The 60,414-nt window shown below is 57.5% G+C and overlaps 1 protein-coding gene across 2 annotated transcripts; it reads right to left on the bottom strand.

Moving 5' to 3' along the window:
* Window positions 1-24,052: 24,052 nt before the first annotated feature.
* Window positions 24,053-39,728, bottom strand: LOC115347664. 2 transcript variants are annotated; one of them, XM_030029227.1, is made up of 3 exons: window positions 39,382-39,728; window positions 32,735-32,837; window positions 24,053-25,730 (listed from the first exon to the last, which is right to left on the bottom strand). In XM_030029227.1, exons 1-3 carry the CDS (start codon window positions 39,604-39,606, stop codon window positions 25,435-25,437), a joined length of 624 nt encoding a protein of 207 aa, XP_029885087.1. In that variant the 5' UTR covers window positions 39,607-39,728; the 3' UTR covers window positions 24,053-25,434. The 2 variants fall into 2 exon arrangements, 1 of the variants encoding a protein (XP_029885087.1); XR_003925569.1 differs by lacking the exons at window positions 24,053-25,730; window positions 39,382-39,728 and adding an exon at window positions 26,607-31,104 and having other exon boundaries at window positions 32,735-32,872.
* Between the last annotated feature and the right edge of the window lie 20,686 nt (window positions 39,729-60,414).

Here is a 60,414-nt window from a genome sequence, read left to right as displayed (position 1 = left end):
ATGCAGCCGCGGCCCCAGCCTCGCGCCGGCGCAATGGAGCGGCCGCGGGCCCACGCTTCCAGCCACCTTCCCCGCGGCTCCTGGCAGGAGAGGGAATTTGGGAAGTTGTTGGGGCTGGCTGCGGTCAGCCTCTCTGCTGTGTGGATGGATGCAGAGCGTGTCCCTGTTGCCTCCTCCTTCTGCTGCACAAACCCACCAGGGTCACGGATGGGCACTTTCCTTCCTTGTCCCAGAAGGATTTGGCTTCCCAAGCCCTGGCCAGAGAGATCGGCATGGGACTGGGCTCTGCCTGGGCTGCCAAAAATTTGGAGGTGACCAATTCCTGTTGCAGGAATGCTGGCATCCTCTGGGAGCTGTGGGGAGCCTCACCAGGACGCTGTGCCCCGAGGGCTGTCGCAGCGCCCCAGCACCACCGGGCACGGTTCCCGAAGGGAAAAGCCATGCTCGAGAGAGCCAGTGTGCTAGTTTAAGATGGGACATGACATATGATTGTGATAAATCTCTGCAAGGGACAGGAGATGCAGCAGGTGGGGTGTTGCGCTCTCCAGGTAAAAGCAAGCGGTGGGGGAGCAAAGCAGCAGGAAGGGGGTTGCCCTGGTGGAAAATACCAAAGTTTGAGCAAAGAAGCAGAAGTTGTTGGTTTGCAAATGCTGTCACTCAAGGGGATGAGCAACGGAGAAGCAAGCGATGAAGCCGGCACCGTTAACATGTGCGCTGGGGTACGATGCTGTGCCAGTGGGGAATGAGTGGTGGGGGCTGATGGAGACACCGAGAAACTTAACCATGGGCCAGACTCAGGGTGGGAAGATTTGCTGCCTCCCAGTGAAGTCACTCCCGGGAAATCCTCCCTGCCGGAGACACTGTACCAGCCCCTGCCGGCTTCGCGAGATGCAGAAACCTCATTTATTCTGCGATTCCAGAGGTCTGAGTTACCCAAGCACAAAATTTCTGAACGAAGCACATGGGGAAATTGCTTATTCACACTTGAATAACTCAAAAATGGCTGAACCAATTTTACTTAAAGTTTCCCCAAGAATTCCCCTTGGAGCCAAGCCATGCCTGGCAAATTTCAGCCCAAAAGGAATTTATTTCAGAAAAGGATGAGAAACTGGAGCAGGGAGTGGGGAGGGCTCAGGCAGGGGGAGGATGCTCCATATAATTGCCTCTCTCCCCATGCGCTGTAATTAATGAGCCCCCACTTGCTCCCACCGGGCTGATGCTGCCAGCCGGCCTCTCCCCGGGGCCTCACGCTCCCCTGGTGCAGGTGGGTGCAGCACCACGGTCCCGGCTGGGGGCTGAGGATTTTGGGGCCCGGCCAGCAGCAATGCAGGTAGCTGGCCGGGGAGCCCCATCTAGCTGCCTGGGTGTCGCAGCTGGCGGGCGGCCTGGGGAGCAGGGCTGGCAGGGCTCCGGCGCCTGCACAATAGGAAATAACTGTGGTAACTGCGTGGTATTTGCTGGCAGGGGCTGGCTGTGTAACGCCAACCCGCCTGCTTGTGCATCGACTCGGTGCTGAGGACGGTGCTGCTGCGGCCCGCGGGGGACGGGGTGATGTCGTGGTCGGGGGACGCACAAGCCCGTAGAAACATGGGCATCTCCTGGCCCCACAATGTCCCTACGCGCATGCACCCAGTCCCGGTCCCCTCCACCGACACTTCCCCGGCACCTCGGGGTGATGGCTGGAGCTGGCCAGGGCTCCAACAGGGACCGTGTCGGCACGACGTGGGCAGGGATGGGCTGAGAGGTGAAACACGGGGCTCTGGGGTACACAGGAGAGCCTGTCTGCAGCACTGACCTTCGTTAGTGATGCTCTGCCTTAGAACAGCCCTCCAGCCTGCACGGCAAACCTGCGGTGCCCACGGTGTCCCCGGGAGGCATTCCCGCGCAGACGGGGAGCGGCAGGATGGCAGGACCTGCTGAAAAGAGATGAAAGGAAAGCCTTGAAAAGTAGCAACGGCCATGGACGTTCCGAGGACAAATCTCCCATCCCGGCCCTCTCTCCGTGAGAAATTTCCCACCCAGAGACCCCATCCCACTGGAGCAAGCCTGACTTTCACTCCCCATTCCAAAACGCAGCCCTGACGTGCTCCGGTGATGGGTCCACATCACACGGGCACATGCATGGTGTGTGTCAGACCACGGCCATGCGCGCGGGTGCACCCAGCCACCGCCCCTCACCTCGTTTGCATGCAGCAACCTCAGCTGCAACTTAATAAGGAGAAGGTGATTAGGGAACAATTATTCCTATTTTCTCAGAAGATCTAAGGGACATCAAATGAAATTACCCAGCAAGAGTTTTAAAACAAACAGAAGGGAGTGCATTCCTCGCCAGGCAGCCAGCCCCGGGAGCGCATCGCCATGAGGTAGATACAGGGACGTGTGTTTGAGGGGTGACGCTGAGTGGATGGGAGAAAAAAAAACCCCGCAGGAGGCCTCCGTTGCCTGCTCACCAGGAGTGCAGCTGTGCTGGGGATGCGGGAAGCCGGGCTGGGGGGGATCCCCCCTGTTTCTGGGCCGGGTACGGCTGCAGCGGGGCCCTCGCGGCATCAGGTGGCATCTCCACGTCCCCCGTCCGAAGGGTAGCGCCCGGAGGGGCAACACCTGAGCGGGCACCTGGGGCAGCCGCGTAGCTGCTGGGGGGTCCCCCGTGCCATCCCCGTCACAAGGGGGGACCCGGGGGTGGCCCCTGTCGCCCCGTTCCCAGGGCAGGGAGAGCCGTCGCGTGCCAGCTCGCCCAGCCGGCGCGTTTCCCGCCGGGTCAGCGCCGGCTCCAGCCTGTCTCCTTCCCAGGCTCCCTGGGCGCTCGCCCCTCCGGGCGCTCCTCCCTGTGCTGCCGGGCGCTCGGCGCTGCCAGCGGGATCGAAGCGGCCGGCAGCGCCCGTGCCAGCCCGGCTGGGCCCCAGCGAGGAGGCCACCTCCTGCCACTCCTGGTCCCCGCTTCAAAACCCTCTCCTGTCCCACCCACATCCACCACCCCTCACCTCTGGCAGCTTCAGGATGCAGTTAAACACTTCAGCACTTAAAATTTCAGGTGCTAATTGCTTAGTAATGAAAACTTTAATCACAGGGCAATTAAAACCTTAAGTAGCTGTGGGAGATCCATTCCATGTCAACAAAAAAGAGTGCCGTCACTGCTCCGGCACCACCCTGGCACGGTGGGGCATGGCAGGGCTGGGAGACCCCATTCTGCAGCCCCCGCTCCCCCCCCGCTCTGGGGATCTGGGGAGCCGCCCCATTCCCATGCCGAGCGGGAGGTGGCCGAGGAATGATCAGCTACTGCCGTAAAACTTAAAACCCAGCTAATTTCGGATTAAGTGCCATATGAAAGGGTTTTGTTATTTTAAATCTCCTACTTTCCAAATTCCCAGGATTAAAATTCTCTGCATTTATTTTAACCACATAACATTTGCAGACAAATCACTTCTCCCAGTGCAAAGTTTGAAGCAGGCTTAGGATATAAAGCCCAGCCACAAGCTTCAGGGTAGAATCGCTGCAAGTGCCTGCCAGTGGCCGCCAGCCCCGTTTGCTGGCGTGCGCTCGCAGGAGAGCTCAGCCACCATTTCTGCAGGGGGAAAGGGCCCAGCCTGTCGGGTGCTGGAGCCCTGGGAGGCATCGTGAGGAGGAAGGTGTCTGGAAACCTGGCTCCTGGGCTGATTCCTGCACTGGGGATGAGCCCTTGGGAAAAATCTGATGAGGTTTGTGTGTTTGCAGAGCTGGCCCTGTCCATCTGCCGTGGGGTGCATGTCGCAACCGTGCTGACGCTGTCCAGGTGACACTGTCCACCTCTGTGTTAGCCCTTTCTCATCACATGCTGACAAATGCTACACCAAAAAAAGAAAAAAAAAAAATAAAATCAGTGTTTGTGCCCTTTTCCCCCCTGCTTTGCAGCCCACCGGGTCTGAAAGGGAAAGGAGGCGTCCGGCCTTGCGCGGCTCCGGCTCTGCCAGGACAGCGCCGGGGGGGCGGGAGGCAAAGGCTCCAGAGCCGGGGGACGAAGCTTGGCCCCAGCTGCCGGGAGGTGTGGGAAACGTGGGTGCCTGCGGGCAGCAAACTGCCCCCCACTCTTTATCAAAAGCAGCATCGGTGTCTGGCAAATGTCACTCTCCGGCATGCTTCCCGGCTGGGAGGTCCGTTTCCTCCCACCGCCTCCCATCTCCCCCATTCCCCTCGCTGCCTCCCAGCCCTGCCGCAGGACGGGGCACGGTGGGACACGCTGGTGGGCGGGTGGCCATGGGGCTGGGGGGGTGCCAAGGCAGGGATGTCAGTCGGTGATGCCCCGTGGTGGGGTCCTCACCCAGCGCACTGCCAGCTCGGGCACCTTTGCTGACCAGGCAATTAGCAGCCTGGCCCCATTAGTGACATTTTAGGGGGCTGCAGCTGAAATGCTGGCGCAGACACCCTTTGCATGCCAAGCCCTGAGCTGGGGGCAGCCCAGTGCCCGCCTGAGTCACAAGGAGCAGACGCTCTCCAAACACGGAGGATTTAGGGGCTGAATCCTGCCCTGTGCCCCAGCCTGACCCCACAGAGCCATTACCAAGTAGGGGGTAGTGGCCCCCAAGCGGGTTGACAAGATATTTGGGGTTCATGCTTGTACCTGAAGCGTGCAGAGATGCTCAGCAGACCCTCCTGATTGCAAAAAGCCAAGAGGCCTCGCTTGACACTGCATGACCTGCAGAGCCGGTTGCTCCCCTGAACTGAGCATGCAGGCACCGGCACCACATCCCGCCGGGGCTGCCTGGGAGCAGCCGGAGGTGACGGTGGCAGTGGGCACAGCGGGGCTGCGGCAGGGCCAAGCGCAGAGCCTGGACCCTGCCAGCCCCCGGCTGCCCACCCCTTCCAGGCACTGCAGGCCAGGGGCAGCCCTTGGAGCAGAGGGGGCTTTCCTGGACCCCGAGCCGAGGCTTTGACATCCCGCGGCAGCCTCGGGGGTACCCTGGTCCTGCCTCCCACCCCACCTGGAGCATCCCTCGCCCAAAGCCAGCTCCGGATGCTGCGCCTCCCGTCGCCATGGCAACCCCCATCCTTGCCGGGTTGCCATGGCTCCCCGGCCCCCAGCCGCAGCCGCATCCTCAGCGTCAAGAGGACCCGGCATTTCGGGTCCTCAGGGGCTGCCACCATGGGGGACGCTGCGTGGGGCATGGGAACGGAGGGGCGAGCTGGGGCCGGGAGGAGGGCTGGAGGCGTGCTGGCATCTCCACCTCACCCTGGTACCACGGGGGGACGGGCTCTGGGACCACCTGGCACCTTGGGGAGCTGGTGGAGATGGGGTCCCCCAGGAGCATCACTGGTGGCAAGGGGGTAGCATCACTTCGTAGGCCACCTTCACACTTTCCCGACTTGTCCCCTTCCAGAGTTTTTCTGCTTGGCGCAGCTGCCCTGGCCCCGCGGGGCTGTGTTGGTGGGAAGGCATGCAGGTGCCAAAGCCCTTTGGTGCGGCTGCATGCCGGCAACATCAACAGCAGCAAGCACGTATGACCACCCTCCTGTACCCTGTTGTCCCCTGCCCACTGTCCCCTTGAAACACCGTCCCACTCTTGGCAAACACCCCGCCAGGCACTTGGGGAAACCTCAGCGCAGGGCTCCCACCGCTGCACTTGCCGCGCCGGGGTTACGGCTCTGCTCGGCAGCAGTGCGCGAGCCCAGCGGGCTCCCGGCTAGCCGTGCTAAATAAACAGAGCCACCGTGAGAAAAAGGCAGCCAGGAATAAATAGTCAAACAAAGTAATAAGCCGAAGGAATAAACAAAGCGGGGACGTGCCCAGGCACGACACAAGCCTCCGACGTAGCACTTCCAAGCCGGGCTCTGACCCAGCCCCGGTGCCCCGCGGGCGGTGGAGCCCGGCCCGCTGGCAGCGCCCTGGCCGGCTGCACCCCCCAAATTCCCCCTGGCTGCAGGGAACCCCTCTCCCCACCACACCGCATTCCTGGGGTGCCCAAGGATGAGGGTGCAAACGCCCTGGGAGAGGTGCCAGGCAGCGCCTGGCCTGCCCGGGATTTGCATCCGCTGCCCCGGCGCTCGGCTTGGGAGCGGATAAGCCCAGGCTTAGTTATTGCTTCGCCCGGGGCCGGCTCCCAGTTCTTAACCAGTTTTGCCGTAGCCCTTTCCCACACTAACTGGGGTCAAGGGAGCTGCGTGGCCTCCGTCCCCCCTCTCCCCTCCAGTCCTCGGGAGCTTTCATGGTTTAAAAAGTTTGCTGCAAAGCAGAAGGCGTGAGGGTGGGAAAGGGGCAGCCCAGCGGGCAGAGGTCTGCAGTCGGGGGGACTGGCAGGAGTTCCCAGGGGACGAGGTACTGCGGGGGGACCCGCCGGCAGGTGGCAAAGTTGGGGTGCAGACCCGCAGCTGTCCCCTTGGAGCCTGGATGAGGTTTGGGTGGTGGCGTGGGGGCGAACTGAGAACCTGCAAACTCAGTGCTTCCCTGGGAAAACCCACGGCACAGGGCCCTGCCGGCAGCGAGGGAGAGGGCAGTTCGAAGGACTCGGGGTGTAACATGCTGTCCCCATCACTGCAAACCTCCTTTAAAACTCTCCACAGGGCCCTGACACTTCACCTCCCTCCTTCTCCAGCTGGCATCCAGCGGTGCTCAGCTGGGGAACAAAAGAACACGGTTTAAAGTAGCCAGTTATTTTAAGAGCCTGCACTGGCAGTAACAGGCAAAAAATAGAAAGAAAAGCAGAGTAAGCGACAAAAGAGCATTCCCCGATACATACTTTCTCAGCAGTGCTTCCATGCATTCGGTGTAAAATCTGTTGCAGGCAAAAAAATTGAAATAAAAGGAAAACCGCTGCAAAGCACATCTGCAAAGTGGCACCTGGGTGTCCCGGCGGGGCAGGACACTGGCGACATGGTGCTGCCAGCAGCCAGGCACTCAGCCGACGGGGTTTTGCACGTAAACTTCTCATCTGCAGGTTTCTCTTGGCTTTTCCAGCCCAAAAGCGTGAGTACAAAACAAATCGCTGGCATGCCGTGCTCCGCTCCAGCAGCCAGGCAGACGGAGTTGTGGGGGCCCTAGCACAGCCTGGCTTGCCCCAGGAGCCAGCGACGGTGGAACTGTAGCTTTGACTTGGCCCTGACATCCTTTGTGTCCTCTGGCACAACTTTGCTGAGATTTCTAAGCAAGCCTTGTTTGATCTTTGCCTCCACATGTCTGGAGGAGCAGCCTGGCTTCTCCCTGGCCGTGGCGGGATGCTTTCCCATGCCGCTCGGCGGTGAGGCTCCGGGGACTCAGCTTGTTGCAAAGAGATCGGCAACGTAAGATTTATCACCTTGTGAGCGCTACATTCCTAAAAAGAGCCTGTCACGGCGCAGACCTCTCCACCGTGTGCTGGCTGGGATGTTGTACTGGCCGCCTTGGCTCCCCTGATGCGGGAAATGGCCCCCAAAGCTGGCAGCAGCATGGGCTTTTGCTAAAAGCATTTGTATACACCTTCATATTGGGGAAAACCCTGTGAGGAAGGGTAGAGGAATGCGGGATGCATTGCTTCAGTAGCCTCTGGGTGCCGGGGCTGGTTCGGCAGGCCCGTGGCTGGGTGACCCTGCCATGCCCCTGCCTGCCACCTCCGCGGGAGCCTGGTGGGACGGGGAGGAGCAGGGTGGTGAGGGAGGACCTGCCAGCCCCACACCAGCGTGGAGGAGAGGGCAGAGAGATGCACCTGGGACTGTGCTAAGCGCCTGGGCAATCTGAGTCCCAAAATGCCCCCGGGCTGAGAGCTGGTGGCTCTGGCGTAGGAGGGGACCTGCTGTCCTTTGGCAGGCGGCTGGATCCTGTCCCCTTGGCCACGGTGCAGAGTGGGGGAGGTTGCCACAGCTCAGCTGGCCCAGATCTGGGGGCCATGTGTAGTCCCCAAATCAGCTGCACTCCCTCAGAAAGCAGCAGCTCCTGACCCAGCCGGGTACTGCTTTGTCCCCTTCAACGGCTGCCCAGGATGCTGTGGCATATCCCTGAAGCCTGCAGGCCAGCTTGGTTTTTTTCCTCCTAACTGCTTACCAGCCCCCAAAACACCACAGAAAACACCCCCACCAAGCTGCTGGGATGCTATCAGGCTGGGCTGGCAGGAACATCCCTGCTCACCCCTTGCTGGGGTCCCAAATTGCCCCCACGTTGTGCCTGGCGCTGTCCTCAACTGCAGTGGGGATGGCAGCGTGTGGGATGGAGCCATGGGCAACGGGGACAGGAACTGGGGAGGGGACACTGACCCCAACCCTCTCCCCTGGCACCCACAGAGACTCCCGAATGATGCCCTGAAGGCAAAGGTGAGGCTGGAGGGGTGCTGGGCGCAGGCCCCAGGGCAAGCAGCACCCACTCACAGTGTTTGGGGCAGGGACCCCCGGGGTGCCAGGGTCCCTCAGCCAGGGGCTCGGCAGGTGCAGCTGCGGGTGCCCCACATCCCCCCTCGGTTCCTGGCCTCCAGCAGAGCATTCGGGGGGAGGTCAAGCATTTTCTTCTTTCTCTCCTCCCTCCCTTTCCAAGATGAAGAATTTAATTTTAGTTTTTACAGCTCCTCCTAGGTGGATAAATCCCTTCCTGGCGAGTCCAAGCCCTGGAAAATCTTGTGAATCTAACGCTGGCCCTTCTGGCAGTCACTGCAGCAATTCCTGTTTCTCTCCAGCCGCACTCTGTAAAGTTTTATAGTTTCCTGGTTGTAGCTGCAAGGCCCCAGCCGTGCCGAGGAGGGTGGTGGGGGGAGAGCCCAGCACTCGGGAAACTCGAGGCCAGGGAGGCGAAGCGGGGAGCCGCGGCCAGGTGGGACATGCCGGGGAGCTGGGGAGCCGCCAGGTCCCTCCACGGGCTCCTCCGGGCAGGGATGTCCTGCGCACAGGGTGCCGTGGTCCTGCACGTGGGGACTCGGTCCATCACGGCCATCGTTCCATCCCCGGGGGGGGCGGATCTGGGCCAGCTCTGCCTGCGTGCTGTGGGGCTGTGGTGGGGAGATGCCATCCGTCACCCGGCGTGGGGCACGTGGCTGGGGAGCGGGCAGAGCCGCCGGCGTCGCAGCCCTGCTGGGTGCGAGTGGGGCCCCACGGTGAGACTCGGCGCTCCTCCGAGACTGCTCCCTAATGAAAATCAGCTTTATATCTGCTTTATATCAGCTCAGCGCTGCTCCGGCCCCAGGGGAGATAAAGAATGTGGACAGCAAGCAGTGCCATGGCACCACCCATCACCTTGCTCATCCCCATCGGCCACGTGCGTGTCCCCAGCGAGGTAACGTGGCACCTTTGTAGGTGGGAAAGCAAGGCATGGAGGTGCTCTGGTTGAGACCAGCTTCATCCTAGAGTGGGACATGGTAATTCGCTGGCCAAGCGATGGGGGACCCCTCTCTGCTCACCCCCTGTGCCTCTGGCTTTGCAGTGGCGGCAGTGCTCCCCACAATGATCCGTTCCCCCGGGAGCCGTGGGCACCCGTGCACGGGGCGCATGAAGCACCACATCACCAAATCTCTTGATTTTCTTTCTGAGCCTTACCTATATTTGGCAACTTCTGATAGAAAATTTGGCCCTTGGTGAGGTCAGGAGTGAGAGGATGGGTCTGGTGGCTGTGGGAGGCAGCGAGAAGCCCCTGCTAAATGCCCTGTTGTGGCTAAAAATCCTGGCTGATCTTAGACTGTATTAGGGAAGCCGTGAGAGAGACAAGTGCCAATATTGTAATGCCATCAGCTCCGTTAATGCTTATGCTCTGCCTTTGAACGCCAAAGTCACTGTGCTCGGCTCTGGCTGCTCCATCGCCGAAAGAATACTGTAAAAATAGCCCGGAGAGGCAGGGAGCGTGATGGGCAGGAAGGTGATTTCTGAAGTAAAAGAGAGAGGATTAGAGCAGAGAGGAATGAAAGGGATGTGACAGCGGTACGCAGCCCCCCGTACCGGCCCAGCGCCCTGCCACTGGGTCTCATGGGGCTGCGAGGATTCACAGGAGTCAGGAGATTGCAACTGAGAGGAGGACAGCCGGGTGGGAAACAGCGTTTCTGCTGTTGACGCCACACTGGGGCTTTCCCGTGTCTTCCCTGTCACCCAGCAGCTGGGGACCAGGGGGTGTCTGTGGATGCCGGGCCACCCATGGGTGCTGGAGTGGGCTGCAGCGCAAGGGGGACCCGGGGATGGGGATGCTCTTGGGTGAGCACCACGTGGGGAAATCTCTCCTCGTCTTCCTGCAGCAGCCAGGCTGGGCTTGTCCCCTCCGCCAGTGCCGTGTCACTGAGGGACCTCACGGGTCACCGAGCAGCAGAGAGACCCGTCTCACCCTTTGCGTCCTTCCCAGAAACAAGGGGCCAGGGGGGAGGCAGAGAGGGGGGCCGTAAACTCTGCATTACTACTAATTAAGCACTTGGCTGTCACCGAGGCTTCCCAACACGCCTCTTTCTCTGACACTTTTACTGTTTGGGGAAATGGCGTCTCGGGCCTTTGATGAACTCGCTATGAAGTTGAAAGGAACTCGTGGCGCAGTGCCAGGGCCCATCGCAATTGTCTCGCAGGCTGGGGATGGGAAATGACCCATTTATAAAAAGTGAGGTGATAAATTAGACCTGGGAAACGGGAACCACAGACTCTGCGGAAAAAAGGCAGGATGGGCCGGACCGGCCGCCCCTGCCTGCCCCCAGCCCCGGCGGGCGCAGGTACAGCTGGGCTGGGGTGAACCCAGGAGGGGCAAACCTCGTCCTGCCAGCGATGCCAGCCCGGCACCTGGTCCCTGCTGCGGTGCGGGCGTGAGCTGGTGGGGAAGGTGGCAGGCACTGGGCAGAGCACCGTGCAGAGGACGACTCCAGTGGGGTTATTTGTAAGAGGGTGTTTTTGGGGTGAAGCAGATTCAAAAGCTGGGAATCCAGGGCAGGGGCAAGGAGGAGGAAAATGTCCCGCTTTCAGGAGGAGCAGCCACAATCTGTGTCCCGCCATGAAGCCAGCTCGTAGCTGGGGCTGCGGCACAGCCCCACATTCTTTGCCTGGGGAACACGCGGCCAAAGGGGCTATCGGAGCTCCCCTGTGCATTGCTCAAAGTGCCACCAGGTCACAGGGGCTAGCTGGGGTGCGGGTGACAGTGAGCGCGGCCATGCATCCCTGCTGTCCCTGCGTGGGGACCCCACGCACCCCTCCAGCACAGACCCTCCTGTTACAGGGGGCCAAGTCCATCCCTTGGGTCGGGGTGGGCCATGGGGCCCAGCTCCTGCTGGGGTGCAGAGAACCTACAAATTCATTTCATGCAACGCGAGCCAGGGCTGTGGGGGATTCCCAGGATCCCCACGTCCTGAGCAAGTGAAGGTGTGACCACACTGATGCCCGAGCTCAGGAGCCCGCAGCTACACCACCAGCTGCCTTCGAGGTGCGTCCTGTCCCCGGCGTCCACCCCTTGTCCTACCTCCGTCTTGGCCGTGGGCCACAGCTCAGCTCCGGGGTGGAAAAGCAGCCGAGGGGCTACACTGCAGGATCGCTCCAGGTTAGCTCAGGGCAGCTCCCAGGAAGGTGGCCAGTTCCCCACGGCTCCCGTGCCCGACCCCAGGCAGTTGGGGCTGCAGGATGGCAACAGCAGCAGCCATGCCTGTCCCTGTCCCCATCCCTGTCACTGTCCCCCAGGCTGGGGTGATGCCGGGGGATTCTCCCCTCCTCAGGGCTGGCTCCAGCACCCAGCGTGGGGCAGGGGGACACCAGCTCTCTTCTTGCAGCAGCTGGTTGCAGTGGGATCTCTAGGACTGGCAAGACTGCAGGGCAACAGCACTGCAGGAAGGCTAATGACTGCCAATTAGCGCTCGTCAGCCCTGGCTGGTGGCTGGCAGGCCTGATGCAGCAGGTGATGGGCTTTGCCGCGCAGCTGGAGGGAGAGGCTCTGGATTTCACACATCCGCACACAATGCAGCTGCCTGTTAGCTGGCCTTCGTATGTGTAAGAGGCTCAACCTTGCACAGAAGCAGCAGCGGCCGCACGGGGCTTGGGCTGCTGCCGAGAGGCTGAGCAGGGTGGTTTTGTCAGGGCTGCAAAACCCCGGGGCCCAGAGATGCTGTTTCTCATCCTTCCTTGGGCTTTGCCTCCCACCACAGCACAGGCACCTGCCGGGATCTCGCCCCTTCCCCGGGGTGACACAGGAACAGCCCTCGGCATTGCCCTGTCCTTGGCGGAGCGCATCCCTGCACATCTCCGGGAAAGGAGCTGGGGGAGATGCCTCTGCCTGCGGCCAGCTCCCGAGCCAGGCGGGAGGGCTGGGGGTCCCTGCTGCCGGACCCCAAGGGCTCTGCAGGGCAGCCTGCTTGGGCCTTTCCCTCCATAGGAGACAGCACCTGTATCCCATCCTCTATATCCCTCAAAACCCCTCCATCTGCCTTTTAGGCCTGTCCCCCATGCCCCTGCTCTTTGCCCCACATTTTCACAGCCACTCTACTGCAACATCCCCAATACATTGAGCCTTAATTCTTTCTAACACTATATATGTGTGTGTGTGTGTGTGTGTGTGTGAGAGAGAGAGAGAGTATACGTATACATATATATTCATCTTATCCTCCCTGCATTGTGTTTCTCATTAATTATTCACATCTCATGAAATAGGAATGAAAGAGATTGCATGATGCTGGCCGGAGTCTTGCAGGAGGGAAATCGGCCCAAAGATTTCCCGCAGCCACTGCTGGGCTCGGGCACAAAACCCTTTGCCCTGGGGCACAGGGTGCCTGGTGTCAGGGTCCCCTGCTGAGGATAACAGCACCCGGGGAAAGGGACCATGACCGGAGGGAGGCTGTGGGGAGCCCCTCGGCCGCGTGGGCTGGGGGACGGAAAGCTCTCCCAGACCCTGGTGAGTTCCTGCCGCAGTGTGAGACCCGCTCCAGCCGCCGGCCGCTGCGTTTCGTTACGTGTTTTTGACTGAAAGAAATCCCTTCCCCACGGAGGTACGTGCTGACTGCGATGGAGTCACATCCTAACCTTGCCTGCGATAGACTAAATAGACAGGGGCCTGCCTCAGCCTCCCACTCAAAGGCAGTTTCCTATATTCCTGAGCCTTCTCCAATTTTTCCACGTCCTTTCTCGAGCCAGCGTGCAGTGTCTGCTCCTGGTCTCACCCACCGTATACAAAGCCGGACACATCCTTCTCTTCCCCACCTTTTCTCCTTGGGCATGTACGCCCCGGCCAGCGCATGGGAGCTGTGCCCTGGGGTCACTGCCCCGCACAGATGGGAACCGCTGCTCCCGCTCCACCCAAATAACACTTGCTTTTTAAAATAGCTCTTTTTTTTTCCTCTCCTCTCCCTTATTATTTAAAAATCTGCTGCATATACTTGATCTCTTCCATTTTTAAGAGGTTATCAGGAAGAGAGTGCTGAAGCAGGTCTCTCTTTGTGCCCTTTTAGCCTCTCGCCACACCTCCCCGTGCCCATCACGTTCACCCTCCGCTCCTCCACGTGCTGGCAGAGCTGTGTTGATTTAAGCAGTGATACTGCAATATTTCCACTGCTTTGCTCCATATTCTCTGCCCATTGTAATCTTTTCTTTGCTCTTTTGACCATCAGCATATATTGAATAAGAGCTCTTAATTGAGCTGTCTGCATTGACATGTTGGGCTTGTACTTAGTGGCTATAATTAATTTAGGACAATATATGTGAATTATCTTGATTAGTCTATCCAAGATGCATCATCTTGCACAGGCCCATGGTGAATGTCATATATCTTCGCGCAATCCTTTCCCACAGCAGTGGAGTCCTTCAGCCTTAACTAACCTAAATACGTCACGTTTTTGCTAACATGCTGCCTTCTCCACATCATTAATGAGCATAATAAACCACACCGATGCTAACGCTCAGCAGCCCGCCCGGCCCTTCGCTAACCTCCTGCCACAGGGAGTAGTGACTCTGTTCCCACAGACTGGAGGTAGAAACCAGGACCTGGCGAGGTGGAAGTGTCCGGATGCCCAGACAGATGCTGGGATGGGGGTGGCTTTGTGTGGTGGATGCTGCCAAGGGCTTTCCGACCCCTCCGTTGGGTTGGCCAACCAAGAAACCAGCCCGAGAAAGGTCCAGCCAGGTCTCCTCCGTGGACTGTGCTATGGGCAGCACATGGACCTTGAGGTGCATGGCCATGTTTGCATTTCTTTAGTGTCTTTTTCTGGGGGGGGGGGGGGGGTGTCTCTGTTGGCTTTCCATGAGCGAGGAAATGCGATGGTGCATCTGCTCAGCCCTGCGCCTGTCGACTCCCCCGCTCCCTTTGCCTCTCCACAGCCACATTTTGGCCATGTCCTTCCGCACCTACTGCTTGCCCCCTGCAGAAAGCCCTTCCCGGGGCTCTCCTGGAAGTGCTCAGTGATGTCGGAGCCTGTTTTCAGGCATGGCAGGCACTCCCCCACTCCCGCGGGAATGCTGGCGTGCCTCCGGAGCCGCCACTGGTAGGACGGGTTATGCTTATGGGGACGTGTAGTGGCTCGACCTGGAGAAGGGCTGGTGCTGGCTCCGGGGCAGGCCCTTTTTTAGAAGCGGTGCGCATCACCGCCGAGACCTCCTTTGATAGTTGTACTACAAACAAACACGCAAACAAACCAACCAACCTTTCAGATATCACCCGGGCAGAAAAATACAATTACAGGGCTCAGGTTTCCAGCATCAACCTCACCCTGGTGCTTTGGAGAGCCCTGAAACCAGCAACTGCTTAACTCTGCATCCATTTGCAGGTCTCCGAATTTGCCAAGTGCCGCGGAGGTATTTACCCAGTGCAACAGCGCACCGAGATGGAGGAAACTCACCGGCCCCGGCTGTGCCTGATCTCAAGGCAGCGGGGAGATGCAGCACACAAACCTCGGCATGCCGGCAGCCTGACCTTGCCCAAACAACCGCATGCTGCAGGATCCTGTTTGGGACAGACGGAGCAAGACGGGAGAGATGTTTAGGCTAAGTCCTCGGTATTTAACCATCGGAATTTAACCCCGCTGGTTCTGATTATGGCTCAAGAAGTTCAGTTTCCATCCCAGACCACCGGTTTTGCCCACTTAAGAGCAGTCGGTATCACCTCTGACCCCCCGGCAAGCTTTATTGCTGCAGCCCGTGAGGAAGCAGCCGCATCGACTGCCTCGTAAACCCCAGGGCCGTGGAGGGCTGGTCCCGGCAAATAAAACCCTCGCAGATGCCCTCAGCTCCCGCGTGCTCCCTGGGGTCCCCCAGGGCCACCCAGCATCACCGGCCCCATCGCAGGATCCCCTGCGGGTGCATGGGAGAGGGGAAGGGCCAGGGGCAGCCAGAGTGATGCCACTCTGTGGTGTGATGCCTGGTCCCCGCAGGGACAGGGTGTCCCCACTCCCACGGGGACCCCCCTCACTGGCACAGGGCTGGGGTGGCATTTCCTCGCAGCAGCTTCAGTTCAGCCACGAGTTGGTGCGGTGTCATTCCCCGCCCCACGAGCGCTTTGATTGCAGCCGTGAGCAAGCTTTCCTACGTTTCTTATGCGATTGCTGCATGGGGGACGTCGCGGTCCTCTTCCTCCTCTCCCTGGCCCTTGGTTGAATTACTGACACCCAACAGAGATGGGAGGGGAGCTAACCTGAATTAGCACACCCCTTCCCCACTTTGTGGGTTGCCCACCTCCTGGCCTTGCTTGCAGCCTTGCCAGGGGCATGCGGGTGATAGAGGGGAGCAGCCCCATTCCATCGTGTCTCTGTCCCCACTGCCTGCTGGGCTGGCGACCAGGAAGGTGGCCCCAAGTGGTCCCCATCCCTACCAGGCTCTCACCTCCTCATCTTGAGCCCACTCACTTGCTCGCCACCATCCCAGCTCCTTCTCTCCTTGGAGCCTCTCCCAGGCATGAGTGGTCCCAGGGGCTGCCCCCACTCACCCAGGCTCTCGGCTCCACAGCCTGTCCCGGGGTGCCTGGTGTGGGGATTTCTCCTGTTGGCCTGGGACTTCCCCGAGGACACCATGCCCGGTGCCCACCCCGCTCCCAGCACAAGAACCGGCATGAGCCTCCCTAGCATCCCCTCTGCTGGCACCTCCTCCTCTGCACCCAGATGTTCCCAGCTGCGTCTGCTCCTCCTGCCATGGTCTGGGGTTCAGGGACCAGCACTGGTGACACCTTGGCTCCCGTGTCCCTTGCCCTGGCTGCAATGCTGCTAGGGATCCTCCTCCAGACAAGCTGAAGGAAAACCTCTGGGAGCTTTCCCATTTCTGTATGGTGAGCCAAGGCTCGGGATTTGTTTTGGAAACTCTCCCAGGGGAGGCTTTTTGGCTTGAATTTTTTTTTTTTTCCCTTAGAAGTATGAGGTGTGCCCAGTTTGGGGTCCCTGGCCCTGCCTGGGGTGGCTTTGGGTTTCTCCCAGGATGGTAAGCGAAGCACATGGGGACAAAACCGCATGTCCAGGCTGGCTTGCAGGTCCCCTCCAAGGTGACACGGTGCCATACGTGGCCAGCATCCTCCAGGAGAGCCAAAACCCACATTGCTAACAGGCACGGCAAGCAAATGCATGGGCATTTAAACTAAGAAAAGTTAGCCTTCCAGGTTTCCCCATGCCTCATAAAGCACCACAAAAAGGGCACCCACCCACGGTTCCCCCTTTCCAGGCTGTCCCTGGAGATGGTGCCCAGTGCCAAACCACCGTGTGCTCACCAGGACCCAATGCTGCCCTAAATAGGGTGTGAGAGCCCCGACCTGCTACAGCGGCCATCCCCACCTCGCTGAGGCAAGGAAGCTGCATCTCTCCCCGCATGAGAGCCAGAGGATGGAGGCACCCTGGGGTGCTCGGGGAAGGAGGCAGACCCGGTGGCTGGTACCCAAAGGGGCTCAAGGCCTCAAAGCCCCCTCAGGATGCTGTTGGTGCCAGGGCTGCATCCTCCATCCTCATCTCGCGGCTTGCTAGGAGGAAGGCTGTTTTGGCAGGAGGGACAGGAAGGGTGTCTTTTCAGGGGAGAAAAGGGACAATTTAGGCTGATCTGGAGGCCCCCACCTCCAAAGCATTGCATGCATGCAACAGGGATGCATGGGGGCACAGCTGGCCCCAGGGATGCTCTCCCCAGGGATACAACACTGATGCTGACACTCAAGACACTTCAAACGGTACCGGCCAAAGCCCCCGAGAGCAGACTGCCGGCAGAGCTGCTGGCGCCGTCCCCAGACGGGCTCCTCGGGTCCGAGGAGGGCTGCGAGCGCTTGCCTCTCTATTTACATTACCAGGAATGCAAAAAACAGGGGGGCGCAGGCTGGGGGGGGGGGGTATTGGCTGATTGTTCCCAGGATCCCCTTGTCAGAAACCCTCCCTGCTCCGTTAGTGTCTCTTGATATATGGCTTGCATTAGGGGATGAAAGTGAGGCATAGCTTGGGGTTTTGGCACGACAAACCCCATTAAACTCTCTCTGGGAAAATGAGTCCAAAAAGCATTTCGGGGGGTTGAGTCACTAACAGAGTTGTGAGCGGCATTTACCCACACCTCCGCCAGCCCGGCCCGAAAACCCAGCCAGGGCAGGCAAGAGGAGGGTGCTGTGGGGTGCTGGGTGCTAGCAAGCAGTTACAGCACCCTGCTTCACCTGCCAGCCCCTAGCACCCATCATCCTGCTGGGGACCTGGGAGCGCTGCCAGAGGGAGGGCAGCTGTCCCCAGCCCTCCCCGGGGGTGTTGGTCCTGAATCCAGGCACCCCTCTGCCGCCTGGAAATTTGGGACTGGGTGGAGGGGTCACAGGTTTGGGAGTCTTCGCTGCTCTCCCAAAGCTGTTTTTGGGGAGGGGATGGGGACAGGACCCTTCCCTCCCACGGCAGCCCGACCTGGGGGTCACCCCACGCCCTCCTCCCTGGGGCGCTCGATGGGCAGCGGGATGCACCCTCCCAGCACCGCACATCCCTGGCTGCTTTTCATTTCCCCGGGGACAGCAGGGCAAACCGGGGGGGAACCAGCTCAGCCCCACTCCCTCACAGGGGCCCCGCTTCGCAGTGCCGGGGGCCTCGGTCCTCTGCTGCTCGGAGGTCAGGTGGAGCAGGAGCGAGCCATGCTGGAGCTCTTATGGCCTGAGCTGCTGGGTGAATCCTCTTCTCCCTCCCTGGCAGCCAGGGAATCAAAGCCAGGCAGGGAGGAGGGAGGGTCAGCACAGCCCTGAACCCCCCAGCCCCTTTGCCTGTCGTTCCCAGCCCGGGGAAGTCCAGGCAGCACAGCCACCTGCCTGCACCTCCCGGCCCCGCAAAGGCCACTCTGCAGGTGATCCCCTCCAGGGCGAGGGGAGGGGGCTGCCGAAAACTTTCCATCAGCCGGTGAGGGAGCAGGAAAATCCCCGCAGAGGCTAAGGCAGGAGTCAAAGCAGCAGCGGGGACGGCTGAGTACAGGGGAAAGGAAAATTTCTCCCCACCTGGAGAAGGCAATCCCCTCCAAAGCCAGCCCCGCTGCCTCCTGGGGCAAACACAGCTCCCCTCGCCCTCCCCAGCCATGCTGGGGTTGCTTCTCTCCATGATGAGAAGCCACATGAATCCTTAAGCGCCAGTTGTGCAACAGCTAGAACATGCCTGACCACAGATGCCAAGAGCAACGCAATAGGAGGGGTGGGAAGAGGGGTAGTGAGGACCTCGTTTGCCCCCCGCCCCCGCCATCCCCTCGCTGTGCTGCGCTCGCCCCTGGTTTCCCTATGAAGGGACCAGGAATTTGCTGAGGACTGGGGGTGGTGGGCAAAGGCAGAGCAGGGCAGGAGGCAGAGCACCAGCCGTTGTGGTGAGCATCACGAAAACCTCTGGCTGCTGCCTGCGTTGGGCTCCCAAGGTCCCTTCCCAAGCGAAAGGGTGGGGATCCCAGCCCCCCAGCACCTCCCACACTCCACAGGTCCGGGGACAGCATTCAGGACAGACAGTGCAAAGGCACCTGGGGGCTACAAGTGACACTGGGGTCACCATCCTGCGGGACACGAAACCCCGGCTTCCCTGGCCTGCCATCCCTGCCCGGTGCCGGTGCCCGAGGCACCCTCCGCATCCCCCGGCAGGGTGACGCCGCACGGGTGCCCATGGCACGCTCTGCCCGGGCCCTGGAGGGGAGGGGGCAGCCGTCAGAAATGAGAAGTGAGGCCCTGGAAGATGTCCAGCTCTCTTTTAATTAACCTGAACAAGCCAGAGCTTAAGTTTCCGAGCCAAGCTGAAGTCTCCCTGTTAGGAAAAGCCTGCAGTACCTGGCAGTAATTTAATAACTCTCATTTTGAGCTCTCTAATAGCAGCGCTGTGGAACGGCTCCAAACCCGCTGGTCTCCCTGCCTTTCCGCAATCAAGTTACCTTTATTGCTTTATAGCAATATTAACAGAGATACTAGTGTTAATGCCTCACCTCAAACTCAGTTGGCAGGGGCCTGGCACGGCCAAGAGGAAACCCGGCGGCGCGTGGTGGGGCCAGGCCGGCTGGCTCCCGGCACGCACCCCAGCACCCAGCCCTCAGCCCGGTGAACACGCCGCTGTGCTCCAGCCCCCAGTGTGGAGCACGTGGCGGGGCGACCTGTCACCCCCGGGACGGGGACCGGCTCAGCGGTACCCCGGGATGCCCATCCTCGGGAACGTCCAGCCAAGTGGTACGTGCCATCACTCTGGGATCCAGCCCTTTTTGGGGACATGCTTGCGTTGCTGCAGAGGTACAAGATCCAGCCCTTTCCCGGCCACCGCAGGAGCTGCCGGGATCCATGGGGAATGTGGCACCAGCCCCCCAGCTCCAGCAGGCTCATCCCCTGCAGCGTGGCAGGAGCTCAGGTATCCTGCGTGGCAGGGGCTGCCTGCCCGCCCCTCAGCCCTCGCAGGGCTGCAATTAGCTTCATTGCACTAACCTAGAGGAGGGCTCCATGGCTTGAGGTGCTTTGGAAATCCTCCTCCTCCAGGGAGGGCAGCATGCCTTTCACCTTTCAAACCCTCAAGCAGGAGAGGGACAGGAGGACTAGGTAGGAGACAAGTCTCTGCTTCCAGCCCAAACCTTGCTGCTCTGCAGGGAAACTCCCCATCAGACAGCTGGGGGCATGTGAGCTGTTTATAGGACCCCCCCACCCCTCCATCACTCACAGGTGTCCCTCCGTGGGGGCTTTCCCTGGCTTCTGTCTCCCCCAGCTGAAGCCTGTCACCCAGTGAATGATGCTTTAGAGGGTTCCCCCCGGCACCCCCAGCTCTGTTGCAGGTTTGCGATTCGACCTGCGTGCTCTGAGAGCGCGTTTGGAGGGCGTGCTTCCTCCTCGCTGGCTGGGCATCGCAAGGAAAGCTTGTCCTAAAACACAGCCCTGCCCGGGGGTACCGCATAGGCACAAGGCGGGGGGGTCATCCTGCCCTCCCAGGTCTCCCCTGGCATGGGGGGGAGATGCTCGCTAGCCTGGGTGGCAAGGGGCAGGTTTTTCACCGCTGCCATGAGCACCAGGCTGCAGCGAGGAGGAGGAAGGGCCGAGGAAGCAGCTGGTGCACGGCATCTCGGCTCTCCAAACCCCCGTGGTGCCGCGAGCGGAGCGGGGTGCTGGTGCTGGGAGGGCACGCGTGCCCCGGCCCCGCTGCGGCGGTGGCAGCACCTCGTCCTCAGGGAGAGTGGGCTCGTGTAAAAGCTCCCGGCTGTGGCTGGCCGCCGGCATGGGAGCTGACAAAGCAGCGCTGTTCCAGTTTATGGGATTGGAAACAGCTGCCTGTGGGACACAGACAACCTGACATGGCGGGGACAGGGCGGGCTGCCTGGGGGGACGGGCTGATGCAGAGCATGCCGTGCCGGGGGTCACCCAAACCCTCCTGGTACCCACTGGTTTTGGCTGGGAGCCGGGCCGGGGAAGAAGAAGCTCCCAGGACCGGCTGTGGTCTCCTTGCGCATCTCCCATCTTGGGTGGGAGGTTTCTCCCCAAGCAGGGGGAGCGGAGCCGAGTGTCAGTCTGCGCGCGAAGCCGCTGCTAATACCTTCTTTGCTATTTTTAGCTCAGAAGCCTCGTGCTGTTGGTTTCAGCGTATTTTTTTTTCCTCCCAGTAAATTCCAAATCTTTTCCCTCTTTCACCTTCTATTCCGGGATGCTGCCTGCACCATTCGGCTTTGATCTGCACTGATGCCAAGTGTGTTTTGAAACTCTAAGTATAGCACATCCCTTGAATTTCTCTTATCTAGCAAAGCAGTAATATCCTCAAAGAGCTACAGCAGGCTGGTTAAAAACCTGACATTGCACGGCTCAGTCCACACCGGCTACTCCTCAGCCTGGTTCCTGGGCATCCTCCCCTCCAGAGCGCTCTGTGGGCTGTGACCTGGGCTGCGCTTTGCTGCCGGTGTCTCGAAGTTGCTGTCAATCTTATTTTACAGCTCAGAGACTGAAAAGGGCAGCTAGGAGCAAAGAGGGCAAATATTTCCTCCCCCCCACCCCCCACCCCCCAGATGCCTGAATGCAGCCTCTAATTTTGCATCTGTAAAATGATTGCAGATAAAAATAATAGTATTTAGGACTTGAAAATAACTGATTTTCCAATGTAGGCAGGTAACCAGACGGCCAAACGCAGTCGTTTGTGACTCACGGCGGATTGCAAGGGCAAAGATCTGAAGGCTGCTCTTAAATCCGTCCCCAAAATGTCTAGTGCTTCGTACACAAATACTGTAACAAATTAATGTCAGATGCTACCCTTGGTATAATTAGACACGATTTAGAGTGGTAGAGCCAGCAAATTGCTACAATTTATGTGAAGCCCCCTACCCAGAAGTCTGCACCCACTGCTGCTTCATCACCACTGAAAATTCATTCTTTGGCTGGAGGCTGCCCAGGGCAAGCAGCCCCCAAATCAGCTCAGTCCTTTAGGTCACTCTGCCGGGGGAAAACTGGGTGCTTTCCACCGCTCGGTGCCAAATCTGGTCCCTGGATGGGGTATCGATGTCAGGTCCTTAGGATGCCCTTTGGGGTGCGGTGTATCAGTGGGAACCAGCAGTGCTGATAAACTCTACATAACCCATGAAAGACATGTGCAGCATCCAGAGCCGGAGTGCTAGGAAGCACCAGTCTTGTTAGTAAATCTTTTTCCTCCTTTCCTCAACACACAGCATGAATTAAAAAAAAGGCAAAAAAAAAAAAAAAAAAAAAAAAAAGCAAAGCCCTCATTCCCTAGTTCTCATTAAGAGATAAAACCGATCTGGCCTAACTAAGCCAAGCTCTGGCAGCAGCGGGCGCGTGAGCGGTGCGGGTCTGCTCCAAAGTGGAACCAGCTCCCAGCCCCACGCTTCAGGAAACATCTCATCCAGCGAACCTCGTATTTTTCCCACAAACTCCCCTCGAGCTGTAAAGCACATCTGGATAATTTTAGGCAGAAAGGGATTTTCCCAGAAAGTTGGAGGGGGAGGGTGGGGGAGGCGAGGGGCTGGTTATATTTGGAAACGTCTTTTAAGCATGGAGACCCCGTCGTGGCTGCAGCATCGTGGGGTGATGCTAAGCGGTGTGGCGTGGCAGTGAGGACGGCTGTTGCACCGGCATGGAGAAATGTCTCTGGCAGCAATTTGTGACCATGGGTGGGTTTTGCTCCCTGCAGCTGAATTTTGGGGTGTGCTGCTGCCTGTCCTCCCTCAGCTGCCCCGGGATGAAGTGGGGACCTGGTGAAATCCTCCGGAGATTTGGTTCAGCGGCTCTGGGGCAGCTCCGGACATGGCATTGCTCAAAAGCAATGGAAAGGCAAAAAAAAAGCCCTTTTGAAAAGACAAAGCGCCCTGAAGGCCTCGGGGCCCAGCCAAGCGTTGCTCAGAGGGGCCGGCGTTGAGGGTAAGAGGAGGCAGCTCATCAAGGCCTTATTAGCACAGGAACTGCCGAGTGCAAATTAACGCGCCAGACTCCGGCTTGTCCCAGCCGTACAGCGAGCGCCGCGTGCGCAGCCACGCTGAGCAGTTTAATCAACTCAGAAAGCAATTTGTTCTCTCTCTGTTTATAACCTTGACGAGCTAGCGGGTTATTTTTAAGCACACCGGCAAAGGCAAAGGCAACTCCCAGCTCGGCGGCACCCGGCAGGCAAACCACGGTACCAGGCAGGTGAACAGCCCCCCGCCAGCCCTGCCACCCCAGCCCAGCCTCGGGGCGGCTGCCTGGCACGGAGTGGGCAAAACCCTCTCCCAATCTCCAGCCCCTTCGCCACCGCATACCCAGGTCAGGGGCACGCTGCCCTGGGCACGGTCCATCGTCCCGGGGCAACGCGATGCCCTGATGCCATTGCCCTGGGCACATGCGCTTGCCCCGTTCGCTCTGCGTTGCGCCCCGGAGAAGGTCGGAGGAGCTGAGCCAGGCGCAGGGCTCTGTAACCGAGTGAGAACAACCCAGGCACGATGTTTCCCCTGAGGGCGGGCGAGTAATTGAGGGGAACCGTGTTGTAGTGACATTGCTCGCCCTGTTTAATCCCTTCCCTCCAGAGAAAGGGAAGGGAGGATGGAGGGTGCAGTGGGATGGCAGAGCCCCTCTCCGCAGCACTGGCTCTTCCCCTGTGGCATGCACCCCACCACCCAGGACGCTCCTTTACCTCTCGCATCTGATCTCCCAGTGAAGGAGGGCAAATGTTTTGCTGGGCACGGTGCCTGCTGTGCAGCATGCCCAAGGTCACCTAGGTACCGGTGTTGGAGCACTAGCCCAGCTTTTGGCCAGGGCGGCTCCCTCCCTCGCTGCCCCAGCATCCCTCCTCTCCGCTGCAGTGCGGGCCAGGTTTGCCCTGCAGAGCCTCCTTCTTTCCAGACGCCAACTGGACCGCTGCGGTGGGAGAAAGGGGACCTGGAAACCCAAGAGCAGGCGCAGCTGCCTCTGACGTGCTCCTTGTCCTCGGGGCGCTGGGTGGTATTTGCTTTGGCCTGCCGCTGCCCCAGCAGCTGCTCAGATGTGCTGGTGATAACACAATTAGCAGCAAATTGGTTAATGCTTTCCCAGTGAGCAGGATGCGTGGGGCACTGAGGCCACCTCCCTGCCACGACTAACCCGGTCCCCTTGGCCCCAGAGGTGCTGGGTGCTCTTGTGGGTGATGCTCCCATGCAGGTTGCCCTTGGCTGGGAGCTGGAGAGGACCTGGGGAGAGGGACTTCTGCCCCAGTGACGGTATGGTTCAGTGCCTGCACTTCCAGCTGATTTAAAGCAATGCCCAAGTTTATAGAGAATTAGCCAGACTAAGGAACATTATTTTTCTTTATTAGGTTAAAGGGTAAGCAAATACAATCAATCTTGTCATGTATCACAAGATGTCAGCAACTTCCCACCTCAGCCAGAAAACTACCGGCTCCTAAGTGGGTTGTGGAATTACATTCATAACCACAGAAAACAAATATATACATGTATGTTTTAATGAAAACACTAAAGGTCGCAACATCACATCATCATCAGAAATAGGTTACTTCTCAGCTAATTTAATCAATGACCAAACCCAGCCTGCGGAGGAACCCCCACTCGGAGAAAGATGCAGCCCACATAGGGAGAAGAAGATATCGGTGATGTGATCTGCAAGGGACAGAGCCAGCAAACGCAATACCAAACCCCAGCCTGGGCTGGTGCCCACGAGGAGCTGCTGCCCCAGCCCTCAGCCCTGACCCAGCCGGGTGCAGCCGCAGCACGGTGCTCTGCCTCATGTTTTAGTGCTGTGGCCATCTCGCATTGTCCCCACTCTGGCTCAGTTTGGCTTCTTCGTTTAACAGCTTCCTAATTCAATTGTGCTCATCCCCATCCTTCCCTGGCCATTGCTGGTGCAGATAACGTCACTGAGCTCCTCTTGGAGATTTACCAGCGGGAGGGAGCCCATTAACTGATCTAAGCTTCAGAGTCGCTAATCAAAGCTAATGAATTAACCAAGCGGGTGTTGATTTCCAATCTGAACCTTTAGGAGGAGGGACAGGATCGGATCTCCTCTCCCCTCTGCCCCATCTCCTGCATCCCGCTGCGGTCCCGTGCCCTGGCAGTGCAGGATGCTCCCTGCTCCCCTCGCTCTGTGCTCAGTCCCACCTGGCTCGGGGCCAGCCAGGAGCAAGGCAAGAGGAGAGCCCTTTCAAGCTGGGAAAACAAAAATAATCATTGTAGTAACGGCTGGTAAGACCCCGAGCTGCCTGCCAAGATCACGAGCTGCTCAGAGAGCCTGAAGAGCGGTGAGGCTGGAAGTCAGCTGGCAAGCACAGGGCTGCCCGCAGCGGTGGCGGGGCAGAGGGCAGGGGACGCAGAGAGGCGAGGAGGAGCACGGGGCCGAAGGCTTTCCTGCCTGGCAGGATGAGGGATGTGGCCCGGCAGGGCCAGTCTCACAGGTTCGGGCACCGTGCCATGAAGGAAGCTGTGTGTGCCGACCGGCGTGCTGCTGGAGGGCTGCTTCTGCCCCGTGTCTGACCCAGCTTTAACCCTGCTCTCCCCATGGCCCGTGCTGCAAGGGTGGCCGAGCGATGGTTTATCCGGTACCAGGCTGCTTGTGTTGCTAAACATAACCTGGTGCTCTCACTCAGTAAGGGACAGGACCGAATCACTCCCTTGGTAGCACCAGGCTGGGTCTCTTTTGCAGCTCCAGGGCCCCAGCTCTGCCGTGTCCACATGTCAGAGACAAATCCAAAAGCAGAAACGTTAGGTGACACTCAGCAAGGTCCCCCAGACTGCAGGCAGCAGGAGGCGGGGGGTGAGCCAGGCAAGCTCTGCTGTCCTCTTGCAGGGAGGGGACGTGGCAGGGTTTTCCCACTCCAGAGCAGTGCATCCTCCAAGAGCCAGCGGGCAGAGCGGGTGATGATGGCGATGCTGCCCCGTGCTGCTGCGACATTGTGGCTGAGCCGGCCGGTGCCGTGGTGGAGAAGGATCGATCGAGCCTTGCCGTGGAGATGCTCGTGGGCAGGTGCTCTTGGACGTGCGTCCTACCTGGAGATGATCTGCACACAAAGTTGGCGATGGCCGTCGTCCCCAGTCAGGTCACTGTCCGTCCCCATCCTACCCAGCTGCCTGCAGAGCCGCGCTGCGAGGTTTCTGTCGCGCCTGTCACCCAGCAGGCAGGGACCACGTTTCCCAGCCCTCAGACAGCAGTTTGCCCAGCACTTACTCTCCAAACCTGCCAAGGAGGCCCAGCCGCCCACCCCGGGGGTCATGCAGGCAGCCCGAGCCCTGGCTGGCAGAGCCACCGCGGCTCTTCAAGTCCCAACCGGTGCCCAGACCGCGGTGACAGATACCATAAAACACATCCGCAGGAGCAGATGCGTGGCAGTGCTGGGGACTGCCTTGCTGGCTGGCTGCCTCCTCTGGAGAGCATTTTCCCTGATTGAGAAAGCGATCGCCGTCGCCCTGCCTGCCCAAGGGCCCTCCAGCAGAGAGAGCCGGGAGCTCTGGCACATCCCCGGAGAATTGCAGGGAAGCCATGGCAGCTCGGAGCCGCGTAAATGGCACCGTGTTACTGAGGTCACACGACTTGCCACTTGCTCAACTAGCCATACACGTGCTGATGCTCACCAGGACCTGCAGCGGGATGCTGCCTGTGTTCCCTGCCCGGCGCTTGCCTGCACCACCCGCTGCCCGTCAGACACCGACAGCTCAAGCGTGCTAAACGCAGGGGCAGGTGTGCAAGCCGGCGGCATGCAGCACAGCGGTCACACCGAACAGCGTGCCAGGGGAAGCCAAAACATGCGCAGGCACAGACACGCACGGTGTGCAGTCGCCTGCACCCGGCGGCACATGCAGATACCCCCAGCCTCAAGCTGGACTCTTCCACCTGAACCCAGGGCTTTCCGTTGAACCCAAATACCCTTAAAAAAAAAAAAAAAAAAGAATTATCAGTGTGGCTTTTTCAGCAGGGCACAGGGAGGCACACGTGCATGAGGACTGCGGTGAGCTGGCTGCACCCGGCGCTGCAGGCACCCTGCATTCGCAGCTGCGGCGTGCTGCCTCTGCGCAGGGGCGGGCAGCCCGAGCCCGCCCTGATTTATCTCCCCTCCAAATTGTGAATGAACGAACTTTCTCCCAGAATAAATAACAATCGCTCAAAAGTTATTTTAGGGCTGGTCTCGGTCGCTGGAGTTTCCGCGCCTGCCGAGGCCCATCACATTGTTTTCTGCTGCTTTCCTTGGCACGTCCCCAATTCAGGGTTCAGAAGTTATTACTATAAAAGTCAAATTGCTTTGAGGGGGGGAGGCTGGGGGAGGCAGGGTTGGGGGGGAGAGAGAGAGGGGGGATGAGATTCCTGGAAAGTCTCCAGCCAGGGATAATTGGAGCTGCACGGGGTTGGACCGGTCCCCGCCGCGCTCAGGGGAGCCTTTTGCCTGGCCCGTGGCCAGTGGGAGCCGGGGCGAGGAGGAGGGCTGGGGTGTTGCAGGCGCATCCCCCCGGCGAGGTGGGTGCTGCTGGGGCTTGGTGTGCTGGAGGGGTCTTGGGGGGCTCCAGGCTTGGTCCCTGCTGTCTCCTGGAGAGCCCCATCCCATCCTCCTCCTTGCAGTCCCTTCAACCTGCCCTCACCCTGCTTCCATTTAATGCTGGTTATTTCCCCATCTACAGCACTAATTACTTTCCTGCCTTGGCACAGAGGATTGCCTTAAGCCTTGAGGCATTAACATTTTATTTCCCTTCTAAAACTTCCTCTTCCAGTGTTTGCCGCTACAACTCTCGGTAAATTTTGGCCATCCCTAAAAGCAAACGTCCTGTCCCTTTGCACCAGACACCACACTTGCCTGCAGTGAAGCTGGTGACAAGATGCCAGTCACCGTCCCGCACTGAGCAGCTTCTACCTCTGTCCTTCAGGCCTGTTTCCCACCCCCTCCGCAGGCACGGCTTGCCCTGGACCTTCCCCAGTGCAGCGGGGCAGGAGCAGCTCATGGGTGTGGGACCTTGGTGGGGACAGGGGCACAGACCGCCTCCGTGGCCTCACGGGACTGTGCCCTGGCTGCCGCGTCCCACGTCCTTCAACCTAAACTTGATGCTTTTTTTCCTTTTTAAAATGATTTCCATGAAATGATCATGCTGATGTGTCTGTGCAACCTCATTAGGATTCACTTTGCTCTCTCCTTCTTCCAGACTGCCTTATTTTTATTATTCCCATTATTTAAAGTTAACCTTACAGCAATGACCAGCATCCTCCTGGCAGACGGGGCCCCTGCTGTGCCAGCCCCTCTGACCTGCACCCCAGAGACCTGCCCCGGGGCTCTGCCCCCCAAAACTGGCACCTCAAATCCAGCGCGACACACGGTGCCGAGGAACTGCTGCAAACACCCTGCAGCCGGGACTCCCAGGCTGGGAGCCTGCAGGAACACAGCCAGGAGATAAGATGTGGCTCAGCTTTGATACGTGCAACTCGTACGCCTGGAGCAAAATCATCAAACGTGGGGATCTGCTCGGTGAGATGACCGCCGGGCAGCATCGGGCAGCGAGGCTTCGGGGCGACAGGGAGCAGCACCAGGAGGTTACCTGGCAGTGGGACGTGGCAGCAGACGTGACCTGCAGAGGCACTTCAGAGGGAACACCTTCCTGGCATCGCAGCCGGGAAGAGCCCGGCACCGCTCCTGGTGCTTCAGTCCCGCTGGCGCTCCAGCCCGGCTCCACCACCCTGGCACGGCACAGGGCACGTGCCCGACCCCTTCCCTGCCCCATCACCTGCCGGGGCGATGGCATGCTGCGCTACCTGGGATGCTTAGCGTGAGCAAATAGAAAAGCGTTAACTGAGTATAAAGAAGAAATATGTGTGGAAAGGAGAGCAAGCGGGGTGAATCTCGGCTGCCATGGCAGCTGGGAGACAGGCAGGGCACCCTGCCACACGCACCAGGGACCTCACTGCCTCAGGGCGTGCAGGAAACCCCTGGCCCAGGGCTGCAAGGCTGCTGTTCCACACCTGCAGCGACCCAGTGCAAACCCCCCAGGCACGGCTGCCGGGGAAAGGCTCCGCTTCTTGCAGCTTAGAGCCGGCAGAAAGCATCCCCTGGGCCACATCCAGCCGGGCTGGCGGGTGAGGTGGGCTCCCAGCTCCTCCGGACACTTTTTCCACGTAACCCTTCCTTTTAATCCCCCGCTGCGAGCCCCTACCACCCCAGCAGCCCCTCCGCCACCCCTCTCCCGCGATAGCTGTCCACCAGGCACGGCTGGTTCCTTCCCTAATGGATCTGGCAGCTGCTCCCTGCACTGAGCCGGGTTTTGGTTTCCCCACGCTGAGGTTTTCCTGCACAGTCTGCTGCAAAGCGAGGACCGGGGCTGGCTCGGCCACGCTGCAGCGATGCTCCCCTCGCCCTGGCGCGGCCGCCTTGCCGGTGGGTCATCCTGCCGGTCACCGGCACGCTGGGGAGGGGACGGAAGAAACAGAGTTGCAGGCGTCAGATTATGAACTGAGTAATATCACATGCGGAAAAGCCTGTGGGGAAGGGGCTTCCAGGGCTATTTTCGCCCAACGAAAGTTGCAATTAATTTGCAAAGGAAGTTGCTCGGCATTAAGAAACCCTCCGGGCAAAGCCTGGACCCAGGGACGCACATCACATTATTTTCTCGTTTAAAAACCATCGTGGCGGTGAAGAGGGCTGCTCCCCCTGGGCTGGCGCTAACGGGGAGCCGGAGGCGGGGGGGGGCTGGGGAAGGGGGGAGCCAGCTCTGGAGGGGCAGGCGTGTTTGGAGAGAGAGAGGGAGAAGAAATTAACCTTGGAAAGCATTCAAATTAGGCTGTGTAATAAGAGACCCACTTCTCTGGGTAAATTTGTTAGGATTAGGGCTCACTGAGCTGTTGAGGAGAATTTGGCGTGGCTCGGAGCCAGGGCGAAATGAAGCTCCTGGCTTGGTTGGCTGCGGGAAAGTCCAGGCTAATGGGCTTTGGTTCAAACTTTGATAGGAAAAAAATCCAGGAACAAAGGCACTAATTCTTCCAAAAGCCCCAAAATCTCAGTTTATACATTTCTGTTTATGTTCATTCATAATAGATATACACAGCTGTTCTTATCATTCATATTCAAATTCCATATGCATCTTTAGCAGTTATTGCTCCTGCCTCAAAATGAAAAAAAAAAAAAAACCAAAACCCAACATGTAGAAGATTAAAAAAAACCAAAACCCAACCTGCCTTGGGGTGTGAATTCTCCAAGCATCTGTGTCTGAGCTCAGGTCTTTGCACTGGGGTGCAGCCCCGGGGCAGGAGAGGAGCCCGCTGCCAGCCTGGGCTGGATGTTTTAGGGACTTATTTGAAGCTCTTTGTCATCTGCCACGGACCCGTTTGCTGAGGTCCCTCTGCCCTGGGTAGTGAGGTGGCTGGTTGGGGTTCACCCCGTGCTGCTGCTCCTGGCACCCACCAGCAAGGGCACGGCTTCCCCAGGCAATGCTCTGCAAACCGGAGAGGAGTGGACAAACTTGACCTGCTCCCCAGGGCTGGGGCAGCTGTGCTCACACTGTTCTGGGTGAGCAGAAGGGAACTTTATTAATTCAGTGGTTTTAAGCTAAAAAATAAAAATAATTGTATTTTCATTTTATTTGGTCTTTTGTTTTAAAAAAGTTTTTCTGGCTCACATTCTGGAGGATCTTTCCTCACTTCCTTTAAAACTTATCCCTGGACTCCAGGCTAAGGAACAACAAAAAAAGACATTTAAATCTGGATATCTCACAGAATATTTGCATCTTTAAACCTTACTTCTTGATCCCCGGAGGTTGCTCTTACAGACAAATCTAGTGCTGTTGAGTAAAGCTCATTAGTAAGAGCTAGCTGCTAGAATGAGCAGCAGGGACACAGATAGCTCAGATACTTAAAATGTTGTCACTAGGTTTCAGAGTTAATCCTGCTGAGAAGTTCCCCTCTTAACTCTGAGCTGTTGTTCTGCACATCCAGGGGGGCTAGAGACGCTGCTATTGATTCTTAGGATTATGAGGGGATGTCTGAGACTCCATCCCTCTGCCACTGGACGTGCGACCTATGATACCTCACTGTGGAGAGCAGGAGCAGCAGCGGTGGGACTGGGCTGCTGCAACAGCCCCTGACCCTCCTCCTCCTCACCTCTGCAGAGTGCCCAGGCGAGATGCAGACTTTGCCGTCCCATGGCACGGATGAGGTCTGAGCTGTCACAGGCGGCTCTTGCCCTGGTCCCAGGGCCAGGAGGGGGGTGACGCACCCCACGGAGCAGCGTGCTGCTGCCGTATTTACATTCCAGCGTAAATTGGCTTCTCCTCTCGTCTCTCACGTGTCCTGTCCCTGTCCCCTCCTGCTGCACGTTCCCCCGGCCGCCGCAGCCCCTCCGCCTGGTTGAAATATCCTCTTAATGGGGAGCTCATGTCTTCCAGCCGCAGCAGAGGGGGAGCATCAGCCTGGGGACAGGGGACAACTCGAGCATGCCCAGCCAGGGCCCCCCAGCTGGTGCCCCGTGCCCCCCACATGCTGTGCCCCAGCATGGTCCTTAGTGCCCAGGGGGGGTGCACAGGGTGGTACCAGCACCTGCCCTCTGCTTGCCCTCAGCCCAAAGCCACGTCGTGCCCGTCACCCAGTGCACAGTTTTAGCATCTGACTGGGGGCATTGGGATTTGTCTCACAGGACATCACCCCACGGAGATGCGTCCCATGCTCATGCAGCCCCGCTGGGCGTTTGGGTGCCTGTGAGACGTGAAGGGAGGTGTCATCCCAAGGCTGAAGAACCCCCTCCAGGCTGCAGGAGCGGGGTCGGAGGAGTGGAAACAGGCTCACCCAGCCATCTTTCATTTAATGAACAAACACACAAAGACCTGGAAGCAATAAATCCAGAGCTTGGACTACAAAACCAAACACGGCTGCAGCTCCCCCTTGGAACGGGGGAGCGAGAGGAAAGAGGACGGCCACAAAGCCAGCCAGGGAGCACAGGCACCGTGTCCCCTCCTGCAACCACCCCTGGCAGCAGGACTGCCTGCTGAGCAACCAAGATGCTTTAAAGGGGCCCGATCAGGGTGCTCCGGCCAAAAACGTGGCCCCAAAAAGCTGGCTGCACCGGTTCTTTTGGGCTGTCAGTCACCGTGCCCGAGGGATGCAGCCTGGATTGGCAGGTCCCAGGGAGAGCAGCCATCCCTTGCCGTCCTGGGAGCAGCGGGAGGTGCAGAGGGTGCAGGGGGAGGACGCGTACCCTCCAGGTCTACGGCATCACCCGCACCCCATGCACAAGGCGCCAGCCCAACGTGCAAGCACCCAGACCCCCCTCGGGGGGCCGCGGGCCATGCGTGCTGTGCCAGAGGGCTGTCTGGCTGCTGCCCCAACACAGGGGTGCCCCGGGGGTGCTGCTGTGGGTTGGGGCTTCCCCGAGCCGCTCTGCCAGGCAGGGCCCTGCCTGCATGGGGGCACCCAGCCAGGCGTCCCCCGTCTGGGTGCTGCCTGCCCGCAGGTGCAGAGTGGCACGGGACAACCAGGATGACTCCCCACCTCCCAGTGCCACGCAGAAAAAACAGCTGGGACCTGCCAGACCCCGCTGCTGCAGGCTCCTGTCGGGTCTCCCCAGCCCAGCTATCTCCCTCCTGCTGCCAAAATCCCCCCCCCCCCCCCTTTCCCACCGCCTGCCTCGCACCGGGAGCCAAACGTTCGTGTTGCTGTGCCGGCCCCGCAGAGACCCTCGGACTCGCCGCCGCCTGCCCGTGCGGCACGTCCCGCGCAGCTGCAAGGGCGGGCGTGCACCCAGGCCATCGGGATTGCCGCCCAAGCCAACACAGCTCACTTTAGGAAGCCCTGATCCCCGTGCAGGAGGGGACATCCCACCCCAGAGCCTTGGGAAGTCCTGCTCGCACTAGGGTGGAGACCCAGGGAGGAGGATGAGGACGGAGAGGCGACCGCAGGACCGATGGGCAATACAAGCCATTAGTGGGATCCCTGGCCAAGTCCCCGCCTCCCCATGGCCATCCCGCAGTAGTCGCAGCTTTCCCACATCCCTGCCGTGGGACCCTGTCCGTGCCCACCGGCCTCCCTCCCCAGGACCCCGCTCACCTGGCTGCCAGCCTGCCCGGGGGACCCGGGCATCTCCCCTTGCAGCTGGGGAAGCCGCAGCAGCATCGGAGCCACCTTCTCCTTCCAGCGCTCGGGCAAACTGCTATTTGTAAAACAAAGGTGAAAACATCAAATCAAATGGATGACTCAGAGGAGAAGTTCAAAAAAGGGGAGCGCGGGGAGGGGGAGAAGCAGGATCTCCATCTCCCCTCCCACCTGCCAGCAGGCAGGGAAGCAGGCAGCGCGCCTCGCCTGCTCGGCAGCCCATCACCGCTTCAAAGCGGGCACAGATAGGATCTGGCAGCCAGAGACGGCACCGAGCAAGCGCTTAGCGGGAATGGAGATGGCTCCCGATAAGCCAACGTGTGAACTCCCAGGTTTAAATTAACTAATGACTTCAGATGCTGCCGATAGTCTGCAGGGGATGGGGAGGAGTGATTTATAGGGGAAGATTAAGCAGACTAATTAGGCCAGCCTCACCACTTAGGAGTTTCCCAGCCAGGCCAGGGGCTGCGCCAAGAAGGACCCGCTGTGCCCCAAACTGGTGGGAAGGGATGGGGAGCAACCCCAGCCCCCCCGCCGCGCAGCTGCGGACACCCCGGGAGCCTCCTTACCCGGGAGCATCACCGCCGTGTGCGTGAGCGTGGGGGATCCCGCCACGCGCCCCAGCCCTCGCCCACAGCTGCCCGCCGTCGGGCGCAAACATGGGATGCTCGTGGGCTCTCTCCTACTGCGTGACCTGCGCCTCCCCACACTCCCCAGCACGGGGGAGCCCGGGCCTCTGCTCAGCCCATGCCGAGCTGCTTTATGGCCACTGTAAATTACAGCCCAGCTTTCTACCCGAGCTAAGCGCCTCTCGTCTCCTAGGCGCTTTTCCTATTAGCGGAACGTTTTTATTGTTCCTAAACAACAGCCTGCTGCTGTTAAAACACGAAGCCAGGGCATGTGCGTGGCTCGGCTCTGCCCTGCGCTTACCTGCTGGCGGGGGCATGGGGAGGAACGTGCCCACCACCCAGCGCTGTTCCCCGTGGCTACCACGCACCAGGCACCACACGGACCCGGCACCGCAGCTGCCAAGTCTCCAGGGGGGAGTGCAAGGTCAACAGGACTCATACCAAGGCTCTTCCAAATCCCAGTTACATACACCCCAAGAACCAGTGATTTCTAGTGGCTGGGCAGGTGCTGAGCTCAGCCCCACGCTGCACTGACTCACCACTCTCATGTGTAACAAGTTGCCGTGGTCTCAGCCAGGAGAGCTTTTTATTACGTTATGGGAAAGCACTTGCAGTTTCCTTTTCCAGGAGCCTTGTATATAATAAAAAGGCCTCCTCGGGCTTCAAAGTGGGAGGATTTTCATTGCTTCCCGGGCCGAGAACAAAGCACTATTGAGCATGGCCAACAGTTGTTGTCCCTGTCCCTTGATGTGCATCAAGCATCCCATCCTCAGGGCTCTGCGGTGGCATGGATGCCTGGGTTCATAGGGATGGAGATGGGTTCATCCTGCCCTTGCACTGGACCGGGAGCACTCTGAGATGGGTTTGCCCCCCTTGAATCACCCAGGTTTCACCATGAGCTGCCGGGGTGGCTATGGGCAAGGCAAGAGGAACGCTGGTGGCCTGACCCAGGGGCTGGCATCACTTCCCCACCCACCCGCTCAGTACCTGCGAGACAGCGGGTCGCTGCTGCAGTGAGTAATGCTGTTTTCAGCAGGGATTGTGTGCATGACTGTGTAAATAATACAGTCAGAGGTACCATGAAACCAGCTGTTTTCATGTTAAAATGGAAATTTAATAGAGTGACAAGCAGGAGCTGCGGGGGATGCGCACAGGCTTCCTCCAGGAGCCCACACGAGCCGCAGCTTAACGCCGGGGCGCGAATTCCCCATCGCGCCTGAGGCTCAGCCCGGGCACGGAGCTCGCCTGGAGCCACGCAGGGAAGCGCGGGGGCTTCCTGCCCCTCACCCCAGGGTGCCCATGGGGAGCTGGAGCCCTGCTTTCAGCCCACCGCCTCCGGTACAGCGATACGCCAGGGACAAACAGGCAGTCGGGGACGTTTCCCAGACCCCTTCGGAGGAACAGAAGTTCCTTGTCACCGCTATCGGCGCGGGACTCCTGGGCCCTTCCCCTGCCCACGGCTGGGTCTGGGACGGAATGCCTGGAGCCCTTCGTCACCAGTGCGTGGGGACTGGCTGGGGAGGGCTCTGCCTGGCATGGTGCCACCAGTCCCATCGCTGGAAATAGGGTTTTGGGGGAAGGAACTGCTACTGTCCCCATGGCTGCTTCTCTCCCTCATGCAATGCAAAGAGCCACGCTGAGCAGGGCTGTGGTTCTCCCACGAGCCCCTGGCATCCCATGCTGCCAGCCCACGCTCCGGTCCCACCACCTCACCCCAGTTCCCTGGGAAACAAAAGGCCTTCATGTTTGCACAGAGCCAGAGGCAGGAAAGTTCACGTGGAAAGGAAAAAAAAAAGGAATAAAAAAAATCAGAGGAAAGAGTCTGCACCGTACTGTACCGCTAATGCTGCGCTGCTGCGGCCGCCCGTGACCTGCTCGAGCAATGCACAACGTCATTCGCAAGCAATTACTCACTGCACAATATTTTTATTTCCCCAAACCATTAATGAATTATTTAAGCATCTCTAGCAGTTACATGGAGGATGATCAACCGCTGCTCATCCCAGGCTGTCGGTGCGGGCTGCCTCAGTGCCTGCCAGGGAGCAGCTTTTGGGAAAAGCATCCCCATCCCCATGACGCTCTGCATGCTCGAGCACAGCCATGGCACTGCAGAGCTTGCCACCACACTGCCAGCAGTGCAAAATAATGCCGGCTCTCCCTACAAAGGCTATCTGACCAGGAGTAGGAGCTTTTTTCCAGAGCTGGAAGAGTGAAGTTCACCTGCTCCGTCTCTGCCGCCTCCTCCAGTCCTTTCTTCCCCCGTCCTGCACCTCCCTGCGACGTGCTCCAGGCACCTGCCTGGTGCCAAAACCATTGAGAAATTCGGCACTGATTTGTAACGCGTGAAGGTAATCCACTGCTGGAACAAACCGCCGCATCAAGTCACAGGCTAACCTTGGCTATCTGCTAACAAACACAGGGCTGGGATGTCTAAAAGCTGTGCAGAAAGCCCGGGCTGTGGCTAGCCGGCAGGCAGCCACCCAACAGGGAGAGCTCCGGCTGCCGCCGACTGCAGCCACGAAACTTCACGAGGGTAACGCTGATCCCCGACAAAACAGCCCCCGCCAATATGCATGTGGGCTCGAGGTGTCTCATCGACTCAGCCCAGCTTCCCCGAGCAAAGTATCGCTCGGCATCCTGCACTAGGGCTAACGGGTGTGAGCTGAAGGCTCCTGAACCTGGGCAAGCAGGTTTTCCCAACTACTCCAAGAAGTGTCTTTAATCCTGCAGATAAAGGCACTGAACACAGAGCAATGCGGGGATAAAAGCACCCTCTAAGAAAACTTCAGAAGGACACAAGTCCTTTCATAAAATCACCCTTCCCTGCTGGAAAGGCACATGGTGAGGACGGACTACTGCCGCTCCATTGCTGGTAACGCTCCGGAGGTGGGCGAAGGACCTCCGCCTTGCCTGGTGCCTGGTTGCTGAAGGACGTGGGTGCTAATGGGAGAACTGGGGAGCTGGGGCTGGCCTGCAGGACAGGGAGACCACAGGACTTTCTGCCCCAGAGCTAAGGAAGGCGGATATGTTTTAAAGCCAAAATCCCTAGTAAGGGATGGGAAGCCCTGCTCCTGGCTCTCCCTTTCCCATCGGTACAGCCGGCAGGTTGCTGGTGCCGGGGGAGACGCTGGCCCCGTGGAATGGCAGAGGAGCCCCCCAGGGCTTTCAGCTCATCCGTAAAACCTCCTCATCCCTTCCCTCCCTCGCTCCTCCCCGTGCTCTCACGCTGAGTTTACAACCTCCACCGCAAACCCGTCTTCGGGCTCGTCCTGGCCGGGCTCCAGGCTGCGCGGGGGCCCTGGTGGGGGTCAGCCTCCCTGGCCACTGTGGACCTCCCCCCCTCCCCGGCAAGGCCAGCGTCCCTCCCGGTGGCCCCCAGCCCGCTTGGCCATGGGTCTCTCCCAACACTTCGCCCTCTCCTCTTTCTCCCGCTCAGTCCCCTGCGTGGCTTCAATTACCAGTGAAGGCTCCCACCGCTCCCAGCCTCTGCTGGGTGGGGTGAAGCCCCCCGTTGCTTGCAGCTGATTGCAACACCCTTCTCAGACCTGGGGACCATCACCATCTCCCCTGCTTCTAGCTCCTGAATAATGTCCAAATCCTCTTGCTCACGACTTCGCAGCTGCCCAATGTCTCTGCTGTCCTCCCTCCAGCCTGCCCAGTTCATGGCATCCCCAGCACACCCAGCCAGCTGGCAGTGCCTCCTTCTGTCCCAGTCCCCATGGGGACACGTAGGCTATTCTGAAACAAAAATTTTCCTCTTTTGGGGCCTTTTTTGGTGTTCCCTGCCCCAGGGAAGCCCCTGTGACTACTTCACCAGCCCCACAGCCCCTCGCTCCTGCAGTGGCAGCATCAGTGGGGTGAGTCCCATGCCCAGGGGCACCCCAGCACTCCACGAGTCTGGCACATTCCCGGCCCAAGGCACCCAGTCAGTCTTTTACCTTATGAATTACTTGCCCTATGCCGAGGAATGGGGCAGAAAGAGCTGAGGGGTGTGGGTAAGGATGGAGCAGGGACCCATGCAAGCCCAAGCCTGGGTACCAGTTCCCAGGTTCTCAGCCGCTGCGATTTCCATGGGACAGTCCCCTCCCTGGGGAAAGCACTCGGCCCACTTTGGCCACTGCTGAATTTGGCAGAGCACCTCACCCGGGCTCCATGGTTTGGGCAATTAGACCTTTTCTGCAATGCACGGCTCCCCCCTCACTCGTCCCTCTGATGTCTCAGTGATGAAAGGCGAGATGAGACCCGGAGGGAGGGACCCCCCGTAAGCGAGAGGGAGTTAGCAGACATCACCGCAGCTCCGGCTTCCCCTCCTTCATCCCCAGCCCCGCTGTGCATCATGTGGCTCTCGCCTACAGTGGGGCCTCAAACCAGAGAAACACTCGCTTTTTTGTCAGGGCTGGTCTCCTCATGTTTATTTCCCTTTGGTGCGCGAGCAATTTCCCCTTCCCACACAGGGAGCAGCGGCCCGTAGCCGTATCAAACGCGGCCGTGGGGATGGGGCCAGCCCTTCCCCACACCGGCAGAGCCAGGCAGGGACGAGCGCCCGCGTGGCCGTATCTCATCCGCCGGCATGCAGCATGCTGCCGCGCCTGCAGGAAACATATGTCACTGGTTAAACAGATCGTGAAAGCTTCAATCACTTCCTTATGGCGGAGCCGGACTGAATTCGTACCAACAGCCAAAGTCTCCTGCACCCTTTCCCGCGAGCGGGACCGGCCCTCGTCCCTGCGGCGTGCTTCCCTGTCTTGGTGCTCCCCTCGCCCCACCGAGATGGAGCAGCTCCATGGGGAGCTGTGAAACACCATCCAGAAAGACAAATTGGTGTCGGCACCTTGTCACCTCCCCAGGATGCTCCCCTCTGCCTGCAAACCTGCCCCACGGGGAGCTCAGGGATGGAGAAAGCCTCCCCCAAACGCACGGTTGATCCCCAGGCTCCCCCCAGCAAATAATGCCCAGAGCCTCCCACACAGCTGCTGTGGTTGGGGCAACCTGCGCCTGCTGGCAGCACGCACCCAGAGCCCAGTAACAGCCTCGCTGGTCCCCAACCCCTCGCTGTCCCCTGGGGCAGCCTTGCAGGAGCTCGGCACATTTCGTGGGCACGGGCTGCGCATGGAGGAAGGGACTCCCCGGCTCTGCCCGTCCCCGAGGAGCTTCACACAAAGCTTTCTCGGGGTGTCTCCCGGGGATCGGCAGCATCTCCTGGAGCAATCTGCTCCAGAGGGACGTTAATTGCACATTGTCTCCCACTCCACTGATGGGGTTATGAAAGCTCCCAGTCCCAATAAAGCAGGCGGCTGCGGCTGTCTGCCCCCCCACCCCATCCCCTGTAGCAAGGGTCCGGGGCTGCCTGGCCGGGACGCCTGCCCAGGCGGGTCCCTCCTCCCGCAGACACAGGTAGGTGTTGGTGAGACGATGCATCATCGCAGCGTCTCCACCATTACGCTCAGCTTTCTCCCGTGGGCTGGAAGTTGCTTTTTTTGGAAGAGAAGCAAGCAGGAAAGCTCACGTGGGCTTTGGCGATGAGACTGGCGGCTGCCGTCATCCCAGCCCGGCAGCAGGGAGAAGCTGGCGGGCCAGGCCAGCCTGCTCACGGGTGCCGTTGTGACGGCTGACCACGTGCCAAAGAGCTCCCTCGGCTTCTCTGCTGCGATCCTGCCTCGCCCGGGGGTGCCCCAGCTCCCTCTGCCTCCCCGCAGCCTCCAGCCACCTCCGCGGCACCACTCCCCCAGGATGGAGGGCAGCACTTGACAATAACATCTTCCTTATGTGCCTGAAACAACAGCCAAAATCCCAGGCCTTTCCTTGGATTGCATTTCACTGAAATCCCTGCACCCTCATGAAAGGGCAAAGCAAGACAACAATGTTATTTCTGCAAATACCCCAGAGAACCTTGCCCGCTCCGGGTACCGGAGACAACGGCAGGTAGGCTGGTGCCACGTCTGCACGGCTCCTACCTCCCCGAGCTCTGCTTACCGAGACGTCACCTCCTGTAACAGCCAGTTTTCCTGGGGTGGTTCTCCTGCCTCCCTGCTCAGAATCAGCATCAGTCCCAGCACCGCATCGCCCAGAGCGGCGCCCACTCGTCGGCTCCAGCTCCGCTGCGGGATCGTGTTTGTTTTGCGATCCGGCTCTCCCTCCATCTCTTCTCTGCGCTGCCGTTTTCCTTAGCTTCTCCACCATGGTAGCCAGCTGGGTCATCCCTTATGCTTGTGAAGGACAAGGACCAAATCCCTGCTTGGTCTCACCGGTGCGATCTGCCCGGGTTCCTCTGCCCCAGGACCGCGCGCTGCGTTAGCAGCCCCGGTTCTGTCGGTATTGGCAAATCCGATCCCAGCCGGAGTGGTGCCTCCTGCCAGCTCATTAACGAAGGGAGTACATAACAGAAACCTCCCTACCCACCCCTGCAAGCTGCCTCTGGGATGCTGTCCTCACTCGGTTGCTTTCTACCGCACGTGGCAGCAAGCTGGTGCCCTGCATGGCCACAGCCTCGCGTGAACGACGGGACCCACCACGGCTCTGCCAGATCCCGCGCCTGCCCCGGGCAAGAAGCAGGGTGGCTGCAGCCCTCTTCTACTCCCACACACCCATCCTGGACCCCAAAATCCTCAGGGTGGGGTTTGCCTCCCACCCACGCCTGCTGCTCCGGTGGCGGCCGAGCGAGCGCTGCAGAAGCCGGGGCAGCAGTGCCCGGCCCGCGGCTGGCTGTGGCCCCAGAGCAGCCACCTTCCCCAGCAGGAAGGGTTTGGTGGAAGATCACGCAAAGGCACAAGATGGTTCACATGGCTGGTTGCTGCCGCCTTTATCGGTGTTCCAGAGGAACACACCTTCACTCTGGTTCATCTGCTCCCTTCTCTTTGCAGCACCCAGGAGCCATCTCCCCACCATGGCACCTCTTACTTATCAGGGTCGAGTGCCTGGCTCCACAGGTAATTTGTACAAATTACAAATTAAACCAATTTCAAGGGGAAGAGGAGATGCGGACTCGCTACCCATACACACTTCGTTACGTGCTCTACGACCTGCTCGAACCACATAGCTCCTCATGGTTGTAAATGACTCCCATTGCTGGTTCCCAGCCTGTGTCTCTAAAAGCCTTTTTGGGCCGGACCTTCCATCCCTCCCCGTCAGCCCACACAGCTCCGGTCCCTAGAATTTACCAACACTTAAAAATATTTTATGCATCCCTGTAAAATCACACACATTTAAAGCCAGTTAAGGCCTGAATTATGTTTTAAGATGTTGTCCAATTTGTAAGCATCATAAAAACCTGAAATAAGTTATCTTAGAAATAACCACAGGGAAATTACAGTCCCGACTTGCAGCCGAGGAGGCCGTGACCCGGGTGCACGAGCAAACAGCTCTCCCCGTGACTAACGCAGCCAGTGAGCGGGAGGGCTGCCAGGGCTTTCGGGGGCTGTATTTTAGCCATCAAATTTGCCGTAACCCCGGGCAGCTTTAGAGCAATCATTACGTAGCTCGCCTCCTGCCACAAGAGCTTGGTTTTTCTCTGAGCGCACGCTTGTCACCAGCACGGGCAGAGCCAAGTCACGCTGCACCGGGGAACCCCACGGGTGCTGCCAGGCAGCAGCAGCGAGGGGTGAAGGGATGGGGAGCCCGAGGAGGTGGGTGCCAGGACCCTCCGCCGCCCTGGACCTGTTTGGGAATATGGAGGGAAGCAGAGCTTGAGCTGACAGGGATTTTTCCCAAAAATATTACCCAGTGAGCCATGCGGGGTGGCATCCTGCCCATGAAAAACTTTCCTGCCAAGCCATATCAGGTCTCGGTCTCATGCTTTGCATTTTATCAGCATACACAGGGGTTGGTGAAGGGGGCTGTAGACCCTCAGCAGCACGAAGCACCAGCCAGCGGAGTGGCTGCCACCTCCCAAGCCTCCTCCAATTCATCTCTGCAAGGGACCACTGTCCTCTGCTACACGACCGTTTTCTCCACCTTGCTTCCTTTCCAGCAAGCACCGTGCCACGTTTTGATTTTTCTCTGAAGTCCCCTTGGTTTTGCTGCCAGCTCCCAGAGAGGGAGAGGCACCGTAGAGCAGGACGCACCAGCTCTCCTCGGCACGGGGAAACCTCGCTGGGCTCCTGGCCACCCTGAGGGCTTCCCATGGCACGCCTGGGCCATCGACTTTCCCCTGCCTCCATGCAGGCTTTGAACATCACGGAGGTGCACAAAGGCCCGGTCATGAAATTAAACCGCCCAGAGAAAGATGTGGAGCAGGACCTGTGCCCATGAGCAAGCCAGCCCCCGGCACGGCGGGAGCAGCCGGCCGCCTTCCCCACGTTTTGCACTCTCCATCTGTCTCCAATGCAAGGCGGGAACCCGGCATGGAAACCCGCTGATTCTTTCCAGAGCTGCAAAACGAAGCTTTTTCATCCTAAGGACGCGGGCTGCTCTACACGCTGCCCTCCTGCCTCCCTAAACTCCGACCAGATTTCACACCGAGCCTTCAAAGGGAAGGAGCCGGAGCAGCATCCCTGGCAGGCGGCACGGTGGGGACCAGCCAGCCGAGTCCCCCGGGGCTGCTGGGGGGACTGTGGGGCCACCAGTCCCCAGGGCAGGGTGGCAAGTTCCCATGGCAGAAAGGTGTTAAAGAAGGCCGACCGAGCAGGCTGCGGCTCAGCCGCTGGCAGGGAATCAGAGCGCCCAGGTCTGTTTTGCTGCCAGGTTATCAGTGGATCCATCAAGCGATGCCTGGGAGACGCCAAATCTATCAGCTCTCCCATATGGATGCCATCCACGCTGAGCCATTTCCTGCCTAATCGGTATCAGCTCCGCTCCTCCCTCCCCAACATTGCTCTTTACAGCCTGCTGCAACTCTACAAATATTTTTACAACAGGTAAAAAAAAGGCACTGAGCGCATACTCTCCCCCAAGCCTCCCCCCAGGGTGCTTGCTGTGCACCATCGCTGCACCAGTCGGGATGCAGGTGCGGAAAGACATCCTTGGGGTCTAACATTACTTTGAATTTTCACTGTGGCTCTGCAAACACGCCGGTGGGTGCTGGAGGCCTCGCAGGTGCCCAGGAATAGGGACGCAGGTGACACAAGGCTGGATGGGACCTCCCCGGGTGCCAGGCAGAGCCCCGACCAGGGTGTGCCTTATTTACTGGCAGAGAGGAGTTTACCTTGCGAAGGTTTCTGTGCCTGATAGCCTGGGATTATTTTGGCTTTCATGTGGTCTCTAATGAAAGGGAGTCTGGAACAGATGCAGATTTGAAAGAAAAGAGGAGGAGGAGGAAATTTCTTAGCATAGGGTTTCGGTTCCCCTGCCTATAAACAGTGCTGACAGCAAGAGGCGGCGGTGATAAACACCGAGATAAGAGCCCAGCTAGACAGGTAATTTGGCACAAAAGGTTTGTCTGGAGAAGCTTAGGCAGAAGTCGCCACACACTGTTTAAAAAACACCAAAACTCAAGCCCTGGCCAGGACGGGCAGCTGCGCCAGGGAACTCCCCTGGCTGCTCAGGCACGGGGTACCCCGGCAGGAGGGGGGTTTACCCCGTTATTAAGAGCGGTTGGTTTTCCTGCCTGGCAGCTTCCCAGGGCTGCTGCGGGAGCTCCCGGCGGAGGGGCTGCTCCCGGTGAAGGCACTTGGCATTCCCTCCACCGCCCCAAAACCATCTCACTTCCTCGTCCGATGAGCTGTCACATATTCTTAGAGTTAAATGTCTTCACCAACGCATGCTATTTGGGGAAAAATTTCCTCCTGTTTAAAGATTCATGGATATTGGTGTTGGAGACAAAACAGTGGTTTTCCCTTCTTTGTGGTCAGAAATCACCACAGGGCAGGATCGTTTCTGATAACAATAAATAGCATCTTGGCCCCGGGATCATCCTGCCGGTGGTACCATTCCCAGGGTCCCAGGTAAAGGGAGTGTAAATCCTAAAGCCTTGAATAAAGAGCATAAATGTTTTAAGGCAGGAGCAGCACATATAAATTGTGCAGAACTTTATAAAAGCCACAGAAAATACAGCCCTGCCGCGCGAGGAGCGTAAACCTTACACAACAGCCAGGATGATTCACGGGAGCGAAGCGGCATGAATCACGCGGCGGCGGGTGAAACAGGTTTCTACCCTGTACCTTTAATGCAGAGACAGCCCAGCTTCAGCTGGGATCTTATCGGCCCCATCCTCCTCCCTCAGCACCGGTGCGTGACTCGACTTGCCGGCATCGCCGGGGCGCGATGGGAAGAATCAGGGCAGGCAAAGGCATTGCAGAAGAGCCAAGGAGGGTTTCTTTTAAACCAGCTGGTGCTTAGCAGGGATGGCAGAGAGATGCTTATTATTTTCAGGTGATAACAATGAAGTATTTCTACAAAGAGCAATGCCAAAGGAGCAGAGATTGTATGAGTCCATCCAGCACAAAGCTTCTGGAGTTGAAAGGGAAACACCCAAAGGCTCTGACGGCTCTCACTCGTCAAGTGACCTGGCTGCTAACAAAAGAGCCAGCGAGGGAAATAGTCTGCTCTCCGGCAGGCGTAGAGACACGTCTCTTTTTAAGGCTGCGAGAATCGAATCGGTGGTTAGAGATGAAGGTGCTCATAAGAAGCTTAATTTTAAAACCCGTAAATTAACTAAGTAAGAGGGGGGCGAGTTGTCCCAGCTTCCTGAAAGGAAGTTCATGCCTCTAATCTGCTAGGATGCTTTCTCCCACCGTTGGGAGGGCGAAGTAAGGAGAACTACTTGACATAATGGGTTTGGGGTTTCAAAGCTCTTTGACAAGGTCCCTTACGAGAGGCTATTAAGGGAATTAAATGCTTGCGAAGCAAATGGAAAAAGTAACTCTAATGGTTGGAAATAAAGAGGCAACACAGCATATATTAATGAGGGCTACCTTCCAGAAGGCTACAGTATTCGCAGGGTGGCTCCCCAAGTTTTTGCGTTAATACCGTTGGTTAAAGAGATGCCTTAATGATCTGGAAAAGGAGAATGAAAAATGTCATAAGAAAAATCTGGCAGAGGACCCAAATTGCACAGAGCATTCAGAACAAGAGAAGGCTACAGGGAACTTCAAAAGGCCCGAAGAGAGCTTGATGGATGGGCCAGTCAATGGCGGATGAAATCCAAAGTAGACAAATGCATAGTCATGCACGCTGCGAGGAACAGGCTCCGCTAATTCAAACAAAATGTTAAAACGCAAAGGAGCGGGAGAGATAACAGGGCAAACGCTCTGGTGCCAATACCTCTATCGATAGCACCCCCTCATCAAGGATGTTGTGCTCAGCGCTGGTTGCTTCGCTTCGGCTAACGGCACCCTTAAACCCCGCTTCCCCCCCGCCAGGGGCCACACAGGCACGGGGGGACCCTGCCCATCGCTAGGCACTGGGATCAGTGCAGATGGAGAAGGTCCATCAGGTGAGACGGAGCATCTCCTCTGGCAGGAACTGCTGAGCAAGAGCCTGATTTTGGGGGCTGGGATTGCCCTCAGGGGCACCCTCCCCATCACCCAGAGGAAGAACCCGGCGAGACCTGCCGGGTGTTTATCTAGCTGAATAACCTCCTGACAGCAAGGTAAGGTGAAGCCCCACGCCGCCCGCCCCTGGGATCACTCATCCCGGAGGATGGCTGCTCTGAAGCAGCCCGTGAAGGTGGGAAGTCCCACGGGGAGCCCAGGTCCGACAGGATCTGCCGGTCTGGCAAGGTCCATGCGGTGCCTGACCCCGATGCCATCTCTCTCCTGGGACAGAGCGAGCTGCTTGTTTGCTCAGCTGGGGGTGGCTCCGGCTCCCCGCTTCGTCCCGCTCCTCCCCTGCGCCGCCGAAACCAGCGCAGAGAAGCCGGGGCTGGACTTCATCAGCATTAACAGGTCCCATCAGTGGGCGCTTGAAAGCAATAAACATCTACCGAGCCTTTGAAACAGATGCAGATGTTGAGGGGCAGTCGCCAGGAGGTGCGGGTGCATGGCCGGGCAGGGGGTGCCCCCAGGGACTGGGGGGCAGATGGCAGCAGGGTCCCGTGGGGTGCCCTGGCAGCAGGGGCTCCTTTGGCACAGCTTTGCCGCTTCATTGATACCAGGCTTCGGTTGGGGCTTTGCTTTGAAAGCCACACGGCCCAGCCCTGGTGCTGGCTTTGGGGAGTTCACTGTCACAGGCTGGGGGATGGCTGTAAAGCCAAACTGAACATCGCCCGGGGGCAAGCAGGGACCTCACAAGGAGCAGATGGGGAGGACATGATGGAAACGATGCCAAGGAAGCGATGTGCGCGCAACGAGGAGCGGGCAAGGGGAAGGGAGCACTTGTCCCTGCAAAGGAAAGCGAGGGAAGATACCTGAAGGGCTCCGCCAGGTTTCTCGCAGCCGTTCACAGCTTTGTCAACGACTACTTTTCTGCAACTAAATTCAATATTTATTTCCAACAAGTGGCTGGCGGGAGGTAGAGGAAGGAAGGAAAGACACTTATTGAATAATTGCACAACCCTCAAGAAAAGCCATAAATTACGCAGCTCTATCTGTCACTATAATTTCCAGCCAAAGTCCTAATGAATCTTTCCCAACAATAGTGTAAGGACAGGTCTGAAAATGTATTGAACCGTCTAAGCACTTGGGTAAGCAAAGCGGAGGCATTAATAACCACCACGAGACAACCCACACTGCAGCGGGGACAGAGCATCTCGTGCCGCCTTCGCTCCACGGCCTCTGCCACAGCCCTTGCTGCCCCAGCACAAGACGAGGGCAGCTCTGGGGGTCACCAGCCCGAAAGAGCAACTGGAGGCTTAGATAGTGCAAAGGTTTTGATAATTGTAAGCAAGAAAGCTCAACAGCAGAAAGGCATCGCTAATGGAAACCGGTGCCCGAGGTACCTCTGTTTATGAGCAGGAGAGAGGCGACAGCTTTGCTGGTTGGCCCTGTAGTTTTGGTCCACAAAGGAATAGAGGATGAGAAGTTCGTCCACACAATGAATCACATCTCACCTACAGGCTTCAGTCCAGCATGTTAACGTAAGGGCAGCTAAAAAATACAGGCAATTTTTTGCCAGACAATAACAAAATACAGTAAAAATTACTTCCGTGAACTGCTTCTCCAAGAAGTGTTTCTTAATTCAAACACATCTTTTTGCCTTTTCTCTTCAAACTCTCCCAGCAACCAGCATAAGAGAAAGTTAAAAAAAATAAAATACTCAAGCAGTGACAGATGGGACCCCTGATGGCCGCGGGCTGCTGGGGGCCAAGGCAGCCAAACCCCCATCTCCCAGACAAACCCAGTCCGGAGCTGCCCAGCACTGGGCTGTGAGTCCAGTCATGCTCTGAAGTCCCTGATACGCCGTATGCTTTCACTTCACGTTTCACTTTTGCACTTCAAATGCTATTCCCACAGTGAGGATTTACTGCTGCCGGGTTTGCAGGCAGCCCTCCACTGCATATCACGTAATGCCATCTCCAAACGGCCAGCGTGGCTCTCTCCAGTGCTTACAGGATCCCCATTACTCTGATATCCGAGCACTTCACAAACATTAATGGATTTAAGCCTGCAACCTCCAGCTGAAGCAGGGAAGAGTTATTACTCCTGTTTACAGAGGGGGAACCACGACACAGCAGGGCTGGCTTGCCCAAATCCATGGCAAAATCTGTAGCAAAGCAGTCAAGGGGACATGGTTTCTTGTCTCTCGGATTAGCATCCTAATACCGAATCCGCCTTTCCCTTCCCGTTCCCATGAATGGCTTTCCTCCACGGGGATTTCAGCTTTATTGCCTGCCCAGCCACATTGGACCTTTAAATACAGAGGGACGTACCCCAGCCTGGCTCCTGCCAGCGGGCACGGGGCAGCTCCTGGGACCCCAAGGTGACGGCTGGGCAAGGGGCGGGGGGAGTCCCCCAGGAGACCACAGCCTCCCAGGAGCAGACAGATTAATGTTTCAACTTGGCTCAGTGTGACATTTCCATCTGGTTTGACAAACTAAACATTTGAGTTTGCAAATGTCAAAGTATTTCCATCAAAAATGTCGGTGGCAAAGTCTGACATTTCTTAATTTTTTTTTTGTTCCCATTCTGCGAACATTTTTGATATTTCAACTTTGTCTTGATTTGAGAGGGAAAACACACTGCAATTTTTGACCGGTTTAAGCAATTATGTATTTTTAACCTGAGCCATTAGTTAGGTCCTGTGGGCTATTCCTGCCAGGAATAGATATGTACGATGGCACCGGGCAGTCCCTCCATGAACCCCGGTTATTTACAGAGGGGGTCCAAAGTCACACAGCCCAGAGCACGCCAGGAAGCAAGCGGCTGAAGTTTCCTCGCTCCAGGCTCCGAGCCACATCCAACCAGCCCTTCACCTCCAACTCCTTGCTCAGCTCTTTCATGGGATCACGCTGAGCTCCATCTCCAGGGGCCTGGGCAAGGGGTTTCCCACCACTTCCCAGTGCATTAGTGGAAGGAGGAGCAGGGAAGTCAATGCAGAAGAGCACATACCATACAGAAATCTATAGTCAGCTGCATTTTGATACAGTCCCCAAAGTACCTAATTATGCAGCTTGGATTTCTCCCTGCTCCTCATTTGAGCGATAGCTCACCCTGAATCTTTATCAGGCCTTCGGGCTTCACAGACATAAAGGAGACATTCGGCTCTCCCATCTTCCCAGCAGGATGGGAGGGCAGAGGTAGAAGGGCGACATACTGCTCTTGTCAGATTTGCAGAAAGCGATGTCAGGGAGCAGGCGTCTAAGTGCACATAACACCTAAATAAATGCCTGGCTTCCCCGCGGCGCTCGGGCTCTGCCGGGGAGGGATGGTGCGGAGCCAAGCAGGCAGCTGCAGCAGCGCAGGAACACGCTCCAAGGGGGTCTTAGAGGGATTTGGGAGCGGGAGAGCGTGCATGAAAATTGCATCAGAGCAAGAGCTAATTGCCAAGATTAACAGGCTCCAACAAGTGAAGGGTGAGCACTTGAAGTATGAAGTGTCGACTGAGATGCAAGCGTTACCCACGGAGCCAAGCGGGGCCGATGCAGAGAGGGGCAGAGCTATTTTGGAGCAGCGAGCAGGCTACACAGCCCTAGCTGCTCCCCGTTCCCAGGGGATGGGCAGAGGGACTGAATGGCCGACCGCCCTCGAGGCACACCAGGGAGGATGGCTTTGGGTCATACGGCTCCAGGTAGGCAGATGTAAGGGAGCACGGAGGAGAAGGGAACCATGTGCCCCCACCCCAGGGGTTTGCGTATTGATGGTTTCCTAAAGATGGAACAGGCAACAGCTCAGCCAAGATGCCACTGGGTGTTGCCCACAGCGTGTCCTCACTGTTATGTCCCAAGAAAGGTGTAGAAATGCTATTTGCAATTAGGAACTGGTGACCTAATCGGAGAGGCTTGAGCCACCAGGAAGGAGCAGACAGCAGGGTGCAGGTGGATGCCTGCTTGGAAAGCCAGGGCCAGCTGCAAGAAAAATAAATAAAACCAGCCAGCTCTAATGCTCAGCCAACCCAGGGACACATTAACTGCACAGCCAGGGAGAGTTGTGAGGTGGCTGCATGAATTGGACAGTTACGAGACGGATGAATACCATGGCCGGGAGAGTTTGTTGGTGTTTAAATTAAATGAGGATGGACATGGAGGTACTCTGGCTTTGGCAGAAACACCTGGGACTGCGTACCTAGCACAAGGCAGAGGCTGAGGATGGCGGTGCACTGCAAGAGGAGATGAACTGCCTGCAGGAGAGGGCAAGAAATGCCACCGCTGCCTCTGTGGATGAGGCGAGTGAAGACGGATGGCCGGGGTGAGGGCTGCAGCCCAAGTCCAGAAGCAGCTTTGCAACAAGATGCTGCCACGAGGAGATAGAAGATGAATGAGAGCTGCCCGGGAGCACGGGGCAGGTTGCAGAGCACACACCAGCCTTGCAATGGCAGAGCTGGCAGCAAAGGGATCCAAGGGAAAAGCTGAGACACAGAAGGAAAACCAAAAGGAGAAGGTATGGGGAGTGTCTGTTCCCTCAGACGGGGGTGGTGGGAGCAAGGAAGGTGCCTGGCCCTGCACCAAGCTCCCCAGCATCATTTTAAGACATGGGCTCTGCTGCATGTGCCATAAGTGGCCGATACCACAGAGGAGTCAGGAGAGCTGCTCATTAATGACCTGCAGAAGAACAGTGCCCACATGAATTTGCACCTCTGGGCTCCAGTTGTGGGATGGACAGAGCCCTGTGAGTCCGGGGCTCTCCTGCTTAAACCTCAAGAAAAAAAGGGGGAGAGGGATGTATCTGCGTTTGGCTCAGGCAAGAGTGCTGTGGAGGAGGAGGAGGAGGATGTGACTTGTGCCAAGTCCCAGAGGGAATCGGTGTGGGAGCCGGGAGTGAAGCCTGGTTTCCCCAGCTGGCCGCCGACACACCGCGGGTCACCCGCTCCTCCTTACCAGTGTGTCCCCCAAAACCAGGTTTGGGGCAGGCATGATTCACAAACTAGAGAGAGATGAACTTCTAACAAATATTATTTGCAAACATATCATTCAGCCAGCCCTGTTTCTAGGTTACACAGCTGACAATTTTGTAATGCAGAAAGAGAAAAAAGATCAAAACCAGCCGACATGTCAAGGAACATAAGCCACAGAAGACAAAACACGGGGCGGGGGGGGGGGGAGGCCGGTTTTCAAAGAGGAAAGAGAAAGAAAACATTAAACCGTGGGGTGCCCAGAGATCTCCACCAGAACCAGGCTTGTCTCCCTTTCTACCAGGGCTGGGGAATTCAGCAGTAAAGTGATGAAAACTTGCAAAACTATTTGGGGTGGGTTAATGGAGGGCAGCAAACATAGTGCGGGGCACGAGATGGACCCCGGCACGGCTGGGTCCCGGTGTGGAGGAGAGCGCTGCTTAACCAGAGCCTGGCGTTGGGATGTCTTGGGCTATTCATGCACAATAAATGGTTTGAATGCAGCTGAGGTGAAAGGAAAATGCCTGAACATCACTGCAGATATTCCCCCAAATGTGTCTATGCATCGTGCAGCAGCATTCAAAACCCAGATAAAACATTATAGAATATATAAAGGGTGGGATAGAAAATACCATTATATAAACCTGTCTTCGCATCAAGACTGGGGGCCTTTCCAAAAAGATACACTTCAGCCAAACAAATTATGGAGCTCAGTATGGGGATAACCGGATGAAGTTTAATGGCCTATAATATGCAGGAGGATGGGCTAAGTGAGCTAATAGTTTCTCCTGGCCTTAAAGCCTATGAATGTATGAATAAATCAGGGGAATACTTGTTTAGTTCCAGTCCCTCAGCCTACAAAAATATGATGCAGCCGGAGTAGAGGGAAGTTAGAGATGGGCAGTGGAAGCAGCACAGGAAGATGAAGGGGGTTCAGGGAGCACAGGGCTGAACAAACCCAAAAGCCATCGATTAAGATGCTGGGTTTTGCATGTGTGACTGACCTTGGAGCTGGTGGCGGGGAGGAATTGGTGGAGTGAAGCGATTCAGAGAAGCAAGAGGACAGCCAGGAAGGAGCAGAAGTTGCTGGGGCAGGAGGGAACATCTGCCTCGGGCCAGGACCAGCCCGGCAGCCAGCGGGACCCGGGAAGAGATGCAAGACGGGAGCACAGGGCATCGGAAGAGGCAGCACCACTCCCCATCCCCTAATGCCCATGGAGGAAGAAATCCCACTGCCAATACTGTATCCTTGGGTGGGTTGGGGCTGAGAAACCCCAGAATAAACACAGTCAGCAAGGAGGGGGGAAGCACCAAAACTGGGGACACAAGGTGGGTGAAGCCACAGGGATGGCAGCTGATGGGTGGAATAGGTTAGAGCTGATAAAGTGTTCTGGGAAATACAAAGGGCTTTTAAAGACATCGGGGAAAAGAAGTGCTAGCGAGACAGAAGGATAATAATAAATGAGAAAGGGGCTGGAAGGAATGAAGAGCTTTAAAATGGCTGTTGCTGAATTGCTTTTTTAAATTGCTCTTTAAGGCGATAACTAAAGAGAAGAGGCATGGTCAATTAGGAAGTAATGAAGACCTTGTAAATACTTACTGATAAAAAGCACGTAAGGGAACGCTTGACAAACCCAACATACACAAATCAGCCGGGGCGAGCAACATGCGTTTTGAATTATTAAGGGAATTCGCTAACGAACTTAGCTAGCCTCTACCACTTCAAAACCCACCACCATCAACAAAAATAAAATTGCAGTCGGCCAAATTCCGAGCTGGCGTAACAAATCAATGGAGGGCTCGGGGGGGGGCAGCAGGGACTGGCAGGGAAAGAAATAAACACAAAGCAAAATTAAAAAGAAAAAAAAAAAGGCGGGGGGTGGAGACTGGAAAAGGAGACTGACAATTAGTAGCCAGGAAATTCATTTCATCTGCCAGGCAAGGAACACCACAAAAATCAGGGATTAAGGAAAAGGCATTTGCCTGTTCCCGGAGGACAGCACAGCCACGAGCAATGCAAAGGAAGAAATTATTAAGGACAAACCATGGCGGTCAAAGCCGACTGATATTTTACAGTGCATTGCACCCTCTCTGGAGGCAGGGACTGGTGGCTAAAACCTGGCAGGACACACGGCATTTCACCCCGTGTCTCAGAGATCTTTCTTGGAGGAATTAATTGGCTGCAAAGTGAGGCCGGCTCAGGAGCTTGCACAGCACAGCAGCCAGCTCGGGAACAAGTGCTAGGCTTGGTCTTGCTTGGGACAAACGTTAACGATCAAGAAGATAAATGGCAAAGTAATTGCATTTGCAGATGATGCTTAATTAGGTCACGCTGCGAACAGAAATAACGCAACAGGAGCCGGGATGGTTTGAAACACGGGTGGAACCAGGCAAGCGATGAGCCTGGAAGGATGCAGGGACCTCGGGGGAGGAGGTGTCCTCAACGTAGGTGGTGGGGACAAGCTGGAGACAGCCCTGGGACAGGAGGTGGCTGGAAGCAGCAGTTTAGGTGGGATTCCTCAATGCCTCTGTCCTGCACACTCAGCATTCTGAAAGGCATCAAGGTCCCTCAAAATCACCACTGGCACGGCACGGTTTGCCTGGGCATTTTGCAGGACAGGGAGGAGACCGCTTGCTGTCTCGCCTGGAGGTTTTGGGGCAGAAAGGGTTGTTCTGGGCACCAGGAGAAAGCTGCTCCCTTGGGTCCAGGGGGCTGGGGTGCCGGCTGCCTCCCGTGGCACGGCCGGGGCTGGACGGGTGCCGAAGAGAGATGACATCTCCGCTCCGGGAAAGGGCACACAGATTTGCCCAGCGTGCGAGGAACCCCCCCAACCCCCAAACAGGGCTGGGCAAATAAAAGCAGGGAGCCCCAGCAGAGCGGGTGTTATTTGGGAGCTGTCAGAGCACTCACTCCCAGGGCATCTCTGCTTCTCATCTGCCTGATGGAAGCTGACGTTGTGTGAACCTTTCCAAGCAAACCCAAATTATTTTAATTTCTAAATCCAAACAGCTCCAATTATATCATTTCCCCTGTGCAAAGCTGGGTAATGCTCTCCCTCTGCTTCCCTGGCAGGGCTATGGCAGCCCCGAGCACCAGCAGTGCCCGGGGGGGTGCGTGTGCTTGTGACCGGTTTGGGGGGCCAGGAGCCCACACCCCTCCCCGGACACCCCTCCTGTTCAGGGGCAGCTCGAGGGGCACATTGGGACAGACCCCAGCAGGCAAGGTGAGAAGGGGTGATGGTTTAAATACACAGAGGAAATTTCCAAGGTTCAGTTTTTCACATGTATCAGGAAAAAAAAGTCAGGCTTTTCAAAGAAATTAAAAATCTTTTGGGTGAGCTCTCCTATCCACAGCAGAGCTATTTGGTTTTCCTCCTTTTGCTCTGCACAGAGCAGCCTCCCATGGCAGGCTCAGGGGGGATTTCACTTTAAGGATGAGCAACAAACGATTTGATAGTTACAGAAATAGAGGGGGGAAAAAAAAGCAAGTTGAGGAAACATTTCCTAAAGAGCTCTGATTAACTAATTAACTGAGTTTCTTCCTACACCAGCCTTTCCCTCACAGTTTCGGTGCCATCCATTTGCAGAGGGTATATTGCACTAACACTTAACATATCATAATTGTAATTATACACCTCCAGCTGCCTTTGGTAATTTTTTTCCCCTCCCATAAGCAGCCCTCCCCCTTTTCTCTAGGGCTGCCTCAGCACTGTTTTCCCACCGTTGTTTTACCCACAGCCTGTGCAGGGCAAGCAGAGCAAATCCTGGATGCAGCTCCTGCCTTTCACCCCCACCCCCTCCCTGGCTTTTTTCACCTCCAACCCCAAACCCCATTTCCCCCAGCATCAACTCTTTCTCCTCTCTTCCCCTCACTGCCTGCTCCTCCATTTCTTCCTGTGCTATTTTTAACAAGGTCTCAAGGTCTCCCGTTCCAGCAGCTCACAGAGCCTCTTCTCTGGTTCAGCCATGCCCAAATCCAGGCACATCCCCCTCTTTGCACCCACCCTCAGTTCCCCAAGCCAGCGAGGGGCTTCTGCTGAGCCACCCCCAGCCCCTCCGGTGCCACAGGGTCCCAGCAAACCTGGTCTCACGTAGACAAGCCATCCTGGATCTATCACGCATGGGGGATGCTGACCCTGCTACCACCACGTCTAGCATCCCTCCCTCAGCTCTGCCCTCACTGCCTTTTAGCACCTCTGGTCCCGCTCCAGCATCACCTGGCCGCTGGCAGCACCTGAGCATCCCCCCTCGCCAGCACCCAGCACCCAGCACCCCGCCTGCACACAGCTGGGGGCAAGACGGGGGCTGAGCTGTTCTCGTTCCCACCTGGAACCCCTTTGTTCTGGGAACCACAGCTCTCCGGCACCGTCTCCCTCCTAGGCTCCACCGGAGTTTGCCGGAGCACCCGAAATGCCCCCCCCCAAGCCCCTCCATTTCTGGTTTAAATTCCCAGCCCCTTATCATATTACAAAGTAACTGGGGCGCCTCTATGCTCCTCTAAACTTAAACACCTTTTATTCTCATTAAAGGGGTCCGTGCCTCTCTCCCACTTCTCTATCTCCCAGTTAAAAGCTAATTAATTACTGTTGACTTTCCCAGCAGATGTTCTCGCTTCGGCGCTGGTCGGAAACGCGGTGATTTGCGAACCGCAGGGCTCCGGCACGGAGGAGCGAGGACCAGAGCGCGCGGGCCGGTGGGGAGAGGAGACCTTCCCAGCCAGCCCTGCTTCTGAATAGGGAGAGAAAGTGGCTGTTTATGAGAAAGGCACTAGCTGTTTTTCTTGGAAAGAAGCAAAATCCTCAGATAGGGGTAAAATCCTGATTCCACAGAAAATTAAGCAGTGTGGATTTCAGTTGGGTCTGGTCAGAGGTTTATTTCCCCTCGTACAAGAAACCTCTCATAAATCACTGCTCTCTCCAAGGGCTTTTCAAAGTGGTGATGCAAAACAGAACTGCACTGTCCGTGAAAGGCTAGCTGGCCCCAAAGAGCACCGGGGAAGTGGGAAGCGATGGGCAGCCAGCTCCACAGCCCCACCGCCCTGCCACTGCCACGCTCCCCGCCACCCGGCGTCCCTCCGCCTGCCTCCGCTGTTGCTGTGGCTCACAAAATGCCAGCAAAGAGTGAGCAGGGATGAAGAAGAAATGGGTGCCATGGGAAGGAGATGGGTGACAGCGATGGACCAGAGGGAGGCTGAAGTGGCAGCATGCTGCATGCTCCGTGGCAGGGAACGGGCAACAGAGCTTGCTGATGGGGGTACCATCGCCATGGTGTGTGTGTACGGATGTCCTGGTGGGCATTGGCATCCTGGTGGGCATCCCAGAAGGCATCCCCGTGAGCATGAGCATCCTAGGGGCCATGGACATCCCAATAAGCACAGGCATCTTGGCTTGGGCTGCCATCTCCGCTGCTGCCTTTGCTCTGCCAGAGCTGCAGCCGCAGCACCCTCAGTGCATACCCCACAGGGGTATGAAGTCCCCGCCAACAGGGTGCATGTTGAAGGCACCTTCTTCTGCAAAAATGCTGCTGAAAACGCTGCCAAGCAGAGAAGCTCCTGGGCTAACAGCCGTGCAAATCCCCCTGATGATTACAGTGACTTTCTAATATCAACAGAAACCTCTGTGCTAATGAAATGCACTGAAGTTAAGCAGCCGTGGAAATGCCAGCGTAAAGGAGAAAGGCCACCAAACAGGCACTAATGGAAACCCAAATCCCCAGAACTAACGGGCCGTGCTCGGAGCAGAGGAAAGGGAATGGGGGTCGCTGTCCCTGGATGGTAGTGTGACCTTCTCTGGCTTTGACTGCCCGGTGCCATCGTCCCTGGAGGAGAGGGAGTGCATGGGTGGAAGTACCAGTGGATGGGTGGGAGCACTAGGGACAGAAACTGGGAAGACATGGGGGACTTTATCCCTTTGGTCCTCAATGCTGGCACTGTCAAGGTGCTTCTCCTTCCCGGGGGGCTTCCAGCACAGCCGGGAAGTGCTGACTGCGGAGCGGGTGCCTAACGACTGCAGCTGCTCGCAGCCCTGCCTGGCCCTGACAGACTGTTTCCCATCAAGCTGCAGGTAGAAAATGGGATTTCAGCTTTTCCTTTTCATGGTAAATGTTTCTGATTCTGCCAGCTGATGTGTTCACCTCTCGAGTTAATAGGCAATAAGCAAAGCGGTGTCATTCTTGTTAAGGAGACAGAAAGGGCTCCATTTAAATGCAATGCATGGGGTGACATAAGCTGGGCTGGGACAATATCCCGTGCCTCCCTGCAGCAGTTCAGGGAGCCAGGGAGGGCGGTTTGCATTTTCTCTGACAGCAGAGGCAGGCTGGGTGCATGGCTGGAATACACCAGTGCTGAAAATAGGGCCTTTTGTCATCTTCCCGTCAGCGCTTCCAGGGGCTTGAATCAAAAGTGACCTCAGACGCAGGTCCCCCAGCCCGCTCCCTCCCTGGCTGTCGGGACAGACCGGGTGTCCTCTCCCAGCCCCACTCTGCCCCGCTTGCCACCACTCCTTGCAGCTGCCGGAGCAGCGCAGCCCAGCGCTGTGCTGACGCTATGAATTGCGTCTTGCCAGAGAGAGGCAAGAAATAGTGGCCGAACCCCTTCAGACACCATCCATCGTCCCCTGCGGGCTGCAAGGTGCCGGCAGCGCAGGCAAACCAGGGTGCTGTGTGCTGAGAGTACATTTGCTGTCGAACGCTTACTACTAATTACATAAAAAATCTTGCATTAAGACGAGGGTGAAGGCACCCGGGCTGTCAGCCCGAACACTCTCAAATTGACTCATCACAAAAACCCCGTTGCTGATAGGGACCTCTCTTTAAATAACAAGGGTTGGATTCTTCTTGCTTTATAAAATTCCATTTAAAGGAGAAATTGCAAAAGCTTTCTGGCTCCTTCGATCATTTGTAAGGGTCCTTTCCAGTGTGGGAGAGAGACTCTGACTTGAGGGGGAAGGGAACTGTGCTGAGTCGAGGGAGGTGCTCGACGGGGCTGCTGCTGGCCAGGCTCTCCTCGCCTGCTTGGAAGAGACATCCCTTGCCCACGTGCAGAGCACTGCCAGCCACCGCAGCCGCATTTCCAGGTCCCAGCATTACTACTGCGACAGGCCGGGTTTGGATGGTCCTGGCCCCTGGGACAGACCGGTGAAAGGAGAGGAGAAATACTGGGGGGTTTGTGAGCAGGGTGTTTGCTGGCAATTACACTTGATGTCCATGTTACCTCGGAGGAGCCCTTGTAGCTTGCTCTTCAAAGTCCACAAGTGGCAAAATTCGAGTCCCAGCCCTGACCCCAGCCGTGGTGTGGCGTTTGTGTGATGGGAAGGGGGCAGCACGCATGGAGGCTGTGTTGCCGCTGCCCAAGGCGATGCCGGCATCACCGCACACTTCCTGGGGGACCTGCCACCGCCGGGACCACCACCAGGCTCTGCCGGGAGAGCCACTGCCGAGGACGTACAAGGTCACCGCCGAAAGCCTTCTCACTGCCGTGGCACATGAGGCATCGGTTTCCCTACAGCCACGCACGTCCTTTGGCTTAAACACCAAAGCCCTGGCAGTTAAAACTGTTTTTCTTTTTTGTCTTTTTATTGAAGGGCAGAATGTGTAGGGGAGGGAACGGCAGCCGGGTGTATTCTAATGAACCCTGATTTCTAGCAAAGCCTTTAATAGTATCTCTGTCCTGTGGTATCTTGCTTGAAAAATTAATTCAAATTGGTTTGGATATAAGCCTTTTCACAGGAGCTGAGAACAAGCTGAAGGATCTGAAACAAAAGGGAACAATAATATCTTGAGCTGGAAGGCGCTGTTCAGACCCAGCAAGAATTGGTGTTAGGCCTGGTTTTATCTAACACCTTCAATTAATTATCTAGGAGAGGGAACAAACAGCACCTTAATTAAATCTTCAGATGACATTACAGTGAAAAGGTGTTAGACACTGGCAGGGACGTGCAAAGGGGCTGGGAAGGCAGTGGAGGGAGCCAGGCTGACTCAGCCACGCTGTTCGGGAGGAGAACCTGGGGCAAGCCGGGGGGAGGCTTTTTCTCCAGGCACCCCTTTTCCTCCCCAGCCTCGTGCTGCATCTGTGGAGGTGAGCAGGGAGTGACCTAACCCCTCCGGCTCCGGCCCCAGCATCCTTTTACCCCCAGATCCCTATCGGAGCAGGTTTTGGTGCTGCCAAAACCATCCCCACCGGAGCAGCACCCGCTCCCCCTGCCCGCTGCCCCCACGGCCACGCCAGCTCCTACCGCGCCGGACTGCGGAGGACTCGCACCTCCTGCGGCTCCTCGAGCATCTTTGAAGCTGCAGCTGGGCTGGGTCTGCTCTGAGGAGAGCCGAAACCCTTCAAGCAATATATTTTATGTGGTGGAAACCAAGTGAACTTAGCAGAGACGCAGCTATGGTCTTAGCTGGAAATGCCAGGTATATTAACAAAGAAACTGAGCAAAGAAATTTCTGGACAAAAAGTTAATTAACTAAAAATCGAGCTTCCAGAGGAAGTTACATAAACATCTGGGGGAAAAAAATAAACACGAAGAATATTTCCAAGAGAATTAAGAAGAGCTATAACTATTTCAGCCCAGAAATGAGAAGCTAATATTGTGAACATAAAGATTTAAGTTCCTTTGCAGTTCATACATTTTATAACAGAAATCCAGACATCTAAAAACCAAAATAAAACACTCCAATAACAATCATAATTCTGACTCTCTCTTTTTCTTCTTTCCTGGCACCCAGACAACGGCTCAGAAATGCATCTCATAACTTGAGCTCAGCGCCGGAAGTGACTTCTATAAAGTGGGATAATTAAGCAAGAGTAACGTGTTATTTTAGAAATTACATCCTCGCCATAACACGCCAGAGGAGGATGCCGGGCGGCCGCGGGCTGGGACCGCTGCTCGATGCAGGCTGGCACCCTCGGCACCGAAGCCATCAGCACCCGCGGGGTGGGGGTTACCGGCGGCTGCAGGGTGCTTGCAGCTACCCCTGGTGTGTTCACGCTTTATGTTTGGAAAGAGGTAGTCTTTCAATTGCATTTAACACCCAGCTTCTCTGCTGCTGGGGAGGGTGGAGGGAAGGGCGGAGGTCAAAGCAAGGCTGCTCCTGGCAGACTGATTAATTCAGGCTGTGAGGAGCAGGGCTGTGGTGCTCCGGGATGACAAGCACTGACATCTCCCCGAGCCTTATCCTGCTGCACCGAGACCGTATTTTGCATCTCGTAACGTGCGTCAGATGTTTTTGGTGCTGTGTGGCTAATAAACCAGCCACTGCCAATTCCCACTCCCCTGCTTTTTTAGTGCTGGGGCTATTGTCCCTCCTTTACATCCCAGTGTTTATTTTTCCCTACTGTGTAGATTAGCTGTAACTTCAGGTGGACGCCAGGCTTTTGTCCAGGAAAAAAAAAAAAGCAATCCCACGAGCAGCCAGATCTAACAACATCTTGCAAGCATCTCTAAATATTTCACGGAGAGAGGCTGTCAGGGTTGCAGGGGAGAGGCTCCGATCTGCGCTCATTCATAGTTTAGCACATCCTCCGCCTCCTCCCACCTTCACAAGAGATTGCGCCTGAGCTCAAACACACACGCACCTTCCTCATGCCGAAAACATGTCGGCAGCTTCCCGCGAGGAGCCAGGCCAGCCCAGGCTGCCAACCCGGCCGCCCCAGCCCTGGGGGGGCGGAGAGGAGCAGGAGGAGAACCGCTGCCTCCAATTAATCCTGAGCAAAGTCCCAGCGCAGCCAGAGAGAGCTCAGATTTATCTCCCGACTGCCTGACTTGGCTCCTCTCCCCCAAACATTTGGCAGCGGCGGCTGAGACGCGGCGGCTGGTGGAAACCCGCAAGGTTCTGCCGGGGCTGGAGCTGCTTCAAGGAACCTGCTGAGGGTCCCTGTGGTGGGACGGGACCCTCGGGGCACCCCAGGGCAGGAGGCACCCACCCTGCTGTGCTCTGCTCCCGCGGCGCGGTGCCTCCTTGCCCCCGTCCCTCTCCCCTGCCGCCGGCGGTCCCCCCGGACACCGTGGGCGCAGGGGAGCCTGGCCCCGGCTGGGACCAGCGCCAGAGTTTGGACAGAAATGCCGCAGGGAAGGCAACCCACAGCCAGCGCCTAACAGAAAGGATGAGCTGGCTGGTTAAAGAGGTGTGAAAATAACATTTTGTTTTGTTTTGTTTTGTTTTTTTCCCCAGCCCCATTAAAAGAAATGATTGGTGAAATCCCCGCAGCCGGGGCAGAGCCAGCCGTGCTGGCAGATGCCTCCAACCTTAATGCAAGGACAGAGGCAAGCGGCGGCTGGGAGCGAAGCCGAGATGCTGCTTAACCTTGGAGATGACCCATCTGCCCAGGCAGCTTCCTCCGTCCCCGCTGCGTGGGCACGGAGGGATAAAAGGATTCACGCCGCCGGCACAGAGCAGTAAGTCATGCTGAAAAAAGAAAAGGAGGAGCAGCAAGGGCAGAGGAAGATTGAAGAAAGGGTGGAACGAGCCCCGGGAAGAGGGAAAGGTGAAGGAACGTTTGGATCCGGCGCTGCCCGGGGAGGCCTGGCAGGCTGAGCAAACCCCCATGCTCCGCTGCTTGATTCCCGCTGTGCCAAGAGGAACAGGATATCCCACGTCATTTGTAAATAAACCCACGGCATCAAAGGAGCCCTCGTCTCTGTCCCAGTGCAC

This window comes from Aquila chrysaetos, chromosome 10 (genome assembly GCF_900496995.4).
Source record: "Aquila chrysaetos chrysaetos chromosome 10, bAquChr1.4, whole genome shotgun sequence".
NCBI classification, from domain to species: domain Eukaryota; kingdom Metazoa; phylum Chordata; class Aves; order Accipitriformes; family Accipitridae; genus Aquila; species Aquila chrysaetos.
Note: the sequence above shows the minus strand (reverse complement) of the source record. Positions and strands in the feature narration are given on the sequence as shown.

What these genes read in the sequence shown, in the direction of transcription:
- LOC115347664 (XM_030029227.1), bottom strand. Translation starts at nt 39,606, where the DNA reads ATGACCCAGCTGGCTACCATGGTGGAGAAGCTAAGGAAAACGGCAGCG. An exon ending in TTACAGGAGGTGACGTCTCG is followed by an intron (nt 32,838 to 39,381) that starts GTAAGCAGAGCT and finishes TTTTACAAATAG; the next exon opens with CAGTTTGCCCGAGCGCTGGA. An exon ending in CCGGGCAGGCTGGCAGCCAG is followed by an intron (nt 25,731 to 32,734) that starts GTGAGCGGGGTC and finishes CTTTGTGTGCAG; the next exon opens with ATCATCTCCAGGTAGGACGC.